The sequence below is a fragment of the Homarus americanus genome, unplaced genomic scaffold (assembly GCF_018991925.1).
Source record: "Homarus americanus isolate GMGI-L3 unplaced genomic scaffold, GMGI_Hamer_2.0 scaffold44060, whole genome shotgun sequence".
Classification (NCBI taxonomy): domain Eukaryota; kingdom Metazoa; phylum Arthropoda; class Malacostraca; order Decapoda; family Nephropidae; genus Homarus; species Homarus americanus.
In genome coordinates, this window is record NW_024756871.1 from 4,410,381 (window position 1) to 4,482,469 (window position 72,089).

The window sequence follows — 72,089 nt, forward strand, 5'->3', positions numbered from 1 at the left end:
CACCTACACGGGGTACACATACACACTACATATTTACATACATGCTACATACTTATACACTAAATACATATATATATTATACACACTTACACATCTTTACATTACACATCTACATTCTACACTACTACACACTACACCTACACACACTACACACCTACACACCTACATACTACACACCTACACACTTACATACTTACATACTACACACCTACACACCTACATACTACACACCTACACACTTACATACTTACATACTACACACCTACATACTACACACCTACACACCTACACCTACACACACTACACCTACACACACTACACACCTACACACACTACACACCTACACATACTACACACTTACAAATTATACTTGGCCTCTGTCCCGTAAGGTTTAAAATTGATTAAATCCTCAAAAACATTTACTTAATTATAAAGAAAATAAATTAAATATTTTACTTCTACCTAAGATATTAATTAAAAAACTCAGGTAAATGATTTCTTTCAATAAAATAGAAATAATAATTAAAAAAAGGTGAATATTAGTCTCAGGTAAACCAACTAATTACATGTACCTTTTAATATTTTCCCTCACCTGTAATTTACCACTAAGAGAGAGAGAGAGAGAGAGAGAGAGAGAGAGAGAGAGAGAGAGAGAGAGAGAGAGAGAGAGAGAGAGGGTTGCCTCTCCTCCCGATAGCGAAATGTTCCTTAGTAATTACCAACAGCGTTTCCAAGTGACAGCGACCCGATTGAAAGGTGTCGGGGGAGAGGGAAGGAGAGGGAGGTGAGAGGGAGGTGAGAGGGAGAGGGAACACTTCCTACTGTATTGTGAAGGTGGAAGTGGAAGCTGTGTTTATTATCCTCTTGTCACGGCAGAGAGAGAGAGAGAGAGAGAGAGAGAGAGAGAGAGAGAGAGAGAGAGAGAGAGAGAGAGATGGAGAGATACCTGAAGCGGTGTAATAATATATAGAGAGATATTATAATTAAGTTAGTTTGGCGATCGTTCGTCTGGCGGAGAATTCGTCATTAAGTGGTGTGGTGAAGGTGAGGTAGTGGCGTTCATTATGTCAATGTTGAGGGACAGGTAAGGCGGAAGTGTCTGGTAACATGTTGTGTAATGTTAACTACCAGGTGTGTTGGAGTGTGTTGTGGGGGTTAGAGTGTGTTGGTGTGTTGGAGTGTGTTGTGGGGGTTGGAGTGTGTTGTTGTGTTGGAGTGTGTTGTTGATTATGGTGGTGGGGGTTGGTGGTCTTGTTGGTGGGTGTTGTTGGTGTAAGTGGCGGTGGAGAAAACAAACATTAGATTACCCTAGAGAGAGAGAGAGAGAGAGAGAGAGAGAGAGAGAGAGAGAGAGAGAGAGAGAGAGAGAGAGAAGAGAGAGATTTCTCCCTTTGGTTCAATAAATATGTGTCAGTACCCCTAATGTCTTATATATGTATCCGGTAATGTATGTATATCCATGCATCTCTAGACACATATAACCCCCTACTCTCCGCCACCCCCTCCTCCTTCCACGTCCCTCCCGCCCCTCCTGTTCCCTCTGCCCTCACCCCACTCCCTCCTCCATTCTCTTACCCGCCCCCATTCCTCCTCTCCCCTCCTTCCCGCCACCTCCCCCCCTCCTCCACTCACCTGCCCACCACCCCTCCTCCCCCTCCTGCACCCTCCTCCTCTCTAGCCTGCCACCCTTCTCCTGTTCCTTCTGCCCATAACCCCTTCTCCTTCTCTCCCTCCTTCACCAGAGCAAGGTGCCTGGTTCGTGCTCTGCCCCGTCACTTAGCGGCACCACCGACCAATTACCGCGGGTCTATTACTCACATGAACCGAGTACCTCCTTCCTTCCTTCCTTTATTCACTCCATTACTCTTTCTATCAGGATCATAAGAAAGGTCAGCCACATCCTTAATAACCCCCCCCCCACCCTTTCCTCCCCCCCCCCCCTCTCCTTCCCTCCGTCCCTCCCTCCCTCCTAACCCAACCCAACCAAATCCACTGTTTTAGTACGAATACTTCCTATCCAAGTACTGTGGTCAGGTCAAGGGGGTCATTATACCCGCCTTACTTATACCTTCTTCACGTCACACTCCCTTGATACAATGAATTATGTAACGCGCCTTAGTCCCTGTCACGCTTAGCCTTTGACTTGTGTTACATAACTTCGACTTGAAAATAATGTTCCTAGTGTTACGTTACTGTGTGTGGGTGTGTGTGTGTGTGTGTGTGTGTTGACTCATACGATACCTTCTGAGAAATCACATAAATAAAAGAAAATATTGATACTCTAACACATATAAAAATCCAACTAGCTGCTCTGGGATGTTAATGGTTCCTAAAAATATTATCGTAATATTTATATGAAAAATTGATGATGTTTCTAGGATATGGATTATTAGGTTATATAACGTGGGAAGATATAGAGGTGTTGCTCCAGTCTTCAGAGGGGGTCACACTCGCCTCCAACCTTGAAACGGGTCACACTCGAGTAAGCCATACACCCCCTTTACTCTTAGCTGGGTCGATGGTAGTTCAGCTTGGGTGGGGGGAGGGAGAGGGGGAGTATATGTAGTAAATAAAGTGTTTTGGGATACAATCGTGGGACTTGAGCCTCATCACTCATGATTACTGCTAGAGGTCATAGTTTACCTGATATATGACGGTGTATTCCTCCGCCTCTGACCCATTTCTTTCCTCGGTCTATTAATTTAAAGAATCTTTTTGTTTTATAGGAAGATTTTTGGTGCAGTAGTTGTTGTTGTGGGTTCGTCTCTCTCTCTCTCTTTCAATCTGTCTTTCTGTGTCTGTCTGTCTGCCTGTCTCTCTCCCTGGCTCTGTCTATCTCTGTTTCTCGTCGATCTGTCTGCCTCTCTCTCTCTCTCTCTCTTTCTCATGTAACTAAAACAACAAAACACTCATCCTTCCCTGACACAAAATACTCACACTGAAAGGCAAAACTTAACAGGACAAAGGACCTTGAGCTTAACCATTACTGCTCCTCGCTTGGGGTTCGCTGTGGCCGAGTGGAAACATCGCTCCACTCTTCCCCTCTTGTCCTTAGGGTCACAGGTATAAGGTCGGGGCACTTCTAGTCGACCCAGCTGTGAATAGATCATGACTTTAGTGGTGAGGGGACAAGATCACAGTTGTGTAGTGAAGTGGTTACAGTGTTTTTTTGTATTTTGGTACAGTGGGCGTTTTGCTGTAGTCTGACTGTCCCTAAAGAGGCAATTAGGTTTATGGGTGATGATAATGTTTACTATGTATTCTTAAACTTAGAAAATACGACATGTTGTGGATTACCTACCTTATTTCACCTGGTAATTAATCATCCTAAGACTACCTGGAAAGAGGGTTATGTTACGTTAGGTTAAGGTTAGGTTAAGGTGATTAATCTTCAGGTAATCTCATATTACATCCCATCAACTAGTAACTGACTCTCGTGGGGGAAAAAACAAAACAACGGAAAGAAACATATTATTTTTTCTCTTCCCTCAGCGACCAAATATAAACTCCAGCACATTGAAATTTTTCCTTGTAGTCCAAACTGACCCCTTTACCTGAGGGGCCGGCGTGTGGTGCAAATTCTCTCCCTTATCGCTTACTTTTTGACTCCTAAACAACAAACACCACGTCACACCTCCCACGCTGACCCCTTAATGTGTTACAGAACCCTTGACGTGATCACCTCAATTCGTTATATGTGTACTTACGGTTTTATTATGATTTATTGATTGAGGTGTAGTGTATGGGAAGTGTGTTTGTGGTGTCGAGTGATGTGTGGGGTTAATAGTCTCGATAGCCAATAAGAATTTGTGTTTTTCTTTGTGTGAATGTGTGATTGGCTAGAAGTTTGTTGTTGTGTTGGTGTTGATGTTGTTTCCAGATTGCTTAAGGTTGAAATGTTGTGAATATTGAATACACATGTTAGTGCACATACATACACAAACACGTTCATACACACACACACACACACACACACACACACAACACACACAACACTTGGTAACACTGCCGACATACGACTGTTCCTTACTCTTATTATCATATTCATTTTCAACACAAACCCTTACTCTTGGAGCTGACGGAGGGAGGTGGAGGGAGGGACGGGAGGGAGGTGTGAGGTGGAGAGGATAGGTGAAGGAGGGATAGGTGGAAGGTTGGGAGTAAATGGGGGGAGTAGGTGGAAGAGAGGAGTAGGTGGAGGGAAGGGTAAGGTGAATGGAGGTTGGGCAGAGGGGAGGCATTAGTGGAGGGAGGGATATTGTGGAGGGGAAGAATAATTGCCTCACCTTCTTTATTTTGTCTCGCTCTTCTCTCTTCCATCTTTCTTTCCCTCCCTCTCTCTTCCCCCCTTTCTCCCCTTCTCTCTCCCCTCCTCTCTCACCACTGATATCCGAGTCTCTTTGCTTTGGTACGCGGGAGGAGAAAATAGCGCCATTAGTTAGCGAACTTTTAGCACCTTTCGCTATGTATCTCCACCACTAAGTTTAGGAAGAATCGCTATACTTAACTAGGATCAACCCGAGTGTTAGCGAGTTGTAACCAGACGCTGATTTTATGTGGTGCAAAGAAATATATGATTTTCTGTACTGTATATATATATATATAATATATATATATATATATATAAATACATATACAGTCATACACATAAATAATACAAACAGACTGACACATACTCATACACATAAGAGATACATACTGATACGTACTCACTCATACAACACAAATACTCCTAATTATACACATATAAACAATATAAACACACATACACACACACACACACACTGTATGTTCCTTTACCTTTCTCTAATGAAGGCTTTTGTTAAACCACCAATGTATGTAATAAGTCATTTATGTCCAATGTATATTTTCAGCCTTCGGGCTGCAGAACTTTTTCAATAAACCGTCAATTATTATTATTATTATTACACACACACACGAATGTCATCAAAACTTTGATCACTGTCAGCCATCCGGACTTCTCACTGTCAGCCATCCGGACTTCTCACTGTCAGCTATCCGGACATCTCACTGTCAGCCATCCGAACTCTTCACTGTCAGCCATCCGAACTTCTCACTGTCAGCCATCCGGACTTCTCAACGTTTCTGAAAAATTTAGACGTGAAGATCTTGGTAAAAAGTTACGACAAGTGCTGGTAATTTTATGAAACCTCAAAGTTTGTCAAGTTTTTATTTTTTTACCTACCATTTGGCAGAAAAGTTTATAGTGGTGGAAGACGAGTTGAGGAGGAGAGAGGGAGGAGGGAGGAGGAGGAGGGACAGGGGAGAGGAGGAGGGAGGAGGGAGGGAGGGGGAGGGAGGGAGGGACTTGGGGTTTGATTCTACACCTTCCCCTCTCTTTCTCTCTCACTTTCTCTCTCTCTCTCTCGAAGTCTGTCCATCAATCTATCTATCTGTAATCTATATGTATGTATGTATGTATGTATGTATGTATGTATGTATGTAATGTATGTAGTGTAATGCAATGTATGTATGTATATATATATGTATGTATGTATGTATGTATCACCATGGTAACTGTATCGCTCAGGAAGGCGTATCGCCGGTACACGTTACAAAGCCCTCGTAATCTTGAGCTCTGTAATGTGTCTCTTCATATCGCTCGCCAGAAGTTACATAGCATGCAATGTATCCCTGTGGCCTGCAGTTTGTATAATCATGCAATATGTTATGGTGTATATATACAACTTGATGTATAAATCACGTGTTTTTTTTCTTCTTTTCTTTCTGACCCGGAATTAAGGATGTTCTTGTATGTTTACGGGTGTTATTACAGCTCTTCAGGAGGGTGGATGAAAGGAGGGTGTGTGATTGGTCGGTCGTTAGTTGGGATTGGTTGTGGTTTAGTTATTGATGTTTGGCTGTGTTTTGGTTATTGGTGGTGGTAGTGGTGGTTAGTGGTCGTAGTTGGTGGTGGTTACACACCTGTACCTAACACACCTGCCGCTGGGCGTGTAGTACAAATGGCAGACGATGACAAATGGAACACCTGTATAATTTGCCTCTCTCTCTCTCTCCTCTCTCTCTCCCCCCCCCCCCTCTCTCTCTTCTATCGTCACGCTCTCCTTCCTACACTATCACACTGTCCTCCTTCCCTACCTTCCCTCCCCTCCTCTCCCTACCACCCCTCCTCTCCCCTACCACCCCTCAACCCCCCCCCCCTTCTCTCCCCTACCACCCTTATCTCCCTACAAGCTTCGCCCTCCTCTACCACCATGGCAGGGATGATTAACTACCATCTAGGGAAATCAGTGGTTACCCATAAGGCTAAGACTGTGGCACTGACTGGCACTATGGGTAGAGTGCCAGGAGCCAGCTTTGTGTTATGGCCAAATGGTGGTGATGGTGGAGTGGTGGTGGTGGTGGTAGGTGGTGGTGGTGGTAGAATGGTGGTGGTGGTGGGGGTAGAGTGGTGGTGGTGGTGGTGGTAGAGTGGTGGTGGTGGAGGTGGAAGTGGTGGTAGGGTGGTGGTGGTGGTAGAGTGGTGGTGGTGGTGGTAGGGTGGTGGTGGTGGTAGGGTGGTGGTGGTGGTAGGGTGGTGGTGGTGGTAGAGTGGTGGTGGTGGTGGTGGTGGAGGTGGTGGTAAAGTGGTGGTGGTGGTGGTGGTGGTAGAGTGGTGGTGGTGGTGGTGGTGGTAGAGTGGTGGTGGTGGTAGAGTGGTGGTGGCAGAGTGGTGGTGGTGGTGGTAGAGTGGTGTGGTGGTGGTGGTAGGTAGTGGTGGTGGTAAAGTGGTGGTATGGTGGTGGTGGTAGAGTGGTGGTGGCGGGTGGTGGTAGGGTGGTGGTGGTGGTAGAGTGGTGGTGGTGGTGGTGGTGGTAGAGTGGTGGTGGTGGTGGTGGTAGAGTGGTGGTGGTGGTGGGGGTGGTAGAGTGGTGGTGGTGGTAGGGTGGTGGTGGTGGTAGAGTGGTGGTGGTGGTGGTGGTATGGTGGTGGTGGTGGTAGAGTGGTGGTGGTGGTGGTAGAGTGGTGGTGGTGGTGGTGAGTGGTGGTGGTGGTGGTGGTAGAGTGGTGGTGGTGGTATGGTGGTGGTGGTGGTAGAGTGGTGGTGGTGGTGGTAGAGGGTGGTGGTGGTGGTGGTAGAGTGGTGGTGGTGGTGGTGGTAGAGTGGTGGTGGTGGTGGCAGAGTGGGTGGTGGTGGTGGTGAGAGTGTTGGTGGTGGTGGTGGTAGAGTGGTGGTGGTGGTAGAGTGGTGGTGGTGGTGGCAGAGCGGTGGTGGTGGTGGTGGTAGAGTGGTGGTGGTGGTGGTAGTGGTGGTGGTGGTGGTAGGTGATACTCCTACAGTGGTAAGGAGAACACACACACACACACACACACACACACACACACAATAATGGTCAACACACACACACACACACACACACATACTAATAAAGATCAATAAAAATACGACTTAAGAAACACTTCTCTTAAGATTAATCATATATTCTCTCAGGTAAAGATTAATTACAGGTGTATATCATCGTAGCCAATCAAGAAGTTCTGTTCTAAGATGCTGTGATCGAGAAAAAGTTCCTGGAAGTTTACAAAAGTTTAGAAAATAAAAAAGGTTAGTCTTTCTAATTTACTAAGCCGAGTAGATAATAATACTTTGTAGAATAAAGGAATTTTAAAGCCTTTCAGAGCGAGGGGGAGGAGAGGAAGGGAGGAGGGAGGCGGGAGGAGGGGGAGGGAGGGAGGGGAAAGAGGAGGGAAGGAAAGGGTGGGAGGAGGGGGAGGGAGGAGGAAGAGGGAGGAGGGGGAAGTGGGAGGAGGAGGCGCAGGAGCTGGGAAGGAGGGAGAAGGAGAGAAAGGAAGGAAGGGGAAGGAGGGTGAGGGGTGAGATAGGGGAAAGGGGGGTGTGTGTAATAGTGGCTGGTGGTGGGAGAGTGACTTAAGGGTACATGAGGATTGGGAGGTAGGTTGATGGGGAAATGAGGTGGGGAGGGGAAGATAGGGAAGAAAATGATGAGGGAAAGAGGAAGGAAAGGAGGTAAGACGAGGACGGGAGGAAGGGAAGGATGTAGGAGGAAAGGCAGACGGGAGGGAGGGAGGTGAGGGAGGGAGGTAGGGAAGGAGGGAAGAAAGCTTTGTGTTTATATTTTAAGGTAACGTTTACTCATATAGTTGGGTGATTAGTCGCTCGTCTCAGTCCAATCACCACCACCACCACCACCGCCACCACCGCCACCACCACCACAGTAAGGCTCTTCAACGTGTCTCTGGTGTTGTAAGTACTTCAGTCTTCAACTTAGTGTCAGGCTATGTACCCTCGATCCACACCGTCCCTCAGTTAAATACACAGATTTTGTCGTGTCCTTCTAGTGATCTATAAAGAAATATTGAAGTATAATAATTTCTCTTTACTATAGTTCTCGTGGCATTTAAATTACGTTACGTGTTTTAAGTAGCTGAGGTTCGTGATTTTAGTTACTTACATCAACATTGTCGTAATCTTATCGATAGACTTTTTATGGTATTTTCTTAAGTTTCTTTATTTCAATGTGTAGATCAAACCAGTGAGGTAACGAGATTGGTTCCTTGATAAGCAGCAGGTAAGAAGCTGACCCTCCCTAATCTTTGGGGCTCTGACTAATTAACCAATTCAGAACTCATATAATTCTACTTACAATCACCGTTCAGGATAGTCCACTAGCCCTGTTTACCCTCACTACCGTGTTTGTAAATGTGTAAAATAACTACTTACTCTCCCTAGTATCGTAATTAATCTTATCTTACGTAGAGTTTCAGATTATCGTAAGTATTGTAATCCAACATAAAAAAAAAACACAATGACTTAAACTGTATCTAAACAATTGAAAACTATTATTGGTGACGAGGTTAACATTTTTTAAGCAGAGTTTTAACCTTCAAATAGTTCCAACAAGTTTTATGAACACACATCAGACCAACTTGTTATACTGTACAAGCTGAGCCTAATTGTAACCTCTGATCAAGAAAGTTAGATTAGTCGAGATGTATGACACAAATTACAAAGGAAATAGTTCATGACATTTCGAACTTGAGACTTTTTAAAGGTAACCAATAATTTTATACGTGTTGCTCGCTTTTAGTGTTGAATAAATCGCAAAAAAGGCAATTAACCGCACAAAACTGCAATAAACCGCAAAAACTGCAATAAACCGCACAAAACTGCAATAAACCGCAAAAAATGCAATAAACCGCAAAAAAATTCATTAAACTACGAAAAACCGGAAATAAACCGAAAACCCCCCACAATATTTAAGTTACACATCCGATGATTCGTTTATTTCCTAAAAGAAACGCTCAAAACACCTCAATAGTTAGTGCAGTATATAACTCCAACAACTCCGGTGAAAGACCTTAGATGTTAATGCAGCAAATATCAACAATATTCTTTAGCGACTAATTTACTCTTCTAAACTACTCGCTTAAAAGACCTTAGTTGCTTAGTACTGTAATCCCTTCAAAGACGACACGATAGAGAATAGCCCTTGTCAAGACCGCCTATTAGTCACTAGTAGCAGCTAGTAAGATCACTTGGCCAATAGGACAACGAAGTCTTTTACTTTTGTTTTTCTATAGATTTCTTATTTCTATTACTTCTGTTAATTTATATAGAGTAAACGAACTGTGCTAACTTGTTTTAAGAAATTTTAATTCGGGAACTTTTAAAGCTTCAGGTGTGGGAAAAAAACACGTGTATAGTTTTGGTCATAAGTGAGAAGTCAAGTAGGTGTCGGTCAGGGTGTTTAGACTTGTTCCCTCTCTAAGCGTTTTAGATTGCCCCTTGCCTCTTCCCCAGCGCGTTTTAATGCCACTTGTCCCTCTCCTGTTAATTTTGCTGCCTCTTTTGCCCTCCCCTGGGTATTTTATTGCCTCTTGCCACTTACCTGTTCATTTTACTGCCTCTTGCCCCTTCCCTGTTCACTTTACTGCCTCTTGCTCCCTCCACTGTTCATTTTACTGCCAAAGAATTCCTACTCACCGCCAGACACTCCTGTACATCGCCAGACATTCCTGTACACCACCAGAGACTCCTGTACACCGCCAGACATTCCTGTACACTGTCAGACAGTCCTTTCCATCACCAGGCACTCGTGTACACTGCCAGACATTAATTACACCGTCAGACATTCCTGTATATTGTCAGACACTCCTGTACATCGCTAGACATTCCTGTGCACCACCAGACACTCCTGTACACCGTCAGACATTCCTGTATATTGTCAGACACTCCTGTACATCGCTAGACATTCCTGTACACCACCAGACACTCCTTACACCATCAGACATTCCTGTATATTGTCAGACACTCCTGTACACCACCAGACTCCCCTGTACACCGTCAGTGTAAATGTGTGTCTGGCGGTGTACAGTCAAGTCTAACGGTGTACAGGGAGTCTGGCGGTGTACAGGAGAGTCTGACGGTGTACAGTGTAATCTGATGTGGGCCCCCAGCAGCCCAGCCGGTGGTGGTGGCACCGCCAGGGGCACTGCCAGGGTCGGTTGTGCCCCTATGGGCCCTCCCAGGGACAGCAGCGCCTTCAGGGGCTCTCCCAAAGGCGGTGGCGTCCCCAACGGCCCCATCATGGGCAGTGGCGCCCCCAGGAGAACTGCCAGGGACAGCGGCGCCACCAGGAGCCCCCAAGGGACGGCAGTGCCCCCAGGGGCTCTCTCAGGGACAGTGACGCTCCCAGGGCGCCCTCCCAGGGGCCCTCCCAAAGAACAGCAGCTCCACTATGGGCCCCGCCAGGAGCGCTGGCGTCCCAGGGGCCTTCCCAGGGACATCGGCGATCCTAGGGGCACTCCTAGGGACGTCAGCATCCCCAGGGGCCCTGTCATGGGTGCTAGCGCCCCCAGGGAATCTCTCAGGGACAGCGGCGCTTCCAGGGCCCCTCTCAGGGGCGGTGGCACCACCAGGGGCCGTGACAGGGACAGCGGCGCTCCCAGGGGCCTTCCACAGACGATGGCGCCCCTATGGGACTTCCAGTGACGGTGACGCCCACAGGGGCCCTTCCAGGGACTGCGGTGTCCCTAGAGACCCTGCCAGGGGTGGCAGCGCCCCAGGGGCCCTGCCAAGGACCGTAGCGCCCCCAGGGGCTCTACCAGGGGCTCTCCCAGGGACAGCGGCGCACCCAGAAACCCTCCCAGGGACGGCGGCGCTCCCAGGAACCCTTCCAGGGACAACGGCACTCCCAGCAGTCCTTTCAGGGGCGGTGACGTCTGGTGGGGCCATGCCAGGGATAGCGGATCTCCCAGGGGCCCTTTCACAAACGGCGGTGCCACCAAAGGCCCTGCCAAAGGCGCTGGCGCCCCAGGGGTCCTACCAGGGGGGTGTAGCACCGCCAAGGACCCTGCCAAGGGCGGTGGCGCCCCAGGGACAGCGGAACTCCCCGGCGGCCCTTCCAAGTACAGAGGCGCCCCCTGGGGACCTGCCAGGGCGTGGCGAACCCAGTTGCTCTCCCAGGGGCCCTGCCAGAGACGGCGGCCACCCTGGGGCCCTGTCATGGGTGCTGGCACCCCCAGGGGCTCTCCCAAGTACAGCAGCGCTCCCAGGAGTGCTCCTAGGGACGGCAGTGCTCCTAGAGGCCCGCCCAAAGACGGCAGAAACCCCAGGGGCCTCCCAACGACAGCGGCAACTCCAGGGGAACTCCCAGGGGCGGTGGCGTCACCAGGGACCGTACTATAAGCGGTGTCGCCCCCAAGGGCCCTACCAGGGACAGCGGCGTCCCTGGGAGAGCCCCTGGGAGAATCGCTCTCCCCGGGAGAGCCCCTGAGAGCACCAGCGTTACTTGCAGGGCCTCTGGGGGCATCACCATCCCTGGGAGGGTCTCTGAGAGCGCCGCCGTCTCTGGGAAGGCCTCTGGGAACGCGGCTGCGCCTGAGAGAACCCCTGGGGGCACCGCTGTACCTGAGAGAGCCCGTGGGGACAACGACGTCCCTGGGAGTGCCCATGTGGATGCCAGCGCCTACGTCAGGGCTCTTGGGGGAGCTGTCGTCCCTGGAAAGGCGTCTGGGGACACAGCTGTTATTCGGAAGGCCTCGGGGCGTCACTGTCTCTGGGAGCTCCTGGAGTCGCTTCTGTCTTTGGGGAAGTCCCTAAGGGTGCAAGCGCCCTTGGCAGGGCCCTGGGAGAGCCACTGAGAGCGCCAGACTTGTAGGGCCCGTGGCTGCAGTAGTTTTTGCGCTATTTAGAACTCTGGGAGATGCAACGTTAAATAAATGCCACCGCCAGTCACATTTCAAGTATCATCGAATGAAGACAACGGAGAATAATATCAACAGGAAATCATAAGTTGGGGTGTTGTGCTGACTGACTGCTCTCTTCTCCTATTGGCTGTAAGTTGGTGGGTAAAGAGAATAGTCCTCCAATCATTGATAAGTAAGGGACTGATGTCCGATACGATACGATACGAAGTCTTTAGTTAAGAGGTGAAAGAAGATTATTAGGAGTTGAGGGAAAAGTGGTGAAACTGAAATACAGTAGGAGTAGAAAGAATCTGGGCTCAACCAGATCGCTTCATCTTTCTTATTGGTGTTTTGTCTTTGTTCTGCTCCCTTGGGTCGTCAGACCTTTGTATTAATATTGGTTTATTTATATAATGCTGCTTATTATTATTATTTGTTATTGTTGGAGTTAGTGAGCCCGCCCAGGTCCTTGTGTAACTGGGAGGGTAGTCACTTTTTTTTGAGGTGTTAGTTAAGTGTTAGTTGTGTTAGTCTAAAGGTACACTGTATGGAGAGGCCTGCCAGGTTCTTAGTGGAGCTGGTTGGTCACTCTCATCTTTATTCCTCTAGTAATGTTTTATGTAGAAATGTGTATGTTGAGGCAGGAGGTGGTTCAATTACTTCTTCCTGGCTGATATAGCTGGGAGGGTAATCACATTATTATTATTAATATTATTAATATTTTTTTATTTTTTTATTTATTTTTTATTTAATTTTTTTTTGAGTTAGTGAGCCCGCCCAGGTCCTTGTGTAGCTGGGAGGGTAGTCACATTTTTATTTATTTATTTTTTTTTTTTTACTAAGATGTTAGTTCAATGTTAAATGTTAAATGTTAAATGTTAAATATTAGTTATGTTAGTCTAAAGGTACGCTGTATGGAGAGGCCTGCCAGGTTCTTGTGGAGCTGGTAGGTCACTCTCATCTTTTATTCTCTCTATTAATGTTTTATATGTATATTGGGGCAGGAGATGGTTCAATTACTTTCTTCCTGGCTGATTTAAACCAACTGTGTTCTTGGAATTCTTCGTTGTCTATATTATTTATCCAGTTTTGATATGTTTCTGTGTTAAGTTCAGTCACTTTTTTCCAAATATTTACAGCTTTGTTGTGTATATCTACATTGATTGCTAAGTGGTTTGCTCTCTTGTGTAGTTGTTCATTATTGATGTGGTCTGTATATTTTATGTTGTATATAAATCTGAGGGCTATATTTTGTACTGTTTGTAACCTTTTAATGCACGTTTTACTAAGGGTGTTCAATGGGATGGGTGGGTAGTCCATAATTGATTTAACAAGGGCAATATAAATCTTTCTTTTGTTATTAATGCTAAGGTTCTTAAAGCGTTTTATTTTTGATAATCTTATTCTTGCCTGTCGTTCTTTATCTTTTAAGTATGTTATATATCCACTTTTTGTTAGTTTTAATCCAAGCATCCTACCTTCAGTGTCGTATGGGTATAGTTCCTGGTCGACTATTACTGGACTTGTTTTAATCTTGGCTATTGGTATTATCTTGAATTTGTTCTTATTTGTCCTGATTTTCCATTTTTTCTCAAAATCATTTATGTTTTTTATCGCTCTTACCGTGTAGAGTGCCATAAATTGAGTTGATTTTCCTGGGTATGATACTATTTGAGCAATATCATCAGCAAACATTACATATTCGCTAAAGGGGGTAGGTTGAGGTGTGTCTGAAGTATAAATTGTATACAGGGGCAGCCATGATCCCTGGGGCCTTTCCAGGGACGGGGGCGCCTCCAGGTACGTTCCTAGGGACCGTGGTGATCCCAGAGGCCCTGCCAGCGGCGGTGGCGCCTTCAGGGGCCCTTTTTCAGAGGCGGTGGCTCCTCCCAGGCCTCTTTATGGGGCGCGACTGCTCCCAGGGGCCCTGCCAAGGCCTGTGGCTCACAATAGGTCCTCCTAGGGGAGGCGGCGCCCCAAAAAAATGGATACTGGTGTCGTACATAGTGCATTCTTTCAGTAATCTCTTACTTAACTGTGATTGGTGGAATAAGAGGTAACGTCATCAAATTACAGCCAATAGGAAAACAGAGCAACCAGTCAGCACAACACCCCAACTTATGCTTTGCTGTTGGATATTTATTCTCCTTTTCATTGTTCAGGTTGCGATAATACTGAAAATGCTATGGGCAGTGTGTATTTTATTTAACATCATATCTCCCAGAGTTTAAAATAGTGAAACGAGAATAAATATCCAACAGCAAAGCATAAGTTGGGGTGTTGTGCTGACTGATTGCTCTGTTCTCCTATTGGCTGTAATTTTATGACGTCACATCTTACTCCACCAATCACGTTTAAGTAAGGGATTACTGGACGAATGCAAAATGTACGACAAAAATATGAAGCTCTTGGGGTAAAGCTGCATGTGGAAGGGCCCCTGGGGGCGCCGTCGCCCCTGGCAGAGATCCTGCCGCCCCTGGAAAGACACCCACTGCCACTAGGAGGGCGCCACTGCTCCCAGGGACCCTGCCAACGCCTGTGGCTCACAATAGGTCCTCCTAGGGGAGGCGGCGCCCCAAAAAAATGGATACTGGTGTCGTAAATATTGCATTCTTTCAGTAATCTCTTACTTAACTGTGATTGGTGGAATAAGAGGTAACGTCATCAAATTACAGCCAATAGGAAAACAGAGCAACCAGTCAGCACAACACCCCAACTTATGCTTTGCTGTTGGATATTTATTCTCCTTTTCATTGTTCAGGTTGCGATAATACTGAAAATGCAATGGGCAGTGTGTATTTTATTTAACAACATATCTCCCAGAGTTTAAAATAGTGAAACGAGAATAAATATCCAACAGCAAAGCATAAGTTGGGGTGTTGTGCTGACTGATTGCTCTGTTCTATTGGCTGTAATTTTATGACGTCACATCTTACTCCACCAATCACGTTTAAGTAAGGGATTACTGGACGAATGCAAAATGTACGACAAAAATATGAAGCTCTTGGGGTAAAGCTGCATGTGGAAGGCTCTCCCTGGGGGCGCCGGGGCTGCCTGGCAGAGATCCTGCCGCCCCGGAAAGACACCCACCGCCACCAGTGGCGGCGCCACTGCCCCGACCCCAAGCAACGCCCGTGGCTCACAATAGGTCCTCCTAGGGGAGGCGGCGCCCCAAAAAAATGGATACTGGTGTCGTAAATATTACATTCTTTCAGTAATCTCTTACTTAACTGTGATTGGTGGAATAAGAGGTAACGTCATCAAATTACAGCCAATAGGAAAACAGAGCAACCAGTCAGCACAACACCCCAACTTATGCTTTGCTGTTGGATATTTATTCTCCTTTTCATTGTTCAGGTTGCGATAATACTGAAAATGCTATGGGCAGAGTGTATTTTATTTAACATCATATCTCCCAGAGTTTAAAATAGTGAAACGAGAATAAATATCCAACAGCAAAGCATAAGTTGGGGTGTTGTGCTGACTGATTGCTCTGTTCTCCTATTGGCTGTAATTTTATGACATCACATCTTACTCCACCAATCACGTTTAAGTAAGGGATTACTGGACGAATGCAAAATGTACGACAAAAATATGAAGTTCTTGGGGTAAAGCTGCATGTGGAAGGGCCCCTGGGGGCGCCGTCGCCCCTGGCAGAGATCCTGCCGCCCCTGGAAAGACACCCACTGCCACTAGGAGGGCGCCACTGCTCCCAGGGACCCTGCCAACGCCTGTGGCTCACAATAGGTCCTCCTAGGGGAGGCGGCGCCCCAAAAAAATGGATACTGGTGTCGTAAATATTACATTCTTTCAGTAATCTCTTACTTAACTGTGATTGGTGGAATAAGAGGTAACGTCATCAAATTACAGCCAATAGGAAAACAGAGCAACCAGTCAGCACAACACCCCAACTTATGCTTTGCTGTTGGATATTTATTCTCCTTTTCATTGTTCAGGTTGCTTATACAATACTGAAAAATGCTATGGGCAGTGTATTTTATTTAACATCATTCCCAGAGTTTAAAAATAGTGAAACGAGAATAAATATCCAACAGCAAAGCATAAGTTGGGGTGTTGTGCTGACTGATTGCTCTGTTCTCCTATTGGCTGTAATTTTATGACGTCACATCTTACTCCACCAATCACGTTTAAGTAATGGATTACTGGACGAATGCAAAATGCACGACAAAAATATGAAGTTCTTGGGGTAAAGCTGCATGTGGAAGGGCCCCTGGGGGCGCCGTCGCCCCTGGCAGAGATCCTGCCGCCCCTGGAAAGACACCCACTGCCACTAGGAGGGCGCCACTGCTCCCAGGGACCCTGCCAACGCCTGTGGCTCACAATAGGTCCTCCTAGGGGAGGCGGCGCCCCAAAAATATGGATACTGGTGTCGTAAATATTGCATTCTTTCAGTAATCTCTTACTTAACTGTGAATGGTGGAATAAGAGGTAACGTCATCAAATTACAGCCAATAGGAAAACAGAGCAACCAGTCAGCACAACACCCCAACTTATGCTTTGCTGTTGGATATTTATTCTCCTTTTCATTGTTCAGGTTGCGATAATACTGAAAATGCTATGGGCAGTGTGTAGTTTTTTTAACATCATAACTCCCAGAGTTTAAAATAGTGAAAAGAGAATAAATATCCAACAGCAAAGCATAAGTTGGGGTGTTGTGCTGACTGATTGCTCTGTTCTCCTATGGGCTGTAATTTTATGACGTCACATCTTACTCCACCAATCACGTTTAAGTAAGGGATTACTGGACGAATGCAAAATGTACGACAAAAATATGAAGTTCTTGGGGTAAAGCTGCATGTGGAAGGGCCCCTGGGGGCGCCGTCGCCCCTGGCAGAGATCCTGCCGCCCCTGAAAAGACACCCACTGCCACTAGGAGGGCGCCACTGCTCCCAGGGACCCTGCCAACGCCTGTGGCTCACAATAGGTCCTCCTAGGGGAGGCGGCGCCCCAAAAAAAATGATATTACTGGTGTCGAAATACAGAGGCCTTCAGTAATCAGATTGGTGAAATAAGAGGTAACGTCATCAAATTACAGAAAAAAGGAAAACAGAGGAATCAGTCAGCACAACACCCCAACTTATGTTTTGCTGTTGGATATTTATTCTCCTTTTCATTGTTCAGGTTGCGATAATACTGAAAATGCTATGGGGCAGTGTGTATTTTTATTTAACATCATATCTCCCAGAGTTTAAATAGTGAAACGAGAATAAATATCCAACAGCAAAGCATAAGTTGGGGTGTTGTGCTGACTGATTGCTCTGTTCTCCTATTGGCTGTAATTTTATGACGTCACATCTTACCCCACCAATCACGTTTAAGTAAGGGATTACTGGACGAATGCAAAATGTACGACAAAAATATGAAGTTCTTGGGGTAAAGCTGCATGTGGAAGGGCCCCTGGGGGCGCCGTCGCCCCTGGCAGAGATCCTGCCGCCCCTGGAAAGACACCCACTGCCACTAGGAGGGCGCCACTGCTCCCAGGGACCCTGCCAACGCCTGTGGCTCACAATAGGTCCTCCTAGGGGAGGCGGCGCCCCAAAAAAATGGATACTGGTGTCGTAAATATTGGATTCTTTCAGTAATCTCTTACTTAACTGTGATTGGAGGAATAAGAGGTAACGTCATCAAATTACAGCCAATAGGAAAACAGAGCAACCAGTCAGCACAACACCCCAACTTATGCTTTGCTGTTGGATATTTATTCTCCTTTTCATTGTTCAGGTTGCGATAATACTGAAAATGCTATGGGCAGTGTGTATTTTATTTATCATCATATCTCCCAGAGTTTAAAATAGTGAAACGAGAATAAATATCCAACAGCAAAGCATAAGTTGGGGTGTTGTGCTGACTGATTGCTCTGTTCTCCTATTGGCTGTAATTTTATGACGTCACATCTTACTCCACCAATCACGTTTAAGTAAGGGATTACTGGACGAATGCAAAATGTACGACAAAAATATGAAGTTCTTGGGGTAAAGCTGCATGTGGAAGGGCCCCTGGGGGCGCCGTCGCCCCTGGCAGAGATCCTGCCGCCCCTGGAAAGACACCCACTGCCACTAGGAGGGCGCCACTGCTCCCAGGGACCCTGCCAACGCCTGTGGCTCACAATAGGTCCTCCTAGGGGAGGCGGCGCCCCAAAAAAATGGATACTGGTGTCGTAAATATTGCATTCTTTCAGTAATCTCTTACTTAACTGTGATTGGTGGAATAAGAGGTAACGTCATCAAATTACAGCCAATAGGAAAACAGAGCAACCAGTCAGCACAACACCCCAACTTATGCTTTGCTGTTGGATATTTATTCTCCTTTTCATTGTTCAGGTTGCGATAATACTGAAAATGCTATGGGCAGTGTGTATTTTATTTAACATCATATCTCCCAGAGTTTAAAATAGTGAAACGAGAATAAATATCCAACAGCAAAGCATAAGTTGGGGTGTTGTGCTGACTGATTGCTCTGTTCTCCTATTGGCTGTAATTTTATGACGTCACATCTTACTCCACCAATCACGTTTAAGTAAGGGATTACTGGACGAATGCAAAATGTACGACAAAAATATGAAGCTCTTGGGGTAAAGCTGCATGTGGAAGGGCCCCTGGGGGCGCCGTCGCCCCTGGCAGAGATCCTGCCGCCCCTGGAAAGACACCCACTGCCACTAGGAGGGCGCCACTGCTCCCAGGGACCCTGCCAACGCCTGTGGCTCACAATAGGTCCTCATTGTTCAGGTTGAGATAATACTGAAAATGCTATGGGCAGTGTGTATTTTATTTAACATCATATCTCCCAGAGTTTAAAATAGTGAAACGAGAATAAATATCCAACAGCAAAGCATAAGTTGGGGTGTTGTGCTGACTGATTGCTCTGTTCTCCTATTGGCTGTAATTTTATGACGTCACATCTTACTCCACCAATCACGTTTAAGTAAGGGATTACTGGACGAATGCAAAATGTACGACAAAAATATGAAGTTCTTGGGGTAAAGCTGCATGTGGAAGGGCCCCTGGGGGCGCCGTCGCCCCTGGCAGAGATCCTGCCGCCCCTGGAAAGACACCCACTGCCACTAGGAGGGCGCCACTGCTCCCAGGGACCCTGCCAACGCCTGTGGCTCACAATAGGTCCTCATTGTTCAGGTTGCGATAATACTGAAAATGCTATGGGCAGTGTGTATTTTATTTAACATCATATCTCCCAGAGTTTAAAATAGTGAAACGAGAATAAATATCCAACAGCAAAGCATAAGTTGGGGTGTTGTGCTGACTGATTGCTCTGTTCTCCTATTGGCTGTAATTTTATGACGTCACATCTTACTCCACCAATCACGTTTAAGTAAGGGATTACTGGACGAATGCAAAATGTACGACAAAAATATGAAGTTCTTGGGGTAAAGCTGCATGTGGAAGGGCCCCTGGGGGCGCCGTCGCCCCTGGCAGAGATCCTGCCGCCCCTGGAAAGACACCCACTGCCACTAGGAGGGCGCCACTGCTCCCAGGAACCCTGCCAACGCCTGTGGCTCACAATAGGTCCTCATTGTTCAGGTTGCGATAATACTGAAAATGCTATGGGCAGTGTGTATTTTATTTAACATCATATCTCCCAGAGTTTAAAATAGTGAAACGAGAATAAATATCCAACAGCAAAGCATAAGTTGGGGTGTTGTGCTGACTGATTGCTCTGTTCTCCTATTGGCTGTAATTTTATGACGTCACATCTTACTCCACCAATCACGTTTAAGTAAGGGATTACTGGACGAATGCAAAATGTACGACAAAAATATGAAGTTCTTGGGGTAAAGCTGCATGTGGAAGGGCCCCTGGGGGCGCCGTCGCCCCTGGCAGAGATCCTGCCGCCCCTGGAAAGACACCCACTGCCACTAGGAGGGCGCCACTGCTCCCAGGGACCCTGCCAACGCCTGTGGCTCACAATAGGTCCTCCTAGGGGAGGCGGCGCCCCAAAAAAATGGATACTGGTGTCGTAAATATTGCATTCTTTCAGTAATCTCTTACTTAACTGTGATTGGTGGAATAAGAGGTAACGTCATCAAATTACAGCCAATAGAAAAACAGAGCAACCAGTCAGCACAACACCCCAACTTATGCTTTGCTGTTGGATATTTATTCTCCTTTTCATTGTTCAGGTTGCGATAATACTGAAAATGCTATGGGCAGTGTGTATTTTATTTAACATCATATCTCCCAGAGTTTAAAATAGTGAAACGAGAATAAATATCCAACAGCAAAGCATAAGTTGGGGTGTTGTGCTGACTGATTGCTCTGTTCTCCTATTGGCTGTAATTTTATGACGTCACATCTTACTCCACCAATCACGTTTAAGTAAGGGATTACTGGACGAATGCAAAATGTACGACAAAAATATGAAGTTCTTGGGGTAAAGCTGCATGTGGAAGGGCCCCTGGGGGCGCCGTCGCCCCTGGCAGAGATCCTGCCGCCCCTGGAAAGACACCCACTGCCACTAGGAGGGCGCCACTGCTCCCAGGGACCCTGCCAACGCCTGTGGCTCACAATAGGTCCTCCTAGGGGAGGCGGCGCCCCAAAAAAATGGATACTGGTGTCGTAAATATTGCATTCTTTCAGTAATCTCTTACTTAACTGTGATTGGTGGAATAAGAGGTAACGTCATCAAATTACAGCCAAAGGGAAAACAGAGCAACCAGTCAGCACAACACCCCAACTTATGTTTTGCTGTTGGATATTTATTCTCCTTTTCATTGTTCAGGTTGCGATAATACTGAAAATGCTATGGGCAGTGTGTATTTTATTTAACATCATATCTCCCAGAGTTTAAAATAGTGAAACGAGAATATATATCCAACAGCAAAGCATAAGTTGGGGTGTTGTGCTGACTGATTGCTCTGTTCTCCTATTGGCTGTAATTTTATGATGTCACATCTTACTCCACCAATCACGTTTAAGTAAGGGATTACTGGACGAATGCAAAATGTACGACAAAAATATGAAGCTCTTGGGGTAAAGCTGCATGTGGAAGGGCCCCTGGGGGCGCCGTCGCCCCTGGTGATCCTGCCGCCCCCCTGGAAAGACACCCATCAGGGAGGGCGCTGACTGCTCCCAGGGACCCCTGCCAACTTCGTGGCTCACAATAGGTTCCTCCTAGGGAGTAAGGCGCCCAAAGTGGATACTGGTAAATAAATATTGTGATTTTTTCAGTAATTCTTATTAACTGTGATTGGTGGAATAGAGGTAATTGTCAAATTGTTAAACAGAGTAATTAGTCAGTATTAACATTCCCAACTTATGCTTTGCTGTTGATATTTATTCTCCTTTTCATTGTTCAGGTTGCGATAATACTGAAAATGCTATGGGCAGTGTGTATTTTATTTAACATCATATCTCCCAGAGTTTAAAATAGTGAAACGAGAATAACAAATATCCAACAGCAAAGCATGTTGGGGTGTTGTGCTGACTGATTGCTCTGTTCTCCTATTGGCTGTAATTTTAAGGACGTCAGCTGATCTTACTCCACCAATCAATGCTTAAGTAAGGGATTACTGGATCTAATGCAAAATGTACGACAAAAAATATGAAGCCTGGGGTAAAGCTGCATGTGGAAGGGCCCCTGGGGGCGCCGCCTGGCAGAGATCCTGCCGCCCTGGAAAGACACCCACCGCCACTCAGGAGGGCGCCACTGCCCCAGGGACCCCTGCCAACGCCTGTGGCTCACAATAATAGTCCTCATTGTTCAGGTTGGAGATAATACCGGAAAATGCTATGGGCAGTGTGTATTTTATTTAACATCATATCTCCCAGAGTTTAAAAAATAGTGAAACGAGAATAAATATCCAACAGCAAAGCATAAGTTGGGGTGTTGTGCTGACTGGATTGCTCTTGTTCTCCTATTGGCTGTAATTTTATGACGTCACATCTACTCACCCAATCATTGCTTTCGGCGCAAGGGATTACTGGACTAATGCAAAATGTACGACAAAAATATGAAGTTCTTGGGGTAAAGCTGCATGTGGAAGGGGCCCCAAAGCTGTCAGCCCTTGGCAGATCCTGCCGCCTGGAAAGACACACCCACTGCCACTGAAAAGTGCCACTGCTCCCCAGGGACCCTGCCAACGCCTGTGGCCTCACAATAGGTCCTCATTGTTCAGGTTGCGATTATACTGAAAAATGCTAAGGGCAGTGTGTATTTTATTTAACATCATATTCCCAGAGTTTAAAATAGTGAAACGAGAATAAATATCCAACAGCAAAGCATAAGTTGGGGTGTTGTGCTGACTGATTGCTCTGTTCTCCTATATTGGCTGTAATTTTATGACGTCACACATCTACTCCACCAATCACGCGTTTAAGTAAGGATTACTGGACGAATGCAAATGTAGCTAAAAATATGAAGTCTTGGGGGTAAAAGCTGCATGTGGAAGGGGCCCCCGGGGGCGCCGGGCCCCTGGCAGAGATCCTGCTGCCCCTGGAAAGACACCCACTGCCACTCAAGGGAGGGCCACTGCTCCCAGGACCCTGCCAACGCCTGTGGCTCAGCCATTAGTCCTCATTTTCAGGTTGAGATAATACTGAAAATGCTATGGGCAGTGTGTATTTTATTTAACATCATATCTCCCAGAGTTTAAAAATAGTGAAATCGAGAATAAATATCCAACAGCAAAGCATAAGTTGGGGTGTTGTGCTGACTGATTGCTCTGTTCCTATTGGCTGTACTTTTATGACGTCACATCTTACCCACCAATCACGCGTTTAAGTAAGGGCTTACTGGACGAATGCAAAATGTAACACAAAAATTATGAAGTTCTTGGGGTAAAGCTGCATGTGGGGCCCTGGGGGCGCTGCCGCCCCCTGGCAGAGATCCTGCCGCCCCTGAAAGACACCCACTGCTCACTAGGGAGGGCGCCACTGCCCCAGGACTCCCTGCCAACGCTTCGTAAGGTCGCCAATTGGTCCTCCTAGGAGGCTACCAAAAAATGGATACTGGTGTCGGAATATTACTTTTCAGTACTTAGTTAATTGTGATTGGTGGAATAAGAGGTAACGCTTATCAATTACAGCCATTAGAAAACAGAGCAACCAGTCAGCACAACACCCCAACTTGGCGTTTTGCTGTTGATATTTATTCTCCTTTTCATTGTTCAGGCTAAGTATAATACTGAAAAATGCTATGGGCAGTGTGTATTTTATTTAACATCATATTCCAGAGCTTCTAAAATAGTGAAACGAGAATAAATATCCAACAGCAAAGCACATGTTGGGGTGTTGTGCTGACTGATTGCTCTGTTCTCCTATTGGCTGTAATTTTATGACGTCACATCTTACCCACCACCACGTTTAAGTAAGGGATTACTGGACTAATGCAAAATGTGTACCACAAAAAATATGAAGTTCTTGGGGTAAAGCTGCATGTGGAAGGGCCCCTGGGGCGCCGCTGCCCCTGGCAGAGATCCTGCCGCCTGGAAAAGACACACCCACTGCCACTAGAGGGCGCCACTGTTCCCAGGAACCTGCCAACGCCAGGTTCACACAGGTCCTCATTGTTCAGGTTGAGATAATACTGAAAAAATGCTATGGGCAGTGTGTGTTTAACATCATATCTCCCAGAGTTTAAAAATAGTGAAACGAGAATAAATATCCAACAGCAAAGCATAAGTTGGGGTGTTGTGCTGACTGATTGCTCTGTTCTATTGGCTGTAATTTTATGACGTCACATCTTACTCCACCAATCACAAGCTTAAGTAAGGGATTACTGACGAATGCAAATGTAATGACAAAAATATGAAGTTCTTGGGGTAAAGCTGCATGTGGAAGGCCCCTGGGGGCGCCGCTGCCCCTGGCAGAGATCCTGCCGCCCCTGGAAAGACACCCACTGCCATAGGAGGGCCACTGCCCCAGGACCCTGCCAACGCCTGTGGCTCACAATAGGTCTTGATCATAATATGACTATCAGATTGTGAATAAGAGGTAACGTTATCAATTACAGTTATTGAAAATAGGCTGAAGTCAGCATTAACACTTCACCTTTTGCTGTTGATATTTATTCTCCTTTTCATTGTTCAGGTTGCTTATAATACTGAAAAATGCTAAGTGGGCAGTGTGTATTTTATTTAACATATCTCCTGAGCTTAAAAATAGTGAAACGAGAATAAATATCCAACAGCAAAGCATAAGTTGGGGTGTTGTGCTGACTGATTGCTCTGTTCTCCTATTGGCTGTAATTTTATGATCACATCTTACTCCACCAATCACGCTTAAGTAAGGCGGATTACTGACCTAATGCAAAATGTACCACAAAAATATGAAGTTCTTGGGTAAAGCTGCATGTGGAAGGGCCCCCTGGGGGCTGGGTTGCCCCTAAGCAGAGATCCTGCCGCCTCTGAAAAGACACCCACTGCCATTATTAGAGCGCCACACGTTCAGGGACCCTGCCAACGCCTGTGGCTCACAATAGGTCCTCCTAGGAGGCGCCCAAAAAATGGATAATACTGGTGTCGTAAATATAGATTCTTTTCAGTAATCTTGATTATCTGTGAATGGTGGAATAAGAGGTAACGTCATTCAGCAGTTAATAGAGTAGAATAGTTGGCACACTTTAACTTATGCTTTGCTGTTGATATTTATTCTCCTTTTCATTGTTCAGGTTGCATAATACTGAAAATGCTATGGGCAGTATGTATTTTATTTAACATCATCATATCTCCCAGAGTTTAAAAATAGTGAACGAGAATAAATATCCAACAGCAAAGCATAAGTTGGGGTGTTGTGCTGACTGATTGCTCTGTTCTCCTATTGGCTGTAATTTTATGATCGCCACATCTTACTCCACCAATCAATGCTTAAGTAAGTGGATTACTGGACTAATGAAAAATGTAATACAAAAAATATGAAGTCTTGGGGTAAAAGCTGCATGTGGGAGGCCCCTGGGGCCAGCTGCCCCGGCAGAGATCCCAAGCCGCCCCTGAAAGACACCCACTGCCACTCAGGAGGGCGCCACTGCCCTCCAGACCCCGCCAACGCCTGTGGCTCACAAATAGGTCCTCCTAGGGAGGCGCCCCAAAAATGGATAATTGGTAAGTCGAAATATTGCATTCTTTCAGTAATCTTCTGATAATTGTGATTGAATAAGAGGGACGTCAATTAATAGGGATAGTTAACATAGTGCTTTTGCTGTTGGATATTTATTCTCCTTTTCATTGTTCAGGTTGCGATAATACTGAAAATGCTATGGGCAGTGTGTATTTTATTTATCATCATATCTCCCAGAGTTTAAAATAGTGAAACGAGAATAAATATCCAACAGCAAAGCATAAGTTGGGGTGTTGTGCTGACTGATTGCTCTGTTCTCCTATTGGCTGGAATTTTATGATGTCACATCTTACCCCACCAATCACGTTTAAGTAAGGGATTACTGGACGAATGCAAAATGTACGACAAAAATATGAAGCTCTTGGGGTAAAGCTGCATGTGGAAGGGCCCCTGGGGGCGCCGTCGCCCCTGGCAGAGATCCTGCCGCCCCTGGAAAGACACCCACTGCCACTAGGAGGGCGCCACTGCTCCCAGGGACCCTGCCAACGCCTGTGGCTCACAATAGGTCCTCCTAGGGGAGGCGGCGCCCCAAAAAAATGGATACTGGTGTCGTAAATATTGCATTCTTTCAGTAATCTCTTACTTAACTGTGATTGGTGGAATAAGAGGTAACGTCATCAAATTACAGCCAATAGGAAAACAGAGCAACCAGTCAGCACAACACCCCAACTTATGCTTTGCTGTTGGATATTTATTCTCCTTTTCATTGTTCAGGTTGCGATAATACTGAAAATGCTATGGGCAGTGTGTATTTTATTTAACATCATATCTCCCAGAGTTTAAAATAGTGAAACGAGAATAAATATCCAACAGCAAAGCATAAGTTGGAGTGTTGTGCTGACTGATTGCTCTGTTCTCCTATTGGCTGTAATTTTATGACGTCACATCTTACTCCACCAATCACGTTTAAGTAAGGGATTACTGAACGAATGCAAAATGTACGACAAAAATATGAAGTTCTTGAGGTAAAGCTGCATGTGGAAGGCCCCTGGGGGCGCCGTCGCCCCTGGCAGAGACCCTGCCGCCCCTGGAAAGACACCCACTGCCACTAGGAGGGCGCCACTGCTCCCAGGGACCCTGCCAAGGCCTGTGGCTCACAATAGGTCCTCCTAGGGGAGGCGGCGCCCCCAAAAAATGGATAATGGTGTCGTACATAGTGCATTCTTTCAGTAATCTCTTACTTAACTGTGATTAGTGGAATAAGAGGTAACGTCATCAAATTGAATCCAATAGGAAAACAGAGCAACCAGTCAGCACAACACCCCAACTTATGCTTTGCTGTTGGATATTTATTCTCCATTTCATTGTTCAAGTTGCGATAATACTGAAAATGCTATGGGCAGTGTGTATTTTATTTAACATCATATCTCCCAGAGTTTAAAATAGTGAAACGAGAATAAATATCCAACAGCAAAGCATAAGTTGGGGTGTTGTGCTGACTGATTGCTCTGTTCTATTGGCTGTAATTTTATGACGTCACATCTTACTCCACCAATCACGTTTAAGTAAGGGATTACTGGACGAATGCAAAATGTACGACAAAAATATGAAGCTCTTGGGGTAAAGCTGCATGTGGAAGGGCCCCTGGGAGCGCCGTCGCCCCTGGCAGAGATCCTGCCGCCCCTGGAAAGACACCCACTGCCACTAGGAGGGCGCCACTGCTCCCAGGGACCCTGCCAACGCCTGTGGCTCACAATAGGTCCTCCTAGGGGAGGCAGCGCCCCAAAAAAATGGATACTGGTGTCGTAAATATTGCATTCTTTCCTGGGGGCGCCGTTAACCCTGAGAGAGCCCCTAGGAGCTCCGATGTCCCTGAAAGAGCGTCCGTGGGCGCCAGCACCCCAAGCAGGGCGCCTAGGGGCGCCACCGTCCCTGGAAGCGCCTATAAGGGCACTGCTGACAATGGAATGATCCCTTGAGAGCGCAGTTGTCCCTGGGAAAGCCCCTGGGGGTCCAGCACCCCTAACAGGGACTCGGGGGCTCTGCCGTCCCTGTGAGGGCCCCTGGATGCGCCGCTATCCGTGTGAGAACCCCTGGGCACATCAGCGCCCCTGGCAGGGCTCGTGGTGTGCCGCCGTCCCAGGAATGGCCCCTGGGGGCGCTGCTGTCCCTGAGAGAGCCCCTGGGAGCACCGATGTCCCTGGGAGAGCACCTGGGGGCGCTTGCACCACGGACGGGCCCGTGGAAGCGCCGCTGTCCGTGGAAGACCCTCTGGAGGAGCCAGTCTCCCTGGCATGGCCCCTGAAAGTACAGCAGTACCTGGGAGGGCCGTGGGGGAGCTACGGTCATTGGGGGAGCCCCTGGCTGCGCCTCCGTCCCTGGAAGAGCTCCTGGCGCCACCGCCTCCCCTTGGAGAGCCCCTGGGAGCGCCAGATTTGTAGGGCCCATGGGGGCAGTAATTTTTGCGCTATTTAGAACTCTGGGATGCAACGTTAAATAAATACACTGCCCATCACATTTCCAGTGTCACCGAATTCTGAAGAAGGTAACAGAGAATAATATCAACAGGAAAACATAAGTTGGGGTGTTGTGCTGACTGTCTCCTCTCTTCTCCTATTGGCTGTAAGTTGGTGGGTTAAAAGAATCGTCCACCAATCATAGATAAGTAAGGGACGTCTGTCCGTGAGAGACCCCCTGGGCACACCAGTGCCTCTGGCAGGAATCCTGGGGGTGCCGCCGTCTCTGGGAGGGCCCCTGGAGGTGTTGCTGTCCCTGAGAGAGCCCCTCTGAGCACTGATGTCCCTTGGAGAGCCCCTGGGAGCGCCAGATTTGTAGGGCCCAAGGGGGCAGTAATTTTTGCACTATTTATTACTCTGGGAGATGCAACGTTAAATAAATACACCGCCCATCACATTTCCATAAGTATCATCGCATTCTGAAGAAGGTAACGGCGAATAATATCAACAGGAAAACATAAGGTGGGGTGTTGTGCTGACTGACTGCTCTCTTCTCCTATTGGCTGTAAGTTGGTGTGTTAAGAGAATAGTCTTCCAATCATAAATAAGTAAGGGACTGCTGTCCGTGAGAGACCCCCTGGGTACACCAGCGCCCCTGTCATGGATCCTAGGGGTGCTGCCGTCCCTGGGAGGGCTCCTGGGGGCGCCGTTAACCCTGAGAGAGCCCCTAGGAGCTCCGATGTCCCTGGAAGAGCGTCTGTGGGCGCCAGCACCCCTAGCAGTGTGGCTAGGGGCGCCACCGTCCCTGGAAGCCCCTATAAGGGCACTGCTGACCATGGGAGGGCCCCTTGAGAGCGCAGTTGTCCCTGGGAAAGCCCTTGGGGGATCCAGCACCCCTAACAGGGCCTCGGGGGCTCTGCCGTCCCCGTGAGGGCCCCTGGATGCGCCGCTATCCGTGTGAGACCCCCTGGGCACATCAGCGCCCATGGCAGGGCTCCTGGTGTGCCGCCATCCCAGGAAGGGCACCTGGAGGCGCTGCTCTCCATGGGAGAACCCATGGGAGTGCCGCAGATCCTGGGAGGCCCTCTGGGAGTGCTACCATCCCTGGGAGGGCCCCTCAGCGCGCAGTTGTCCCTGGGAAAACCCTAGGGGGATCTTGCATTCCTGAGAGGGCCCTTGGGTCGCCGCCATCTCTGAGTGCTCCTAGGGCCGCCGACGTCCCTGGGAGGGCACCTGGGATCGCGGCTGTCACTGGGCGAGCCCCTGGGGACACCTGTGCCCTGAGGACTGCCCCTAGGAACGCCAGGCCTGTAGGGCCTGTGGGTGCAGTAGTTTTTGCCTATTTATTACTCTGTCCCTGAGAGAGCCCCTGGGAGGTCCCGTGTGCTCCGCTGTCCCTGGCATGGCCCCTGGGGGCGCCAACGCCCAAAGCAGTGTCCCTGGGAGCGCCACCGTCCCTACTCATGGCCCCTGGGGGCACCGCTGTCCCTGGAAAGGCTTATGGGAGCCCCGCTGTCCTTGAAAGAGCCCCTGGGCCACTAGCGCCCCTCGCAAGACCCCCTGGAGACTCCGCCGTCACTGGGAGGGCCCATGTATGCGCTGCTATTCCTGGCATGTCCCCAAGGGGCGCCAGCGCCCAAGGCAGGGCCACTGGGAGAGCCACCGCCCCTGGGAGGACGCCAGGGGCAACACCGCTCCTGGCAGGGCTCCTGTGGCCGCCAGCGCCCCTGGCACGGCCCTTGGAGACACCAGTGCCCTTGGCGGCGCCCCCAAGGGCCCTCCCCGGGGCTGTGGCGCCAACCTGGGTCCCTCTCAGGTGCGGCGGCTCCCCCAAATGCCCTCCGAAGTGCGGTGGCGATCCCAGGGGCCCGGCCAGGGGCAGCGGTGCTCCCAGGTGCCCTCCCAGGGGTGGCGACGCCACCAAAGGCCCTCCTATGAGTGGTAGCGGTGTGCAGGCCTATTGCCCATCATTTTGCTGCCTCTTAAAGAAAATTGGTAGAAAACAAAGAAAACTGTTTCAGGGTTTTAGAAAATTTTATTTCTGAAGTTCATACAATATTATAATACAGCCATTCATAGTATAAGTCAGAAAATCCTGTCAGTGCTCGTTAGTAATCCCTGTCAGTATAGGTCAGTTAACACTCAGTTTAAGGCAGTAAATTCGCCCAGTATAAGCTTCAGTATTCTTAACAATATTATGTCTATTGATTTATCGCATTTGATAACGGAACTCTTTAAATATTAACAATACAGAGTTTTATTTCAACCTTAATGTAACAATTACGGATCCTGGCTTAATACTCCTGAAGATTAATAACAAATACATTCATAGGTAGTAGGCAGCTATCAAACAGGGAGGTATTACCGCCTGGGAAGATATTGGCAGCATAATGTTTTGTCTAATGGTAGACCCTGCTGCCATATGGCATCACGAAAATTGTGACCAAGTCCCAGGTTACTCATCTGACTTACTGCCTCATTTACACACAATTGCAGGGTCTCAATTGTTTCTCTTACTATTGACAACACAACATACATATATTGCTTCTCAATCTTGATTTTTGTTTTCATTTTTGTATTTCTTTATGGTTCTTTATTTATTAATATTGTTATTATTATTATTATTATTGTTATTATTACATTTTCGCCCCCTGGGCCCCGATGTGGGTCGGTGGACTGTGCCCGGGTGGGCAGATCCCCGTAAAAAAAAAAAAAACACGATCACACACACACATGATCACATCCCTCAGTAACACACACTGTCCCACAGTGATTGGTGGTGTTGTGTATTTCTGACGGTTGTCCGTTATTGGTGGTAGTTTTAGTAGTCCGTGAGTCGTGGTCCGTGTGGCCTGTAGGTCCACTCACCCTCACCTGTGGGAAAAACGCCTCATTAGTCTCCCATCAGCAGCTTGCCTTCTTTTAACTTTTAAGATCTACAATGTATACCATTAACTAACTGACTGAATATCGTCTACAGGTGAAACAAAAACTTCATCACTGATATCATGTACGTTAAGGATGATACAGGTATGTTAAGGATTATACAGGTATGTTAAGGATGATACAGGTGTGTTAAGGATGATACAGGTGTGTTAAGGATGATACAGGTGTGTTAAGAATGATACAGGTGTGTTAAGGATGATACAGGTGTGTTAAGGATGATACAGGTGTGTTAAGAATGATACAGGTGTGTTAAGGATGATACAGGTATGTTAAGGATGATACAGGTGTGTTAAGGATGATACAGGTATGTTAAGGACGATACAGGTGTGTTAAGGATGATACAGGTGTGTTAAGGACGATACAGGTGTGTTAAGGGATGATACAGGTGTGTTAAGGATGATACAGGTGTGTTATGATGACAGGTGTGTTAAGGATGATACAGGTGTGTTAAGGATGATACAGGTGTTATGATGATACAGGTGTGTTAAGGATGATACAGGTGTTAAGGATGATACAGGTGTGTTAAGGATGATACAGGTGTAGCAGGATGATACAGGTGTATATGATGATACAGGTGTGTTAAGGATGATACAGGTGTGTTGGTTGATGATACAGGTGTGTTGTTGATGATACGTGGGTGTGTTAAGGATGATACGGGTGTGTTAAGGATGATACGGGTGTGTTACGATGATACGGTGTGTTAAGGATGATACGGGTGTGTTAAGGATGATGTGGTGTGTTAAGGATGATAATGTGGTGTGTTGGCGATGATACAGGTGTGTTGGGCGATGATACAGGTGTTAAGGATGATACAGGTGTTAAGGATGATGGGTGTGTTGGATATGATGATAATGGTGTGTTAAGGATGATACAGGTATGTTAAGGATGATACAGGTGTGTTAAGGATGATACAGGTGTATAAGGATGATACAGGTAAAAAGTTAAGGATGATACAGGTGTGTTACATGATGCAGGTGTGTTGCTGATGATACAGGTGTTAAGGATGATACAGGTGTAAGTTAAGGATGATACAGGTGTGTGTTAAGGATGATACAGTGTGTTGGCGATGATACAGGTGTGTTAAGGATGATACAGGTGTGTTAAGGATTATACAGGTGTGTTAAGGATGGATACAGGTGTGTTAAGGATGATACAGGTGTGTTAAGATGATACAGGTGTGTTAAGGATGATACAGGTGTGTTAAGGATGATACAGGTGTGTTAAGGATGATACAGGTGTGTTAAGGATGATACAGGTGTGTTAAGGATGATACAGGTGTGTTAAGGATGATACAGGTATGTTAAGGATGATACAGGTATGTTAAGGATGATACAGGTGTGTTAAGGATGATACAGGTGTGTTAAGGATGATACAGGTGTGTTAAGGATGATACAGGTATGTTAATGATGATACAGGTGTGTTAAGGATGATACAGGTGTGTTAATGATGATACAGGTGTGTTAATGATGATACAGGTGTGATATAGGTAATGAACACATAAACAAGAATGATTGCATCCTCTTGAAAGGCAATAATTTGAGCCAAAGAATCTAAAAGAGTTGTGGTGAGTTGTACAAACGGATGGAGGTTGTAGGTAGGGGTTGTAGGAACGGGTTGTAGGTAGGGGTTGTAGGTAGGGGTTGTAGGTACGGGTTGTAGGAAAGGGTTTGTAGGAACGGGTTGTAGGAACGGGTTGTAGGAACAGATTGTAGGAACAGATTGTGGGTTGTAGGTACGGGGTTGTAGGTACAGGGTTGTAGGTACGGGGTTAGTAGGTACAGGTTGTAGGTACGGAGTAGGCACGGGTTGTAGGTAAGGTCGTAGGAACAGATTGTAGAAAGGGTTGTAGGAACAGATTGTAGGAAGGGTTGTAGGAACAGATTGTAGGAACGGTTGTAGGTACGGGTTGTAGGAACGTAAGGATAATCAGCCACTGTAAAATATTCACAAGTTTGTAGTGCTCCTTCAGTAAGCTTAAAAATACGAAGAGGAAAAAAAAAAGTGTGTAAGTGTGTAGGACAAGAGAGAGAGATGTAAAAATAGTGAAGTTTAGATAAAAAGTGAGCAGTAAAAACATATGGGAGAGAGGGGGAGAGTGAATAGGGAAGGAGAGAGGGGGAAGGAGGGAGGGAAAGAGGGAAGGGAAGGAGGATGAGGGAGGGAAGAGAGGAAGGGGTAAATAAAAAAAAAGAGATGGATGAAACAAACAAGAGAAAAATGAGAAAAGAAGGAAGGGGAGAGAGAGAGAGACCTATGTCATACAGCATCGACACAGGACTTGTATCCAGTTAAAGAACCAGCATCGAGTCCCAGTTTTAGGAAGACAATCCAGGGCCAAAAAAAAAAGTGGAAGGGGGGGAAGGGAAGGGGGGAGGGGCTGAAGTTCTCCATCAGTAGAAAGATCAACGTGATACTCTCCCCCTCCCTCCCCTCTCTAAGAAAATAATACGAAGAGTGGGCAATCTGTAGTAGTTTCCCAGAGCAGAATAGAGCAACTGGTATATTGGACAGCTACAACTCGGCGATTATACACTGGGCCTGGTAACCGAATTGCTGGTGAAGATGAGGCAGGCTCTCGTGAACAAGGAATAGGATTCTCTGTAAAGCCTCACCCACAAGTAAAAGACTCAAAAGGGGGTGGGGGGTGGGGGGGTGGGGAAGGGAAGGGGGGGGGCAAAGGAGACCGTACCAACACCCAGTAGTTTAAGAAGACAAGAGGATGTAAACGTTAATCCAATAGGAGCGAGAGGGGGGGGGAGATGTTTTTAAGAGGCGAGATTTTTTTACCTTTTTAATAGCAAGGTATATCAATCTATTTTTTTTATGAAGATTATTTAGGTTCTAAAATTAATAAACCAGGGTTGGAGCTGACCATACCCCCCTGTACTTAATTAGATACTCCTGAGCGATGCTGATGCCGAATCTATGATCCAAGATTCGATTGCGGGATAATTAGTGGCATTAATTATGGTCGGAATATTTTAATTATGTTTTCCAATGCTAATTACTCACCAACTATGGGTTTCAGAGGTGCTATTTTATTTATTTTGTGTGTGTTATTCTATAAGTAATCTGTATAAGTATGTTGTTTCCCAGGTAGCGTTAAGGTGTTTCATCATCAGGTGAAATATACTGGAAGGGTTAATCTTCAGGTGTTTTGGACTTCGAGGGTCGAGAATTCATCACGGAGGAATACATCTCAGCTAAAGTCTAAATCTGGTTTATTTACTGTTCGGTGTAAACATTGGTATATGGTCAACCCCCCGAGATGTGTATGGTTAAGGTTTAGTAAGGAAGTTAATGTATGGTTAAGGTTTAGTAAGGAAGTTAATGTATGCTAATCTTCCTTCAGACTCTACTGAGAGGTGTCGTGCCTTTCAACATTAGTTCCTCTGATGCTGTAAACTAATCCTACCCAATCCAAACTAACCTAACTCTAACCAATTTAATCCTACCCTACCACAATCCAATCAAACCTAACTTAACCCTCATCAAACCAACCTAATCCTACCCAAACATAACCTAACCACCGTAATTATAGCACCATGGCCAAGTAGGCTAAAAGAGAACCTAAGTTAACCACTTTCTAAATTCTTAAAAAAAAAAATAATTAACTAAAGAACAGAACAATATCCTAAGGTATACATTGTTTATAAAGGTAATTTGTACAGATCACTTACATCAACCATAAGAGGTACCGGGCAGGTGTTGGAAATTGCAAGACGACACAGTTGATGTAATAATTTCCACTGTCTTAAGCTAAGTCTTGAAGCTTAGGATTTAGACACTGTTTGTTGACATCACCCACACATCATCAGGGTCTGTAGAGAGAGGGAAGGATAAGATACTAACAATTATACAAGCCCTTACTCCCTACTCCTCCTCCAACCCGGAACTCCCAATCACTCCTTCAAATCCTCCTTCAACCGGACCTAACAACATTTCTTGAGTCATTCTTTTTTATGGCGAACTCTGTCCTTCTCTCAGCATTAATAGTGAAACCTAACAGCCCTTCCCTGGCTCCACCTTACCACTAATAGGATCCACACACACACACCCACACACACACACACACACACACACACACACACACACACACACACACACACACACACACACACACACACACACACACACACACACACACACACACACACACACACACACACACACACACCATAATAAAACAACGTAATGTCTCTCTTGTTCTTCGTAAACATGACAGATATATAAATCAATAACGTCTCTTGTGGTCATTACAAAACACACTTTCTTCGCTCTCAAATCTCTCAGTTATTTCTTCATTAACGAGGTACAGTTATAAAGAAGTTTGCTTATCTAGGTTCGCTCATTCGTTCTTATCTCGCCACAGTCACATTATCCGTAAGATAAAGACAGTAGTTGATGTTTATGCAGAATGTAACATAAGTCCTGATAAAAACATTGACCTTCTTTTGTCTTCAATTCTTGCCAAGGCATTTCTGTACTTTCCTGATTACCCCTAAAACCTAACCTAATCTAATCGAACCAAACTATCATAATCTACATACATACAGACACTGAGGGACATAAACAGACAGACAGACAGACAGACAGACAGACAGACAGACAGACAGACAGACAGACCAAACGCAGGAAGACAAACAAAAAAGTAACTTGAAAACGATAAGGTTAACAACAGGTTTTTGGTTGTCATAACTGTAGTTTGTAAAGGTTACTTACACCAGCCATAAGCCACACTTCACTTGGGGTAAGATGTCGTAGGCAGGTGTGTGAAGCTGCAGGTGTGTGAAGGTGCAGGTGATTGAAGCTGCGGGTGATTGAAGCTGTAGGTGATTGAAGCTGAGGTGGATAGGCTGCGGGTGATTGAAGCTGAGGGTGATTGAAGCTGCGGTGATTGAAGCTGTAGGTGATTAAAGCTGCAGGTGTTTAGCTGCAGGTGATTAAACTGCAGGTGATTGAAGCTCAGGTGATTGAGCTTCGTGTTTGAAGCTGCGGGCGATTGAAGCTGCAGGTGTTTGAAGCTGCAGGTGATTGAAGCTGCAGGTGTGTGTAGGGGGAGAGGATTTGCCGGAGACCTTTTCAGTTCATCTGTAGAGAAAAAGACTGTTATTATTTCTCACCCAAATCTTAAACAAAGTACAAACAGGCGTTGGTTGTCATAACAGTAGAAACAAAATGTCAGCAAGTGTCAGCCAAGAACTAAATCAACAGTAGAAGCGAGGAGGAGAAATCAACGAGTGTCAGCCAGTGTTATCCCAAGAACAAGACCATCCGTAGCAACGTCTGTGGAGGAAATCAGTGAATGTCATTTAGCGTCAGCATCAGTAGCGGAGGAATCATCACCAATTGTCAGCATCAACAGCGGAGGAATACGACAGATCCACAATTACGCTGACATCCCCCGGCACCCACTCTACCCCCTCTGTTGAAGGAAGACCCAGCTGGAGATAACACCTGAAGCAGCGAGTCAACAAGGCGGCCTGTGGCATCCTCGTTACTGCGGGAGAAAAACCCCATTGGGATTCACCTCGTGGAGTAGTGAGGGAACCCTTACTAGGGAGGAGGGGAGAGAGAGGGGAGGGGAGAGAGAGTGGGAGGAGAGAGGGAGGGGAAGGAAAGATGGAGGGGGGGATGGGTTAGGGAGGGCGAGAGGGAGCAGGGGGAGTGGAGAGGAGAGTGGGGAGGGAGAGAGGGGGGGAGGAGCGAGGGAGGAGGAGGTAGAGGGGGAAGAGGGAAGGGAGAGGAGGATGGGGGTAGTGGGGAGGAGGGGAAGGAGGAGGAGTATCGGTCCTATATTAACCCCACACTTAATGTATTTGAAGACCCGTTAATCAATCCATCGCCTTATCACCTGTGTAATTAACTCACACGTTGGCCATAGGGACCGACCCAATCAAGCTGTGAACTTTAATCAACCTCCTACAGGCAATGGGACAGTCAACCGTCCCTAAAACAGCGACACAACCTAAATGTTGACTTAATGAGAGTTGTCTTTTTAAACAATAACCACACAACCAAGTACACCAAGTCTATCATACTATGCACTCAAGCACCCCCCCCCCCCACACACACTCAGTTCACCAACACACATACGTATACACATACCAGTTTGTGTGTGTAAAGGATCGGTTTATTTGGTCGGTTCTAGTGCTGCTTTAAGTCTGTAACTGTATAAACTGGACTGTACAGACTGGTTTGAGCGTGTAGACAACTGCATCAATGTTTACCAACGACTATAAACAAAATTGGTTTACGTGACCTTGATATCGATGCAAGAGTCAGGGTTAACATTAAAGACTTGTATTCTAAGGTAATTCTTCCTGTCCACTAAAGATACGAGCCATAAGGAATTCATTAGTTCTTGTTGGTCAGCCTCCAGAAAGAGACCCGCACCAGTGACTTACTAACACTAAAAATAAAATTACTCTAAGTGATCTTTGTATCGATACTCTTTTATTTTAAGGCAACTCTCCCCGTCCACTGTGAGTCATCAGAAGGAGGCCATCGGCTGGTGCTGTCATCGATGTGATTCGGGAATAAACGGATCTAAATATTGATCAAAACCCAGAAGCCTATGAACAGAGAAACCAACGGAACGGAAAAACAGACAGATCTAACAGACAGACCAATAGACAGACCAACAGACAGACCAACAACCATACTAACAAACAAATCAACAGCCATACCAACCCGGAAATAAAATCTCCTCACTCTAGGGTTTAACAGACGCCCAAATACCAACCCCAAAAATCGCCCACCACCAGTATCACCCACAAATGACGCCCACCATTCTCCAAAACGGTGGTACATCTAGTCCAAATTTTCCCTCATTAGTTTTCTCTTCTCCTTGATGGGTGGTTGCTTAGCAGTGAGGGGTGAGGGGTGTTGGGTGAGGGGTGTAGTGAGGTGGGGTGATGGGTGTGGTGAAGTGGGGGTGAGGGGTAGGGTGAATGGTTGAGTAAGCACACACACACACACACACACACACACACACACACACACACGAGAGAGAGAGACTGAATGGTGTACACAGATCACTAACAATCTGCGCCGCGCACACAAAAGATTCTGAAAGTTTAATTGAAATTCAAGTCTGAATTTCAAACTTCGCCAATTATTCGCACTCAATAGGGAAGACTGAATTGAAGGCTCTATTTGTCAAGGAACTGAGATGAATGTGTTGAGTGTGTAGTGTGTGTTGCGTTAAGTGTGTTATGATGAGTGACTTGCATGTATTGAGAGCGTCGAGAAAGTTATGTGTGTCGAGTGACTTGAGTGTGTTGAGTGAGCCGAGTGAGTCGAAGGAGTTGAGTGCATTGCCCGGTTAGGCTGGCAGCCACTTATGGAGTTATTGTGAATATAAACAATACAAGACTGGGTGGCAGGCAGGCAAGCAGAGTGGCAGGCAGGCAGGCAGGCATGGTGGCAAGCAGGCAGAGTAGCAGGCAGGCAGAGTGGCAGGCAGTTACTAAACACCATCTTCCTCCCTCCCTAAACAAAGATGAGGGAAGGGAGAAAGAGAGAAGGAAGAAGAAGGAGGGAGAAAATGTAGAAGAGGGAGTAAAGGAGTGTATGTGTGAGGGATGAAGGGCAGTGGTGGGCACGGTTCCATAACCGCTAATTAGCTTCCGCTATATTTAGTTCCGCTAACAAAATTTATACATGTTTGTTCCTGTGTGTTGTAAGCGTTTGACGCCGCGACGCGTGTCTCCAACAGCCAGTCAGGCACTCTTGGCTGACTGCGTGTTAGTACGTGCAAAGATATCTTTAGGGCCAAGAGAGCCACCCAGTCAGATGGCAACTTTCAGAGGCTGATGTTTATGAAGGGCAACCAGCATCACGTCAAGGCGATGGAGAAGACCCAGCCACTGCAGCCGGAGTGAATGGAATTTTTCGAATATTAAAGTTTAATTAGCATTGAAAAAGTCCGAAAAATACTCCAAGCCTTATTAGGCCACTAACTAGCCCCAATCGAAATGAGGATCGTATTTGCAAGCAACATGCTCAAAGTGCATATACTGATTTTTCAGCAAAATCAATTTTGGCCAAAAACACAAGTCTAACACCTTATGTAATTAAAATTGACTTTTCTCAGGAATTGGAATTTGAGGGGTTTAACCAATTAATTACTTCCAGAAAGACAAAACATCAAATCTCACCTGAAACCCCATAGTTGGGGCTAATTGGTAGCTCAAAAGGCAGGGAGTTATTAGTTTCCAAAGTGAGCGAAAACGCTAATCCACTAACGAGAAAGTATGCTTCGCTAATTAGCGGTTAGCGGATTAGCCGAACCGTGCCCACCACTGATGAAGGGTGAGAGAGGGAGTGGAGAGGGAATAAAGGAAAAGATAAGCAAGAGAGGATGGAGAGGGAGGGAAGAAATGAAGAAAAGAGAGAGGGCTATAAAGTGTGATAAGGAAGTGAGACAGATAGAAAGACCTTTCTTCATCACACACACACACAAACACACACACACACACACACACACACACACACACACACACACACACACACACACACACACACTATTGTATTTTCTTGGTTACGAGGAATTAACTGAGTTCCTTAGCGTCCAGGGAACAAGAGAACAGAGGAAGACGACTTGAGGATAAGAAGATGAAGGGAGAAAGGACGAGGAGAAGGAGGAAGAGGAGGGGAGGAAGGAATAGGAGGAGGAGAAAGGGAAGAGGAAAAAGAAGAGGAGGCGGAGGAAGGAAGGAAGGAAGAGGCGGCGGAGGAAAGAAGGAAGAGGAGGAAGGGGAAGAGAAGTAAGAGGAGGATCAGAAGGCTAAGAGGAGCAGGAGAAAGAGGAGGAGGTGTAGGTGGAGGAAGAAGATGGGAAGCCTTAAGAATAAAAGAGGCAAGGTAGATGAAGAGGGGAGTAGGAGCAAACTTAACAAGAACAGGGAAGTATAAGGAGATGGATAAAAGGGGAGAGATATAAAGATGAAAATACAAGATGAGAGAGAGAGAGAGAGAGAGAGAGAGAGAGAGAGAGAGAGAGAGAGAGAGAGAGAGAGAGAGAGAAGACTCACAGACAGAGGGGGAGAGAGAGACAGACAGACAGTCCACAATATAATCTGTCAGCCCATCCATCACTAAGTAACACTGTTGAGGAATAGACCCAACTAGTTAACGTAACCATAGTGGGGCCACCGTGAGCAAGAGGGCCACCGTGGACAAGAGGGCCACCGTGGGCAAGAGGGCCACCGTGGGCAAGAGGGCCACCGTGGGCAAGAGGGCCACCGTGAGCACACACACTAACCCTCTCCCCTCTCTCATTCACTCATTCTCCCTCTCTCATTCATTCCCCTCACACTCACCCTCTCATGAAGAAGATTAGGTCATTCAGTGAGGAGTGATATGACGCAGTGCTTGTTACACCTGAGGCAACTACCTTAAACTTATCTCATTAGCGCCAAGATACAGGTAATGAGCGAGCCTTCGTTCCTCACCCAAGGACACACCATTATCTTCTGATGAACCTTTTAACTGTGTGTAGACGATGTTGGCACTGGAGATGGGTCAATTGCCTCAGAGGGTGCCAAGGAGAGAGGGAGGGAAAGAGGGAGGGGTGCCAAGTAGGGAGGGGATGCAAGAAGGAGGGGGTGATGGGAGGAGGGGGTGATGGGAAGGAGGGGGTGAAGTGGGGGAGGGGGTGAAGTGAGAGAGGGGGTGAAGGGAGGTAGGGTTTGGAGGGTGCCAAGGAAGGAGCGATGGAGGGAGGGGAAGAGAAGGAGAAGAGGAGAAAGGGAGAGAAGGAGAGGGAGGGTGTAGAAGGTGCCAAGGAATGAAGGAGGGAGGGAGGGAGAGAGGGAAGGAGGGACCGTCCTGGCTAACATACACCTCTCCTTGAATACCAGCCCAAAAATACAAGAGCTGCCCTGTCTGTGTCTGTCTGTCTGTCTGTCTGTGTCTGTCTGCCTGTCTGTTTTCCATCAAGGGATAATATATTAACCAATTTAATAGACCCCAAAAATTTAAATATATAAACCTCTAAAATACAGATAGACAAACAAACAGACAGAGAGACAGACAGACAGACAGAGAAACAGACAGACAGACAGACAGACAGACACTCTCTTCCCCACCAGTGTACCTCTCAAGGTTATCCAGAAACGAGGTTTAGAAAGCTTCACTAACGCCCCCTAGAGTGATTCATCCCCCCTCCCCCTCCTCACCCCCCTCCTCACCCCCCCTACCCCCAAAGACGTGTGTTATATGCATGGTCGCGGTTCACAACACGGACCCCGAGAGCTGTAGTGAGAGCCCAGGTGTAAGAGGCGGCAGGAGCGATAACCCTCCAATTTGATGGCGGATAAACGACTCTATCAGCAAAAGTAGGAGGGAGATGTTTTCGTCTTGGATAGCTGTTGCAGGAGGAGGAGGAGGAGGGGGAGGGGGAGGGGGAGGAGGAGGATTTGAAGAAAGAGGAAGTGGAGGAGAAGGATTTGGAGAAGAGGGGGAGGATTTGGAATGGGAGGAGGGCGAGGAAGAAGGGGAGGATTGATTTAGTGATGTGTATAATAGTACAGGAAACGCTGTAACATTTTAAGTCTTGTGATACAAGGCCGTGTGTGTGTTAACCTCGAGTGGCCAATGCAAAGTTCTGGCTGTCTCCCACGTCCAGGGGCGAATGTCCCCTGTAATCTCCCAGAGCTTATTTGGGCGAGGCGCACATATTCTGGAAGGCGGAGGAGACTAAAGGTCAAGAGGAGGATGGGTGTAGGAGAGAGCAGTCCACCCATCCTCTTCTTTGATCACGTGTTGTGTTGGTAAAGGCATCCAATATGTCTGCCCCCGTGTGAGGCACAAAGTCTAGTGCATGAACTGGACCACGACTTTGATAGAATGTCTCATATCTAGTTCAATAGACAGATGCCTGATACAGACATCAATATTATGACCCTCTCACTGCTTAGGCATCTTTGGCTGTCTTTCACCGGCGTCACCAGTCTCATCAAACACCCTGAAGACAACAAGATCCGTGACTGATTTTCCACCATGTAGGCAGAATATACTTGTTAATGAGGGTTCGAACACCCTCGGCATTACTTCAATATTTGCCGCACACCTCCCCCTTGACGGGTCTGCTACTGCACCTTCTCCGGGGTGAGCTTGTCACCCCCCCCCCCTCCCCCGGAGGCCTGGCCAGTCGCCGCACGAACTTTTGTTATTATTTTTCCCCGACAGAGGAGGACAGGGGTCACCATGGACGGGGTACTGTGTTCCCGGGTAGATCACTGTGAAGGTGAACCTGTGACTCGATATTTGTCCTTGTTAGTGCAAAGACCTCAACAGCAACCAGTTCGCCCTTGGTGGCCCCACGAGGTGACAACAGACACACAGAGACATAGTTTGCTGGGCCATCGGAGCTCCCAAGCCCCCCCCCCTCCCCCCACCAGAAGAAGAGAGAGTCGGAGAACAAAAGGGAGGATCTAGAGGAAGGGAGGGAGAAGGATTAAGAGGAAGAGGAGGAGCATAGTTTAGAGATAAAGGAGGAATAAGAAGGGAAGGAGGATATACAAGTCTTCCAGATCAGGAGGCACTACTAGGCAATATGGCCGAAGACAGGTGGATGACGTACACATGATGGGTTTGGTGTGTGTGTGTGTGTCTGTCTGTCTGTCTGTTTTTCTTTCTCTCCCCCTCTCTCTCATTATCTATTTTTTATCCCGTCTCATCTTTCTCACTCATATTCTCACGTCTAGCTTAGGTCTGGTCTGGGATCAAGGGCGTCTCTCTCTCTCTCTCTCTCTCTCTCTCTCTCTCTCTCTCTCTCTCTCTCTCTCTTCCAGGGCAAGAGATAAGAAGGATAGCCATGCCCGCGGGAGCCACAACACCAGAATCTAATGACAGAGTGCCGAGATAAGAGGTCTACTGGGTGCCACTCTACTTAAGGATGATGAGTGCCAAGAGTGCCACCCTCGAGAGCCACCAACTCCCCCCCCCCCTTATTATCTCTTGGCCCCTCGTAGGATCTCTCGCTGCCACTTTTGAGACTATCCCACTCACGAGATATCTCTAACCCCCCAACAAAAATATTATCTCTCGGATTCGTTTATATTTGGTTACTGTTGGTTTAGGTGGGGTGAGTTCGCGCGCGACCACATTAAATATTCGTAAACCGATAATGATTAAGTCTTCTGTGTACTATATCCGCACTGCCCTACAACACCCACTGTTACATTACCTTCATGAAAATTAACTAAAATACATAAAGATGAATTTGGAGCGAAGGAGAGCATAAGACAGATACACAGACACGACACATACACACACACACACACACACACACAAAGCCTGAGTGTTGAGTGACAAGGTACGCTACTTAATAATTAGCCCTACAAGCTGGTTGGCAACACTACCCACACAAGCTGTTGCATCGAGCACCTGCCTGACGGAGGAGGATGTAGCAAAGAGATTCCTCCCCCTCCTTCCCTCCCCACCAGGTAACAGCTCTTCCCACACAGGTGTTTGACGTTGGCGGATGTGGTAGAACGATGTACCATTTAGATCTAACATGGAACACTCGTATAACGGAGGCGGATGTTACCAAAATAAAAAGAAATATAGACACCAAATAGTATATTTTCCTAGACAGGTGTTAAAGAGAGCACCTACCTGACGGGGGCGATGAAGGAGAGAGAGGGAGGGAGGGAGGGAGGGAGGGAGGGAGGGAGATTTATGTACTTGCGGAGGGTTATTGTCAGGTAATTTTCACGGTGTTTAACTATCAAGAACTGTGTCGTGTAGGTGGAAGGGGTCTATAAGGGGGGGAAGACACAGAGAAAGAGACAGGCAAACAGACAGACAGGCAGACAGACAGACATATTACAAACACCACAGCAGCTAACACACACGTACCATTTTCCCTCCATTATTAGTCCCACGTAAAGAACAATTTATGTAAGACTCGTTTTTCCAGCAGCTATCACGTGAGCCTCCCATTGTTTACATAACAAAGGCACGTGCTATGTTTAAGGTGTGTATTTGTGGCCTACACGTGACTATTGGCGATTCGATTAGTAGGTGTCAGAAGATCTCTCTCTCTCTCTCTCTCTCTCTCTCTCTCTCTCTCTCTCTCTCTCCGTCTCGCTACTTCTCTTTCCCTCTCTAATTTCTCTTCTTCTAATGTCCCTCTCTCTCTCTAATGTTTCTCTCTCTTTTTCTCTCTCGCTTTACAAGTCTCTCGTTTTCTCTCTCTCCCTCATGTCTTCTTGTTGCTCGCGGCTTTCACTGAGAAATGAAAAGTTATAAGAAACAGAGGACGAAAGAGACGCCATTTTCTGTGGTTGAAGTAAGTAACACCTAACCTGACCTGACCTAACCTAACCTAACCTAACCTAACCTAACCTGACCTGACCTGACCTGACCTGACCTGACCTGACCTGACCTAACCCAGAATGAGGGGGAAGAGTTAGGTAAGTGGAAGACGTGGGTAGGCGAGAAAGAAAAGAGGAGGTAGGGAAGGGGGAAGGAGAAGGAAAGGGAGGGGCAGGAGGGGAAGGAGACAGGGTAAGAAGGGAGAGGGAGGAGATAGGCAGACAGACATCATTATATATACCCTCAATACGCAACAGCAAGGTATAATAAAGACGTATCTGCAACAATATATTTCACGCTGAATAAAAATGGTAAAAATATCTCCAATAAAACGTACAAAACAACACAAAAGTGATATATATATTTAGAGCCGGAAAAAAGATGAAATATATTCACAACAAAATGAAAACAAACTGATATATTTTACCCAGAAAAAAAAGACTTAGATATATATCCATTGCATACCAGGTCTTATATTTCAAGCCAAAAATATATATAAAAGTATACGGATATAGTGATATATTTCAAGTGCCCTAGAAGTATAATATTTTGATTATGATGTGAAGCCAAGGAAAATATATAAAATACTGATATAGGATATTTAAGGGATATATATCAAGTCATTAAGTGATATATGCCAAGCAGGAGAAAGTAAGTTAATCAGCAAAATAGATCACTTCAAAATCGGATTCTAAAAAGATTTGAAAAAGAGGAAATTAATCGGGGTCTAGAATCTCGTTTTCTAAGACATGGTGGCAGACATTTGTAGTTCCAAAGTGAAGCAGTGAACAATAATTTGGTCTCGGTAGTGGGTGACATTTGCTGAATGGAGACAAGGGTGTGGAAACTCTCCTGCTGAGGGGGAAGGGGTGAGTGGAAGGTGAGGTTGCTGAGTGGGAGGGGTGTAGGAGGTGACGCTGCTGAGTAGGAAGGGTGAGTTGGAGACGAGCTGCTAAATGAGAGAGGGGGTGAGTGGGAAGAGAAGCTGCTGAATGGGAAGGGAATCTGCTAAGGTGGTAGGGATGAGTGGGGTGGCGGGAGAGTGGGGAAGTAGGGCGTCAATGTCAATAAAATAACTCTTACCATCTCAGAAAAAAAAAATAAAAAATTATAATAATCTCCATTTTTTTTTTACTTTCACTCAGGTACTAAACGAAATAATTCCCATCATTTACTTTCCTCCGGTCACAATTGTCAACATCATCAGCCTAACTCTAACTGGTGAACCTCCCTCGATGGTCTGGAATTAACTTAAGAGAAATATTATAGTACAATTTTAGTCTTGGGTTTGTTTAGATTTGATTCTCTCTCTCTCTCTCTCTCTCTCTCTCTCTCTCTCCATCCAGCTTTCTCTTCTCATTCTCCCTCTCTATATTTTCTCCCTCTGCATTCTCTCCCTCTCCTCACCCTCCCTTTCCTCACCCTGACAACATGCACACCGCCCCTGACAACACCATCTGCCTCACCTGCCACCTGAAAACAAACACCTGTAACATCATACTAATTACCTGTATTGCATTACACACCTTGCATAGCTCCTGCATGGAACAAAGCCGGGAGCAGGGAGAGGTGGAGGGAGGGGAGAGGTGAGGGAGGGGGGGGAGAGTGAGGGAGGGGGAAGGTGAGGGGAGGGGGAGAGGTGAGGGAGGGGGAAGGTGAGGGGAGGAGGAGGTGAGAGAGGAGAGGTGAGGGAGAGGGGAGGAGGGAGGGAGGGGGGGAGAGGTGGGAGGAGCGGGAGAGGTGAGGGAGCGGGAGAGGTGGAGGAGAGGTGAGGGAGGAGAGGTGAGAGAGGAGAGGTGAGGGGAGGGGGAGGAGGTGAGAGGGGGAGGGGGAGGGAGGGGGAGAGGTGAGGGAGGGGGAGAGGGACGGAGGGGGGAGAGGTGAGGGGGAGCGGGGGAGGTGGGGAGGAGGGGGAGGTGGTGGTGGTGGGGAGGTAGGGGAAGGAATGTTGAGGGAGGGAGAGTGGTTAGGCAAAGGAAGAGAGATGATGGGGGTACCAGGGAGAGAAAAGGATGAGGGAGACAACAGAGAAAGAGGCTGTGGGAGGCGTAAGGAAGAAGAGGGAGAAGAGAGAGAGAGAGAGAGCGAGAGGCAGGGAAAGTCATGGAATCCAGGACTCAAACCCTAGTATCGTGTATGAAAAGAATAACGTGATAAAGCAGAGGAGTGGGAGAGAGGGAGAGAGACAAAGGCGGAGGACCATAATTAACAGTTTGTGTGTGTGTATATGTGTGTGTGTGTATGTATGCGTGTGTGTGTGTGTATGTATGCGTGTGTGTGTGTGTATGTGTGTGTGTGTGTATGTATGCGTGTGTGTGTGTGTGTGTGTAAACAATAAAAGCATTTACAGTCAACTTCTCTTAGTTAATAAAGTGGCAGAACTATAGGGACAAATTGTTCAGCTACTTATTAAAAATTATATAAAGTTTCATATTTCTTAAGACGCGCCTCCAGGAAAACCCCCAAGGCTCAGTTTTTCTGTGTTAGGGAAGAGAAAGAGTAGGAGGAGGAGGAGGAGGAGGTGGATGGGAGAGAGAGGATGAGAGGAGGAGATGAAGAAGAGATGATGGGATGAGAAGGAGGAGGGAGGATAAGGAAGAACGAGGAAATGAGATGAGATGAGGGGAATAGAAGGAGGGAGGAGGATGAGGAGGAGGAGGAGGAAGAGAAAAAACAGAAGGAGTAGTAATAGATATAGAATAAGAAGATGAAAGAGAAATAATGTGTGGGGTGTACGTGTATGTATGTATATGTATGTATATGTGTGTGTGTATGTATATGTGTGTGTGTGTATGTATGTGTCCAATCTCACTCAGGTCCAACGTCTCTACTCCTTAGTCACTTAATACCTTCTCCATGATCTTCCCAGGAGGAAAACTTTCTTCTTACAGAGGACCACTACCAGCCTTCCTCTACCCCCAGGAGACACCCAACCACTTTAAGGCTACTGAGGAGGTGTGTGTGTGTGTGTGTGTGTGTGTGTGTGTGTGTGTCCGGGTTACATTACGAGATTAGGTCTTAGTCCCAGAAGGCATTATAATGGTATATTCTTTTCCTTTTTTCTTTTTTCCTCCCTTCTCGTGCCACCTACTGTGTACCCTGAGGACTATGGGAGACCACAAGGGGCCATAGAATACCACAAAGGACCATAGAATACCACAAAGGACCATAGAAGACCACAGGGGGCCATAGAAGACCACAAAGGGCCATAGAAGACCACAAAGGGCCATAGAAGACCACAGGGGGCCATGGAAGACCACACAAGGGCCAAGTAGAAGACCACAAAGGACTATGGGAGACCACAAGGGGCCATAGAATACCACAAAGGACCATAGAATACCACAAAGGACCATAGAAGACCACAGGGGGCCATAGAAGACCACAAAGGGCCATAGAAGACCACAAAGGGCCATAGAAGACCATAAGAAAGAAAGATCAGAATAAAACGAACACACACAATAGTTATAAAACAAAACAGTAAGCGTGACGAAGACAAAAGCAGAAATAAAACAAAATTTGAAAAATAAAAAATAAGAGAAACAAAAACAATATATAAATAAAAAATGAACAATAGACGATGAATAAATGAGACGCAGTGTAATTAGATAAATGGAAAGAGGAAGAGGAAAATTAAGAGAATGAGAAAGAAAAAAAAAGAAAAAAGAAATACATAAATAAATAAATAAATAAATAATATATATATATATATATATATATATATATATATATATATATATATATATTGTTTTAGTGACTTTGAGTTGGACGTTATTATGATATATAGCTGGGAGGGGAGGGGAAGGGGGAGGTGGAGGGAGAGAAGGGGAGGTAGAGGGAGGGGGAGTAAGGGGAAAGGGAGGGGAGTAGGGGGAAAGGGTGGGGGAGTAGGGGGGGGGAAGGGGATGGGAGGGGGAGGTAGGTGAGGAAGGAGGTAAGTGAGATAGTGAAAAAGAAACAGACACAAAGATAGACAGACAGAAATACAAAGACTACAGACAGACAGACAGAGAAAGAGACAGACAAACAGACATACACAAAGGGAAAGAGAAACAGACAGAAACAGGGACAGAAACAGAGTGAGAGAGACAGAGCCACAGCGGCCAGTGTGACACGTCAGATAGGATTACCGCCTCGATCAGTAATTAATTAAGCTTGGTGTTGGCAAGGCGTGTGACTGGCAGTGATCAGTTGAGGCAATGAACGGCGGCGCTAGAACGTTCCCCTGATGCACTCTACTTACGTTTACGGCGGCGGTGACGAACGTAATGAATGGTGGGTGTGATGGAGTGGTGTTACGTTCCGGGCTTTACGTTCAATTACTCTAATGAGTTGATTGGTGATTAGCATTTACCGTTGAGGGTGTTGATTGTCTGGGGTTCGTTGCCGGGAGGGGAGGGAGGGAGGGAGGAGGGGAGGGGAGGAGGGAAGGGAGGGGAGGGGAGGGGTGAGGGAGGGGAGGGAGGGAGGGAGGGAGGAGGGAGGAGGGAGGGAGGGGAGGGAGGAGGAGTGAAGGAGGGGAGGAAGAGGGAGGGAGGGGAGGGAGGGAGGGGAGGAGAGGGAAGGGGGAAGGAGGGAAGGAAAGAGGGAGGTGAGGTTAGCAATGGAGGTGGGGAAAATTAGGGCGAGGTTGGATAAAGTGAAGCGAGGTGGGCGAGGTGAGGTGAGGTTTGATGAGGTGAGGTTAAGTGAGGTGAAGCGAGGTTAGGTTAGGTTAAGTCACGTGTTCTCCCGCCGCAAACACCCACAGCCGCTCCTCACGCCACCAGAGGCATCAACAACAACAAGAAAATACATTAAAATAAATGAAAGAGCCATTGTATGTTGTTCTGAGCCCAGCTGTCTTCCTTGAACCTCGCCAGATATAGATTCCGGGAAACAACTCCTTTGAGGTGAGAGAGAGAGAGAGAGAGAGAGAGAGAGAGAGAGAGAGAGAGAGAGAGAGAGAGAGAGAGAGAGACAACCTGGTGGCGGCAGTACCACCTCTGGCAGTGTGGACTCTTTAAAGCTTTGCTACACACGCCCACCGTAACACGAACCCACCTTAACACTAACCCACCCCCACCCTAACCCACTCTAACCCACTCTAAAGTAGCGTAAATGTGTCCAATCATCAGGTGAAACAGATACGTTGTGACGTTACCTATTTGTCAGGTAATCCAAAGCACTCTACCTTCTGATCACTAACACACAAACACAACTTCTACAGATCCCATCAGAAGCAAAAATCTGATTATCGATACCACGTCTATAATTCAGGTAAGTTATATGTGTTATATACAGGTAAGGGAAGAGATCATTAGCATTCACCTTAACAGACCCAACCAGGTGTAAAGGTGTGTAAATAATCAGTTTTCTTTACACTGATATCACCCAGGTCTACGTTATATGAGAATCCATAACAAGACAGCCATAGAAGACACTGTTTCTAGTTTACAATGATCTTTTTCTTCAATATACTTCAATAAGAGGATATATTTCTCATAAGGGATATAGACATTTAGGAATATCTCATAAGGTATAATATATATTTCATTCATATAATTCTATGGGTTTATATTATATGCTACAAAGGTCTCATTATAGTCTCTTAGATAGTCTCTTAGTCACTCTAGAGGTTGTCTCTCTCATCAGTGTGTTTCTTTAATGTCTCACCATTGTCTTTCAAGTGTCTCTCATTAGTTGCTCTACCTACACCTAGCCACTCTCTCCAGCATCCCATCCTACCTTCCAGTTTCTTCACTTCCTCCTCCAACTTTTACCCCCCAACCTCCCCCCCACCGACACCCTCCACTTCCACCTCAACTTCCACCCCAACTCCTCCACTTAACCTCCACCTCCTCCACAAGTGAATGTTCAACCAGGAACCACATCATCTGAAAGAACATCCCATCCTCCCACCCACCCCCCTGTTGTCTCTGACCAGTCGAAAACCAAAGCAAATACCTCCCAAGCTGCCCCGGTCGTCACAGCGAGTGGACGGCGGAGCAGAGAAAAGGAGGAATTCCACCAATATGCGTTGTCGGTATTTGGAACCCAGGGTGAAAATATGCTGTTGTTTGGTGAGATTGGCTGCCTGTCAAGCGGAAGTCGGAGAGGCAGTGGTAGTGTGTGGTAGGTGTGGTAGGTGGAGGAGAGGCAATGGTAGTGTGTGGTAGGTGGAGGAGAGGCAGTGGTAGTGTGTGGTAGGTGTGGTAGGTGAAGGTGAGGCAATGGTAGTGTATGGTAGGTGGAGGAGTTGGAAGGAAGGAAGGAAGGAAGGGAGAAAAAAGTAGAAGGAAACAAGGATGGAGAGGTGGAAAGAAGAGGAAGAAATGAAAGATAGGAAGGAGTAGTGGAAGAAGGAAACAAGTATAGAAAGAATTAAGGAAAGAGAATATGAAAGTAGAGAGAGAAAAAAAAATATTGAAATGACGGAAATAGAATAAACTAAAATAAAAAAGGTAGAGAAAATGCAACAATAAAAGGAGAGACAGTAGAGGAGACGTGAGAGATGGAGGAGGGTGGGGGGAGGTAATTAGTCCTTTGAATGTTTACTTTTTTCACCTGATTCATTGATATAGGGTGGGGGGTGGGTGCGGGAGGGGAGGAGGGGGAGTCGGATATAGGGAAGAAGAGGGGGGAGTGGGAGCAAGGAATGGAGGGAAAAAGAGAGTGAAGAAGGAGTGAGTGGTGGGAGGGTAGAAGGGGGGAAGGAGGGAGTGGAAGGAATCAAGATAAAGGGCTTGTGGGAAGAAGGAGGTGAAAGAGACGAGAGGAGATGGGTGAGGTGGGATGAGTGGGAGGGAGTGGGAAGAGAAAGAGTGTAGGAGGGAGTGGGATGGGATGTTTTCGTTACACTAGAATTGCATTAATCAGTGTAAAGATGCAGGAGGGTACAGTTACAGTGTTCTTCCGTGTCCACATCAAGTATTCTGCCAAGTTCCGTGGAGCCAAAGGTCTTTTCATTAGCTTAGACCAACAGGGCGAGGCATCTAACCCTTGACCACCAGACGAGCTTTTTGTAATGGTTCAACATATTTTAGCAGGACGCAAACGTTTCCAAATATAGTTTTGATCTTACAATGGTATTTAACATAGTAACCTTGGTGGGTGTTAATGTTGAATAATACAACGTGACATTTCAATCGTCCTAAGCTAAGCTGTTCACCCGCACACTACGGTCATAGCGCAGGGACCCGGGTGAAGTTAGGACCTACGATATTAATCTTTCACTGAAAACCTATGTACAGTAATACACATATCACAAAAACACGCCAGCCGCTGTACCAGGTGGAACTGTGGCCGACTGCACCAAGGTTATATAAGATCTCTGATAGATTACCACGCACCAGTCCTTGTACTTCTTGGCGGGAAAGGCATTGACAAACTTGAAAATCAAAACAAAAGCCTGTGAATTATTCGTATGTGTGTCCCATGAGCACTAAAGTACTTACTATGAGGAAAGAACTAGGTATACCCAGTGTCAAAGAGAATAATTAAAGTGAACCTCATGATAGCCCTGAGGCTCTAGTGTGGTGATCCAGAAAGCATTGGTTCTAGGAAACTGCTAGAATATAAATGTCATGGAACTGGTTAATGGATCCAAACTACAGCTACATATATGTGGATGTTTGAACTAGACCATCTGTACAAAGTTGAGACACAGCAGCGCTTCCTGTCACCCTGGCGGACAGTTCCCTTCGACATCACGACACCCACATACCCGCCTCAGTGACTGACCATATAAAACCCTGTACACACACACACAGTATGTAAGCCTTGGTATGTCCTGCCTGTGCATGTCACCACATAAAGAGGCTTAATCACTGATCTACCGGCTGGTCAGAGTGGAGGAAATTACTCTCGGAAATTGACAGGCTGAAGGCTGGCACTAACAGGTGGTATATCGTGCGTGTGTTTGTGTGGATAGAGGCTGTGGGCTAGTCTAACATCCCTCCCCACCACCATCCACACTTCATCGATCATCTATCCTCCTTCACCAGGTCTAGAAATAACAACATGCACCTCCTTTCTAGCCTCTATTCTTCACCTATCTTCCTCCTCCACCAGTCGGCGGTGGAGGAGGGGCTCTGGGCTGAGGAAGACTCGCAAATATCTTCACAAACAAATTCTTCCTCTCGATAACGAAAGATCGACCGCTCCTCCTCCTCCCCCACTACTCCCTCCTCCCACCCCAACACACTATTTACACAGTGATCTCTTATTGGGTATTGGATTGACATACGAGAGGTAAACTCAAACTTAAACTCAAACTCTCAAGCGCTAGCTAGGTTAGTGCTCAAGCTCTAGGTAGATTCTGTCTTCATTTATATGTTTGGTTATACATAATTTGTCTTTTCTCCCTCCCCCTTCTCTCTCTCTCTCTCGCTCTCTCTTTCTCTCTCCCTCTCCTCACATCCCTCATATATTACCACATTCTCTCCTCCTCCCTCTTCTGGCACCCAACAGGGCCACGAGAGCCACAGGAGGAGATCACAAGCTGGCACGGCACTGGTCTGAATATAAGGTAGATTTCTATGCGTATTGAGGCTCTTGGTCACTGCATTCTTACCAGGCAGGATTCGGGCAACATTCCTGCCCTCATTCCTGAAGTAATTTCATGGAACAAGGCCGTTTGACGAGGAAGTCGGACCCTCGTGTTGTTAGGAAGGGGGGGTGGCGGGAAGGTGGGGGGGAGAAGGGGGGGGAACGGGTATAGGAGGGGAAAGGAGGGGGAAGAGTAAAGGCGGGGGAAAGATGGAGGGAGTGGGATGGGTAAAGTAGGGAAAAAGAGGGAGGGGGGAGAGAGGCAAGAACAGACGGAAAGAGAGAAGGAGGGAGGGGCAGACAGGGAAGGAGAGGGGAGAGATGGACAGACAGGGAAGAAGAGAGGGATAGAGAGGGGGAGGTAGATTAGTATTACGGGTGACAGTAGACCGTTCAACAAGGGGGTGACACAATATCATGGAAACAGAGACAATATGTTATTGACAGGTGTTTCAGAGGGTGTATGGGTGAGTCAGGTCCTGTGATCATATTGGTGGAGTGTGGTGGAGAGAAGTGGAGTGTGGTGGAGTATGGTGGAGAGTAGTGGAATATAGTGGAGGGTAGTGGAGTGTAGTGGAGCGTGGTGGAGTGTGGTGTAGAGAAGGAAAGTGTGGTGGAGTATGGTGTAGAGAAGGGGAATGTGGTGGAAGTTTTCCCAACTAATTTACCCAAATAGCATTTTCTTTCCGACCTCCTCCAAAACATGACACACGGAGGAGAGGAGGGGGGGAGAAGGAAGGGGAAGGGAAATGGGGAAGGGAAGGGGAGGGAAGGGGTGTAAAGGAGAGATGGGAGGAGATGATGAAAGGGAGGGATGAAGGGAAGATAAGGGATGAGGGGGAAGGGGATGACATGAAGGGAAGGGGGGGAGGATAGGAGAGTGAAGAGGAGAGAAGGAGATAGAAGGAGAGGACATTAGAAGGGAGGGAGAGGAGAGAAGATTAGAAGGGAGGGGGAGGGGAGAAGAGGGGGAGAAGGGGGTGACACACTGACACAAACCCTGGTGATCCTCAAGTGGATATTTCCCAGGAGGCTCAACACGCCACCACGATGATGGATTACCAGGAGGGAACCACACCGTGTGGGGGAGTAACACCGTGTGGGGGACAACGTGTGCAGGGCCAGCATTTATGGTGTGGCAGAATAACAATTTCGTAGATTACAAGACTATGTGGCGAGCAGGTTAGCACAGTGTGGAGTCTAAGAAAGCCACACCCTTACAACACCACATCCACCACCACCAACACCAACACCACCACCAACACCACCACCAACACCACCTACCACCACCTACCACCAGCCTACCACCACCTGGCACTACCACCTACCACACCACCACCAACACCACCACCAACACCACACACCACCACCACCACCACCACCCACCACCAACACCACCACACCACCACCACCAACACATCACCACCACCACCAACACCACCACCACCACCACCACCACCACCAACCCCACCACCACCACCACCAATAATAATAACTTTACTTCCCTCATTGATAACTGGAGACCCGGCCGGAAGAATAGAAGTTACATTTCTCCTGAAGGTCTGTTGATAACATTGAGATATTTTCCTTTCATGGAGGGAGAGGAGGGGCGGTGGGGAGGGGCGGTGTGGGGGGGCGGTGGGGAGGGGATGGGAGAGAAGGACCCAGGGAGAAGGGAGAGGGATTGGGGAGAGGGTACGAGGGGGAGGCTAGGAAGAGAGATGGTGTAGGAGGGGCTATCGTTCTCAAAAGCCCCCCCATCCCCCCTTCCCTCCCTCCCACGAATATTTATCTGCTAAAATTGGCCGCCATTTGGAAATTCGACGCCAAGGTCTTCTATACAGCAGTGATCTATGGCCCTAAAGTATATCATTATTACAGTTAACTCTTAGAAATCTTTCACTGTGGATTGTTGTGATGTATAGTCAGGTGTTTAATTTTGTTCCTTTATGTTTATTAAGGCGATACTCTGGGGGGGATTTGAGGGAGGGACAGACAGACAGATAGACAGAAACAGACAGACAGAAACAGACAGAAAATGTAGAAACAACCAGACAAAAACAGAGACAGATAGAAAAACAAAACAAAAAACCAGACAGAAAAAGACAGAAAAGATAAACAAACAAATAAAGACAAAGACAAATAGACAGATATAAGGAATAAGACTCACACTAGACCACCACCAACCCCGCTGTTAAGACTCACACTAGACCACCACCAACCCCGCTGTTAAGACTCACACTAGACCACCACCAACCCCGCTGTTAAGACTCACACTAGACCACCACCAACCCCGCTGTTAAAGACTCACTAGACCACCACCAACCCGCTCTTAAGACTCACACTAGACCACCAACCCCGCTGTTAAGACTCACACTAGACCACCACCAACCCCGCTGTTAAGACTCACAACACACTGACCTTTAATGACCTTTTAAGTTCTCGAAAATTCAACAAGCCCCCAAAAAACATTATCGGTACAAAATAAGACGATAATGTTAAGCTTAAGGTTAGGTTAGGTTAGGTTATGTTGTCTGTAAGTAGACAACCCCCTTTCCCTCCCCCAGACAGACAGACAGACAGACAGACAGACTGACAGACTGTCTATTTGTAAGCATTACAAACAAATAAATATTTGACAATTACAGATAAAACAAACTAATAGCTTCTTGGTCAGAATAAATCCAGTAATAAAACACCAAATAAAACACGAAATAAAACACGAATTAAACACCAAATAAAACACGAAATAAAACACGAATTAAACACCAAATAAAACACTAAACAAAACACCAAATAAAACGCGAACTAAAACACGAAATAAAACACGAACTAAAACACCAAATAAAACACCAAATAAAACACCAAATAAAACACCAAATAAAACACCAAATAAAACTCATAAAACATCCTTTGTAAAACGTTAATCTCTTGTGAATTTTATTTCCCGATTTTCCATGGAAGTAATTAGCGATTAATTGGTAATTATCTCTAGTCTTTATGGTAAATAGGCTGTCTGAAGGCACTTAAAAGGTCGGAGTAATTAAATAATGAGTGAAAACAAACGGCTGGGTCATTAATTCACTCTGTTAAATATGTATCGAAAAAATATGAAAGAATTTATTTAATATTTCGTGATGGTGGAATGACTCTTTTTCTTAACTATATATATATAAACTGTATGCTAGTATGAACAGGGTGTCTCAGAAAAATGAATAGAGATTAATTTACATATTTTGGTGGTAATCACATTAATGTTGTATAAAAACGTCAACATTCTCCTCATTCGTTGATGTGTGATGTCTCCTGTATGTGAAGATAATGTTGATGATGTTATATATACATTAATGTTATCTTAATTTGAATGTGTATGGCTGTGTGTATACACTTTTTGACACTATACATTAATAAAGAAAGAATTCAAATATTTTGACATGTGTACATATATACATATATATATATATATACATACAGGAGCAAATACCCTATATATACACACAAAATACACACACACACACACATGCCCACACATACACACACACACATACACACAGGTATAAATGTAAACATAAAGACATTCCCTTACACATACATGAATTTAAAAAAAAACCCACAAACACCTCAAACGCACGCAAAACACACCCAAAATACCACAAAACGCACGCAAAAAATGCACAAAAAACACCCCGAAACAACACAAAGCGCACGCAAAAATCACCAAACAACTCAAAACGCACGCAAAAATCACCCCCCAAACAACTCAAAACGCACGCAAAATCTAGCTGTCAGAAATTCATAAGGAAACTAATATCTCGACCCACTTCAAAGGCGATGTTAAATCTTACTAATGACAACCACGCCACAACAACTTTTGAGGATTTTACGGTTGGATTAAGGATTTTGGGGGGTCGGATAATGGATTTTGGGGTTGGATTAAGGATTTTTGGGGTTGGATTAAGGATTTTGGGGTCGGATAATGGATTTTGGGGTCGGATAAGGGATTTTGGGGTTGGATTAAGGATTTTTGGGGTTGGATTAAGGATTTTGGGGTCGGATAATGGATTTTGGGGTTGGATTAAGGATTTTTGGGGTTGGATCAAGGATTTGGGGTTGGATAATGGATTTTGGGGTTGGATTAAGGATTTTTGGGGTTGAATTAAGGATTTTGGGGGGCTTGATTAAGGATTTTGGGGTTGGATAATGGATTTTTGGGTTGGATAAAGGATTTTGAGGTCGGATTAATGATTTCGGGGGTTTGATTAAGGATTTTGGGGGTTCCTATTTTCTCTCTCTCTCTCTCTCTCTCTCTCTCTCTCTCTCTCTCTCTCTCTCTCTCTCTCTCCAGTCTGTACCTCTCTCTACCCTCTTTCTTCTACTCTCCCTCCTCCCATTCTCCCCACCCCCCCACTCTTTCTTCCTCTCCCCTCCTATCCTCTCCAATCAAAGTAATAATAATTCTCAGAACCTCTCTCCTCCACCGCCCACTGAGGACTTCACTCACGACAACAGCTCACGTGTAAACTAATTCATTCGATAAAGACGTATGTAGCTTAATGATTTCCTGTAACAATAGAAAGAGAATTGAAAATGTGAGGGCGTTTAATTTCTCTCGTTTCTATTGGTTATTTTCAGAATCTTTCATTTAATCGGTAACTAATGATGATTTGGGTGAATGGTGAATTGAAAGGGATTGGTGATTTGAAGTGTTGGTTGGGTGGGTGTTGGTGATTGAAATAAATGACTGGTGATTGCCACATTACTACCCAAGGCCATACAGCTACTTAATACACCTATACCTCACACATCAACTTATACTTAAGAGAGAATTACTAATAATCTATGCCAGTATATTAAACCACCACCTGGTAATTACTGTACCTGTATTTATAACTAACTGTACTTAAAATGTATTCACCACCTGTATATTACGGTCACTACCTGTATATTACGGTCACCACCTGTATATTACGGTCACTACCTGTATATTACGGTCACCACCTGTATATTACGGTCACCACCTGTATATTACGGTCACCACCTGTATATTACGGTCACTATCTGTATATTACTGTCACCACCTGTATATTGGTCACCACCTGTATATTACAGTCACCACCTGTATATTACGGTCACCACCTGCTTCAATGCGGTCACCACCTGTATATTTTGGTCTATCTGTATATTACTGTCACCACCTGCTTATATTACAGTGCCACCTGTATATTACGGTCACCACCTGTATATTACGGTCACTATCTGTATGTTACTGTCACCACCTGTATGTATTACGGTCACTACCTGCTTATATTACGGTCACCACCTGTATATTACGGTCACCACCTGTATATTACGGTCACCACCTGTATATTGGTCACCACCTGTATATATTACGGTCACTATCTGTATATTACTGTCACCACCTGTATATTACGGTCTACCTGTATGTGCAGTCACCACCTGTATATGTACGGTCACCACCTGTGTACAGTCACTACCTGCATGTTACTGTCACCACACATATATTACGGTCACCACCTGTATGTGCAGTCACTATCTGTATGTACTGTCACCTGTATATTACGGTCACCACCTGTATATTACAGTACCACCTGTATATTACGGTCACCACCTGTATATTACGGTCACTACCTGTATATTACAGTCCACACCTGTATATTACGGTCACTACCTGTATATTACGGTCACCTGTATATTACGGTCACCACCTGTATATTACGGTCACCACCTGTATAATGCAGTCACCACCTGTATATTTACGGTCACCACCTGTATATTACGGTCACCACCTGTATATTACGGTCACTATCTGTATATTACTGTCACCACCTGTATATTACGGTCACTACCTGTATATTACGGTCACCACCTGTATATTACGGTCACCACCTGTATATTACGGTCACCACCTGTATATTACGGTCACCACCTGTATATTACGGTTACCACCTGTATATTACGGTCACTACCTGTATATTACGGTCACTACCTGTATATTACGGTCACTACCTGTATATTACGGTTACTACCTGTATATTACGGTCACTACCTGTATATTACTGTTTACCACCTGTATATTACGGTCTGTATATTACGGTCACTACCTGTATATTACGGTCACTACCTGTATATTACGGTTACCACCTGTATATTACGGTCACTACCTGTATATTACGGTCACCACCTGTATATTACGGTCACCACCTGATTAACTAATGTATTGTACCTGTATTTAAGATATAACTTCTGTACCTGTCTTTATATTTCTAATTAAACTCACTAATTCTCGAGATTGATAAAAAAACAATTAAAGTATTTGTTTCGTATTTTTGTTATCATTAACATTTAACAATTACAAATAAATTAACTGATATGCAAATGAGAACGTTGTGACATTGACGCTTTAAAATTATAATGAGCTTTGAATAACACATTCTTAAATACAATGTGTTTTGATCTGTGTAGGGAGGGGAGGGAGGGAGGGAAAGGGGAGAAGGAGGGAAGAGGGAGGGAGGGAGGGAAGAGGGAGGGAGGGAAGAGGGAGTGAAGGGAGAGAGGGAGTGTTCGTGTTTGAAATATGATGGTCATATATATCTTGAGGAAGTCGAACACCCTTTCTTGTGGGACGTCAGGGAGGGGAGGGAGGGTATGTAGGAGGGAGGGGTAGGAAGGGAGGGTTCTCAGGGCCAGGGTATACAGTAGTGTAATTGACGGTCTGTGGACGGTAAAAAAGTATCATGACAAAAAGCCTACACGAAGGGACACTTGAGGGGAGGAGGGAGGGAGGGAGGGAGGGAGGGAGGGAGGGAGGAGGGGAGGGAAGGGGAGGAGAGGTGTACTTGTGATAGAAGGGTGAGGAAAGGAAGGGGGGAAAGATGATTGAAAGGGAGGGAGAGAGGGAAGGAGGGAGTCAATACTAAATTATACCAAAAGGATGAATTATCTTCACACTCGCTACTACAGTGTACGTATTTTTAGGGGGATATTTTACGTACATGTCTTCTAATCACCATCATCACTATGTATACATGACTTGTGTGGTTTACATGTACGTTTCTACACACAATCATAAACATAACTTGGTTTACATGTACGTTTCTACACACAATCATAAACATAACTTGGTTTACATGTACGTTTCTCTACACCATTAACGCACACATGTCTTGGTCTACATGTACGTTTCTCTACACCATTAACGCACACATATCTTGGTCTACATGTACGTTTCTCTACACCATTAACGCACACATATCTTGGTCTACATGTACGTTTCTATACACCATTAACGCACACATATCTTGGTCTACATGTACGTTTCTATACACCATTAACGCACACATATCTTGGTCTACATGTACGTTTCTACACACCGTCGTTAACGCACACATATTGTTCGTTTTGTGATTTAATTGTTGTGTATTGATTGACGTCACAGCCATAAGTTTGTGTACGTGACTTTGAGAGGTTCACATGTGTACACCTTTCTCATACATACCTTAACCCCACCTGTGTACACCTATAGAGCAACAATCACTACACCTGTACTTTATACCTTAATATGTACTTCTACTTAACGTACCTTACTTTATACCTGATACTCTACTTAAACTTCCATACTTCCTGGAGTGTAAGTGTGTAAGTAGACGGTATTGTTGATCCGAAGCTGATTCGTCTTTCAGGTAGACCTACTTCCGTGTTCTGAATAACTTATAATCTGCCAAAGGTCAGTTTTTTTCGTTTGTATCAAAGAATCCCAGCAATTGTGTGATCTCTGGCTGAGTATAACACTATGTTCTGTATATCTTATGACCTTCGGGTTGTTTATAGCAATAGTGACCTCTAGTGACCAGTGGATATTGACAGGTTAATTGGCGGGGGGGTACAGGTAAATGGCTACCTGTTGTCTGGCATTAACCTTTGTCGGAATTGTGGTTGGTCTGAGAGTCATGGTGGTAGTTGTGGTATAAAAGGTGATTGATGGTAAGTGTGAGGGTGTGGTTGTGGTATGGTGGTGTAGTGGTTGTGGGTGGTGTGAAGGGTTACGTTAGGTTAAAGTTCCATTAAGTTAAGGTTATATTAGGTTAAGGTTAGAGCACGGCTTCTTCTCTACTGACTGGTGATGGTAGACAGATAATCCTCCCTCCATATCTCCCCCACACACACATTATCTCCCCTCCCCTTCTCTTCCCTCCATCCTCCCTCCATCTCTCCCCCCACACGTTACCTCCCCCCTCCTTCCCCTCCACCTACCACCAACACTAAACACACACATTCGGCATTGTGGTCCCGTCTCAATTGTACTTCCGTGATCAGAATGAAACTCCCTTACTCGCTGCCTCTCCTCCCCACCCACCTGAGCACCTCCCCACCCACCTGAGCACCCCCACCCACCTCAGTACCCCGACCCACCTCAGTACCTCCCCACCCACCTAAGCACCTCGTCACTCACATCAGTACCCACAACCCACTTGAGAAAGCCCCTCGCCCGTTAACCTATAAACCCACGTCTCATGGGTTATGGGTTGGGGGCGAAAATACAAAATATGGGTGACCAAGCGGACTATCAACACGGAGCACTAAAGAGCAGTGGAGACAAGTGTGGCTCTTTAGAGTAGCTGAGGTATTTGGAGTGGTGTTGAAGGAGGAGGAGCAGACGAGGGAGGGAGGAGAGACAGACAGATAGACAGACAACAGAAAGACAAGACACGGACATTGATAAACAGACAGACAGACAGATAGAAACACCCTATCCCCTTCAGACAAACACCCAGACACCCCCCCCCCCCTCATTGTCTACACTACAAGAGAGAATAAGAGACAAAAGAGAATTTCTCAGAGAAGTAAAGAGAAGCCAACTTTCCCAGAACAGTTCTCAAAACACCCACGTGAAACTTCCCCACACCTTCAACACCTGGGAGACGGTAATGGAGTTCTTTACCTTACCTGAATCGCCCACGTTAACTCCGGTACCTCAGAGGTCAACAATCTCACCTGGTCTTGAGTAATTTATTATTATCAAGTGACTTTTAACTTCATGTGATTTTTTTAACCTTGATTGAGATTTTGACTTCAACACATTTTTTTTTCAAGTGTTAAGGTAAAAATTTAAATACTTTTGACTTTCTTGAGTGGAATATTAACTTCTGATCGAGTTTGACCAAGGGGTGACGTTCAAAGTATAGGGTTGGGTAGGGTAGGGTAGGGTAGGTGAAGTGAGGTTTGGTTAGGTTTGGTTACCCTAACAACCAAAATGACACCAATTTGACACACGAACTATTAAATATCACTAAAAATACCAAAGATTACTAACAAAAATATATATATACTATTACACATTGGAGAGTATTAACACTTCAAACACCGTATTAACTCGACACCGACTAACACACACACACACACACACAGCTTTAGTCCATATTGTGTTATATTTATACTGTAGGGATCACTATACAGGTGCTACTATATCAAGGTATTAATGTTTATTAATATAGTAGCACACGCACACACACACACACACACACACACACACACACACACACACGTTGTAAATGCCGGTCGCTATATAAAAGAGAGAGAAAATGACAGACAGACAGACAGACAGACAGAGAGACACAGACAGACAGACAGACAGACAGTAAAAGGGAGAAAGAGAAAGACACACAGATAGAGAGACAGACAGAGAGGAAAACACAACCAAAAACGAGAACTAGAGAATAAACAGAGAGAGAGGAGATAATAATAATGAATGAAGCTGAACAAACAAGGGGTGACCAAGAATTAACGAGGGGAATAAACAGAGGAAGAGAGATAATATGAAAGTTATTAAATAAATAAAGGGAGCGTCCAAGACCTTACCATTAGCTCATCCAACCCTTAAGAGAAAAAAAATATATATATCCCTCAGATGAAAACTATTACCACCAGTCAAGTCATTAAAGGGGGAGATAATGTAAAATATCCCTCAGATGAAAAATATTACGCCCAGTCAAGTCATAATAGGGGGAAATTATCTTAAAATATCCCAAAGGCGAAATATATCACTCAGTCAAATCATTAAAGGCGGAAAATTAGGTTAACTTTAAGTGCCAAAAACCTACTGTTAAATACCCAAGTTAATTCACGGTTGTTAAGATTCTTGTTGATATTTTAATCTGCGTCAATAAGCTCTATGAATGTTTATTTTTCTAAATGACTGAAGAATCTGAAATACAATAATCCTCTGTCCCGGCGCCTTAACTCAGCCATACCTATTATATATTATCCTTGTTCATTTGTCTATGTATCTATCAATATCACTCTATAGTATTATCCAAGTATGGCGACTTAAACCCTGAGTTACCTGGGATAATAGCCAATTAAGTGTTAACTACCTGTGAATACGTAACTTGTCAACCAAGGAGATTAGCCAAGTTCATTTGAGTATTTATTAGTGTTTATTGATGTTCTTTGTTTTCCTTGCGTTAGTCAGCCCAATGCTTGTCTCTTCTCACTCACTTGACCTAATTGTCACTTTTTTTCCCTCTCTACCTCCAGAAATAAGACGAATCACCAACTACCCCGTGAGCCAATGACTAAATCGATGGTGCTGTTTTCTTTCGTCTTACCTGCCCACACTAATTGATTACACACACCTTTACCTGCCCACACTAATTGATTACACACACCTTCCCCCTTCACTGGCACTTAATTGTTAATCCATACTGTACTTATAAAACAGTTTTGGGGGACAAAATACCTGTTGTAATGGGTTGGAATGGGGAATTTAATGGGGGAGAGGGGGAAGGGGAGGATGGGGAAGGAGGGGGGATGGGGAAGGAGGAGGGGAGGGAGGGAGGGAGGAGGGAGGGGAGAGGGGGGTTTCTGTATCCATGACAAACACTCATTCAACATCTGTAATGACCATCTATAGTTGACTCGGGATTGGCTATAGGTTAGGTTAGGTTTTGCTAGACATGTGTCACAGGTTAATAAGATCGTCAAATACGTGTCGTTCATCACCACTCCACTCTTCCTCCACCACTACCACCTTCACCACCACTCCACTCTTCCTCCACCACCACCACCTTCACCACCACTCCACTCTTCCTCCACCACTACCACCTTCACCACCACTCCACTCTTCCTCCACCACCACCACCTTCACCACCACTCCACTACTTCCTTCTCCACCACTTCCCTTTCCTCTACCATGTCCTCCTCTTCCTCAACTACCTATTCCTTAATCACCACCTCCTACTTCACCTCCTCCACCACCCCTACTTCACCTCCTCCAACACCCCTACTTCACCACCTCCAACACTACCACCACCTGACACAAACAACTACCACACTCTTCGTCTATACAGGTGTTAATTACTCTCAGGACCAGGTGATATTGACGACAAAGGTACATCAGAAACAAGACCAGATAAGGTAACTTGTAAGTAAGTAAGTAAGTAAGTAAGTAAGTAAGTAAGTAAGTAAGTAAGTAAGGAAGAAAGGAAGCAAGTAAGTAAGTTAAGTAAATAAATAAACAAATAAATAAAAAATAACCCATGAAATAGCCCACTAGCTGATGAACAAGTCAAGGCAAAACTATTAAGCATAAATTCAGGTGACGAGATGGCAGCTATTAACACACACAACGAAACTATGCCGCGACCTACAGCTCATTGGCAGACTGTCAAAGCGAATCACTAAACACTGTGACACTAACAGGAATGACTCAATCAATACTGACCTACTTGAGTAATTGTTGTTGTTTCATCAGTTCATCGACGGTGCTGAGGTCACACAAAGAAAATGTTATCAAGTATTTTTTTTTATGCGAAAAATCCCCCAAAAAATAAACCATTAGTAAGATATCAGAGTTATTATAGAAACTTATTGAACTGTGTGGTGGTGAAAATATTTATAAACCACCACCATCACCTCCTCCTCCTCCCTTCTACGTCTTGTTCCGCGTGATAAAACAAGCTCTAAACATTGACCAATCGGTATTATTGCGTTTACACACCGTTCATCCCTACCACTAATCTATTATCATATTAGAATAAGACGTCTAATTATAAGATAATTTTCATCTATTACATTACCGGCGGAAATGTATAATAACGGTGATAGCTTTTCCAAATAAATTTCTATTTTCTTCCATTATTTCCCGCCATTATCGTCTGCCTCTCACCCAACACTGCTTGTCTCTTCCGTCTCCTTCATACCTTCGTACCCGTACACGTCACGCGGCCAATCAAAAGCGTTTTTGCTAATTCAAAGTATATTTGGCCCAATCAAAATCGAGTTTTATTTTGGGTCTCTCATATTTTGAAATTCAAGTTCAGTTTCGACCATGGAAGTCTGTGATGGATGTCACTTAAAGTATATGGAGCTGATTGCGAGTTTTTGGAAAGAAAAACGTAGAAACTATAGCATTTTTTCGATCGCATGGTGTTCTTCCAACCTCAGTAAAGTGTACTAAGAGCAAAACGGAATGTAAATATCGCAAAGACCAACATATGTGGCGTTGGGTAAGAATCCCAGAATGCAACGACGAACAAGAACCAGGCCAATAAGGTAAGAAATAGGCGATTCCATCATATGGTGAGAGTCAGTTAGGTTAGGTTAGGTTTTGGTTTTTCTAGTTTTTTTCTGTATTTTTTAGTCGCTTAGCCACTTTTTTTTTCGGAAAACGTCAAACAAAAAAAATCGCTAAAAAAACCCGGCTAATTTCCGCCACAAATGAAGGTCATATGCGGTCTCAACACACACAAATACACTAGAAAAATATATTTTTTACTTGCTAAAAGTGAATGGTGTGACAATGCAAATTTACCGACCAATCTAAGTGTATTATTAAGTTAGGTTAAGTAGGTTGGAGGTTAACTGACAAAGTTAATTAATGTTAGGATCCCTTGGCTGGCAAGCGTGTTAACACTTCAGAGGTAACGACAACCACACCTAATATCCTCGTAAAAAAAAAATAATAATAATAATAAATTTTTGTAATTCCTCCAAAATTTACTAATAATTGAAAGATAAAACAACTTTTCCTATTGTTTTTCTTTCCCTAAGTGCCTCTCAATAAGCGCTGGTGTGAACTATTGCTTTGATGTATTACTCTAAGTGTAAAGAAGAATAAATTATCTATGGTAAAAAGAGCGAAGTTGCTGTTTACTAATGAGTATCAGTGAGTATAAGGCGGAATTCCTTATCATTAATGTCTATCCAAACTTTCAGACGACGACGCATCCAGACGCTCATGTAAACAAAGATGGCGACGGTGGCGGCGGAATATTTCTTTACGGAAAAAAAAAACTAGTGAGAAAAAAAAACCCTGAATATGAAAATTATTCCCTAACCGATATATTTTATTCTTGAGGAAAGAAATAATACCTCCGTAGATATATTTCCCTAGGTAGATGGTTTACTTTATATTCCACCCTAAAATACGACTCTTTCCAGGGGAATTTCACTACAGGGCAAGACAAGAGTGAAGTTAAGTTACGTGTTGACAGAAGCAGCTAGGCTTTCCACACTTAGCTAATTGACTAAAAAAAAAAAAAAACAATCTCCAAATTAAGTCTGATTTTAGTTGGTATTAGTGAGATAATAAATACGACGTTGTAATTACGCTTAATTACCTGAATTAGATGATTTGTTGTCCTTATTTGAGTGGTGGAGATGATTTGTTGCCCTTGGTGGAGTGTTGGAGATGATTTGTTGCCCTTGGTGGAGTGGTGATGATGATTTGTTGACCTTGGTTGAGTGTTGGAGATGATTTGTTGTCCTTGGTGGAGTGTTGGAGATGATTTGTTGTCCTTGGTGGAATGTTGGAGATGATTTGTTACCCTTGGTGGAGTGTTGGAGATCAGAGGTGTTGGCGTCTCCCTGTTTCTCCCTCTCTCAGCCGCCATAATCATCGGTTCTGTCTGTACGTTCGTCATCCATTAACTCAAATCCTTGGTTTCACTCGCCATGGTTCCAAGCGCTATCCGTACGTACATTCATCCGTCCGTATATCCTTCCGTCCGCATATCCTTCCGTCCGTCCGTCCCCTAACACGCACCATCACTAACTAACCCGAACCGGACTCTTCACCGTTTCAACCCCGTTATAATGGAGTGTTTACACCTGGTTGACCTCAAGCCGTAACAGCCCATTCGCCATAACACAACTCTTTAACTTTGCCTTCTTCTTTCTATTCTATCTACGTGTTTCCTTCTATCTCTTTCATTTCCTTCATTTAGTTCGTTTATTTTCTTTTAGTTATATAGCGTAATTGTGTTCTGGATAATTTAATTGATTTATATATATATGTTTTTTATTCTCGTAATAATTGTGGTTATTTTACGCTTCTGTTTAGGGAAGCTGTTCTTAATAATAACTGCAACAACAACAACAATAACAAAAAACAACAACAACAGCAACAACCACAACAACAACACTCATAACTACAAAAAACTAAAAAACAAAACAACTACACTATAACACCATCCTACAACACATTGATCTACAAACACCACATCAACACAACATACACAGTCCAATTACAACACAAACACACCTCTATAATCACCATCCCTATTAACCGATTTAAACCCTTTCATATAATCTCACTCGTATACCCCCCTCCCCCCCCCCCACACACACGCTGCTTAATGCCCTTCAGGAGTACAGTAAGATGTAATAAGATTGTGTTCATTTTTTTCAGGAAAGAGAGAGGCGCTGTGTACATTAGAGTCAATAGTTAGACTGTAGGTAATAGGGTTATGCTGTAAGCAAGAAGATGTGTGTGTGAGTGTGTGTGTGTGTGTGTGTGTGTGTGTGTGTGTGTGTGTGTGTGTGAGAGAGAGAGAGAGAGAGTATTGCTGTGTGAAATATGAAAGAGACGCACATACAGTACACACAGAAACACAAACACAAACCCAGTGTGAATGACTACTAGAGACACAAACACATACAAACATACTACCACACATACACAAACAAAACAAACAAACAACAAGAAACCCAATAATAACATAATAATACTAATAATGCCAAGTTCTTATTGATGATCTGTGCATAGTTTACGTGTCAAGGATTCGAACCCACATCATGGACGTCTTGAGTCAATTTGAGCTTTAAGACAACCATCGAGAAGGTCTATTAACATATTGGCTTCATCTTAGGCACATGTGACCTTTTAGACGGGTGATAACTGTATATTTATAGTAGTAAAATATTCAACAAAGTTCTAGTCTGATTTTTTGATGTAATGGTTAGTGGATTATTATCATCACACACACGCACACATACACACACACGCACACATAAACACACACGCACACATAAACACACACGCACTCTCGCCCTTCCCACCCCACACACACTCTTCCCTCCACACACACTCCCCCCCACACACACTCCCCCCCACACACCTCCACACCCCACACCCCTCCCTCCCCCAAACACAATATAAAGTTTCATTTTAACCCGTAATTAACGCTTTCAGTTACGATGTTAATTTCTTATTTTTCATCAATGTTTTTTTTTTTTTTTTTTCTTTTTTCATAAATTATAATTCCCTTTGAAACGTTAATGAACTTCCTTAATGAGGCAACGGCGGCGGCGGCTAACCTTCGGCCCACAGCCCATCTGAGACACGAAGGGGAGGGGAGGGAGGGGGAGGGAGATAGTGGAAAGGGAGAAGTGAGAGGAAGAGAGAGAGAGAGAGAGATATATAACAAGAGGGAGACAGTATGTGTACTAGTGTATTTAAATCAACCCGTATGTATTCATATATCTACGTAATAAATAAATACATATGTGTAAGAATCATGTCATACGTGTCCGTGTATTCATGTATGTATAAATATTCAATACATCTATAGTTGAACAATACACTCCACTCTCCCACTGAACAGAAATTGAACAATCTGAATATTTTTTTATTTATTTATTTTTTTTTATCACTTTTGTTACGGGAAAAATATTGATATAGACGTCTGTATATATTCGTGAAATATTGAGTTCCAGGAGTCTATATTTGACGCCTTTATACCAAACACTCTGAGTATACAAGAGAGAGAGAGAGAGAGAGAGAGAGAGAGAGAGAGAGAGAGAGAGAGAGATTCACAACAATATTCGAGCAGTAGAAGGATATACATCAGCTGATCCGGATTCACCGTCAATAAAGCCACGAACGACAACAACATCAGCTGAGCTAGTAGAATAGAGCAGGAGGAGGGAAGGGGGGGGGGAGAAATAGGAGCAGGAGAAATGGGAAGAAGGGGGGATGGAATATGAGAATAAGAATAAGAAAGAGGAGGAGGAGGACGAGGAGGAGATTGATGAAGGGAAAGAAGAGGGGAGGAAAAGGAGACGAATCAGAACAAGGAATAGGAGGAGAATGAGAATGAAAATGAGGAAACAGATGAGACATTCAGATAACTCCTTCAGATACGACAAATACTTCACCTATCATCCCTTCATAATGATAGACTTTGTTCTATAATTCACAGCGATAATCGATAAATAGACGTCCACCCAAAGACCTGATGTTTGGTTGATTGGATTATTCAACAAGGATTACCTGGGGATTAACCCTTTTGCCTGTTGATTAATGCACCTGATGATTAAACACACCTAATGTTACCTGTAGAGGGTTAAGGTTAGGTTAGGTTAGGTTAGGTTAGATTAGGTTAGGTTAGGTTAGGTTAGGTTTGGTTTGGTTAGGTTAGGTTTGGTTTGGTTAGGTTAGGTTTGGTTTGGTTAAGTTAGGTCTAAAGTCGATGACGGAGTTGTTTGTGAGAGTATTGGAAGCATAAACCAAACCAAACCTAACTTACCCTAACCTAATCAAACCAAACCAAACCTAACCTAACCTAACCAAACCAAACCAAACCAAACCAAACCAAACCAAACCAAACCAAACCTAACCTATATAATACGTCAGAGCAGAAGCATTAATACAAGTTGTCGACCGTGTGCGCTCATAAACCGGCTGATAACACTGGCCAGTCCGGCATAACCCTGTATTAACATGTAATTTATAACACCATTACCCCCTCTCCCCCCTCCCCTCCCAAGGCCGTTTATTTAAGAGTAATAACACAGGATAGCGACTCAACAGCTGCTGCCGTCCGTCATGGTGGGGGTTATCACTTTATTGCTGACGCTGGATATGTTTGTTTACTTTTCTGCCATCAGCTGTTCGCCGCTCAGCTGATTGTGACGAACCACCATGGCGCTGCATTACGGGTTTTGTTCGATCTCGTCATCGTTATTATTATCGTCATCCTCATCGTCATCGTCATCCTGATCTTGACCACACACACACACACACACACACACACACACACACACAGAGAGTGGTGGTGATAGTGGTGTAGAGAGGTAGTAGTAGTAGTAGTAGTAGTAGTAGTAGTAGTAGTAGTAGTAGTAGTAGTAATAGGGTACCACCCAAACGCCAGCAAATCCTTCCTCATCGTGAAGCCAGATCATTATGATCGGGCTGTGGAGGTTTTCGGCGAAAGTGAGGTCAAAATAACTAAGGACGGCCAAAGACATCTAGGCGCAGTAATTGGCACTACGGACTTCAAGACCCAGTACGTAGGGGGAAAGGTGAACGAGTGGGTTAGCGAAATCCATGCTCTATCGGAGATTGCTAACACAGAGCCACATGCGGCCTTTGCAGCATTCACACATGGAGTCAAGCATCGTTGGAACTACCTGATGCGTACCATCCCTGAGATCCGACCCCTCCTCCACCCTTTGGAAGAAGCAATCAGTGTCAAGTTCATTCCCAAACTAGTGAAACACCACGACTTAACCCCAGTAGAAAGAACACTTCTTGCACTTCCACCAAGACTGGGAGGGATGGGACTAACTAATCCAGAGGAGATTGCTGACTCTGAACATCAAAATTCACTTAAGCTCACGGCAGCCCTCACTGACCACATAATAGCCCAGAATGCAACAGGGGAAGTGGACACCAGCGAAGTTAATAAGATCCGTAGATCCATTACAACAGATCGGCAGCACTGCCAAAATGACATGTTGCAGCAACTATTGCTGCAGGTTCCAGAAAATTTGACAAAAAAAGTAGCTATAGCGCAGGAGGTGGGCGCCTCGAACTGGTTAACTACGTTACCGATAAGGGCAAATGGTTTCAGCCTTAACAAACAAGAATTTACAGATGCCATTGCTCTAAGGTACGGTTGGCCAGTAGATGGTTTGCCCTCCCAATGCGTGTGTGGCTATTCCTATGATGGCGATCACGCCATGGTTTGCAAGAAGGGGGGCTTCATATGCATGAGGCATGACGAGGTAAGGGATCTCACAGCAAATATGTTGAAGGAAACCTGCCGGGACGTCATGGTAGAACCGACCCTCCTTCCACTGGATGGCGAGATCCTCCAACACAGGACTTCAAACACATCTAACGAAGCCCGTGTGGACGTCAGTGCTCGAGGATTCTGGACGCGGGGACAGCGAGCCTTCTTCGACATCAGGATTTTTGATCCCATGGCCGTTTGTCACCGTAACCTAGCTCTCGATGCTGCACATAGGAGGAACGAGAACGACAAGAGAAGGGCATATGGGGAGAGAATTCAAAATGTCGATCAAGGCAGCTTCACTCCGCTAGTGTTCACAACCTCTGGTGGGATGGGCCCAAGCGCAAGATGTTTCTACGCCAGACTCGCGGAGCTGATCTCCGAACAGAAGCAGCAGCCCAGAAGTTATGTCACAGCCTGGATGAGATGTCGACTGTCCTTCTCTCTCCTTCGGTCGGCTTTGCTCTGCCTCAGGGGAACGAGAGCTTCTGCCCCTACTCCGTCAACTGCTGCAGATATCGACTATGAGGCTACAGTCACCGAATGCCGCATCGATCTGCGGCTCAACTAATTTAACACAGATAGGATAGTTGCTTATGTATTAGGATATTTAATATTAAGGTAAATAAATGGTGGCGAAGGTGTGGCTATTGGGGAGGCTGGAGGCCATGTTTAAAAAAAAAAAAAAAAAAAAAAAAAAAGTAGTAGTAGTAGTAGTAGTAGTAGTAGTAGTAGTAGTAGTGATTGTTAGTGAAAAAAAACCCCCACCCAGCTTCAGATTTAAATGAAATATATTCCCTTACGTAGACAATAAAAATCTATTCCACATAAGTTGAACTGAGTTACATTGTCAAACACACTTGTCAGCGAATACTTGTTTAATCTACAGTTTTATGTTTCATGTTAATTTGAAATGAAAATATTCACCCTGGAAAAATAATGAAGAGTTGTATAATGAGTATTTGATGTATAAGAGAATAACTATGTGCCTGTTATTGCTGCTATACAGACAGACAGACAGACAGAGAGACAGACAGACAGACACACACACCTGCAGATTGCCTCAGTTCTACATCCCTCAAGAAATCACATATAAAACTTTGTTCTCTCGTAAGTTTAGTTCAAGGAAGACACAATAAGCGGATCACTGGGGCTCTGAGGAGGAGGAGGGGGATGAGGAGGAAGGAAGAGGATGAGGAAGAGGGAGGGGAGGTGGTGGATGAAGGGAGGGGAGGTGGTGGATGGAGGTAGTGGATGGAGGTGGTGGCGGAGGGGGAGGTGGTGGTGGTAGTGGTGGAGGGGGAGGTGGAAGAGGAGGA

At 45.4% G+C, this 72,089-nt stretch overlaps 3 protein-coding genes and 1 long non-coding RNA gene across 4 annotated transcripts; 2 read left to right on the forward strand and 2 right to left on the reverse strand.

Annotated features, from left to right (window-relative positions):
• Nucleotides 1-11,016: 11,016 nt before the first annotated feature.
• LOC121856970 (collagen alpha-2(I) chain-like) lies at nucleotides 11,017-23,711 on the reverse strand. Its single transcript, XM_042352759.1, has 2 exons — nucleotides 23,649-23,711; nucleotides 11,017-12,081 (listed from the first exon to the last, which is right to left on the reverse strand). Exons 1-2 carry the CDS (start codon nucleotides 23,709-23,711, stop codon nucleotides 11,017-11,019), a joined length of 1,128 nt encoding a protein of 375 aa, XP_042208693.1.
• A 1,369-nt stretch (nucleotides 23,712-25,080) lies between these two features.
• LOC121856971 (tetra-peptide repeat homeobox protein 1-like) lies at nucleotides 25,081-28,586 on the forward strand. Its single transcript, XM_042352761.1, has 3 exons — nucleotides 25,081-25,243; nucleotides 27,187-27,636; nucleotides 28,306-28,586. The coding sequence occupies exons 1-3, from the start codon at nucleotides 25,081-25,083 to the stop codon at nucleotides 28,584-28,586; spliced, it is 894 nt and encodes a 297-aa protein (XP_042208695.1).
• A 10-nt stretch (nucleotides 28,587-28,596) lies between these two features.
• Nucleotides 28,597-29,700, forward strand: LOC121856972 (basic salivary proline-rich protein 1-like). Its single transcript, XM_042352762.1, has 2 exons — nucleotides 28,597-28,974; nucleotides 29,020-29,700. The coding sequence occupies exons 1-2, from the start codon at nucleotides 28,597-28,599 to the stop codon at nucleotides 29,698-29,700; spliced, it is 1,059 nt and encodes a 352-aa protein (XP_042208696.1).
• A 693-nt stretch (nucleotides 29,701-30,393) lies between these two features.
• LOC121856914 lies at nucleotides 30,394-35,432 on the reverse strand. The gene is made up of 3 exons (XR_006087077.1): nucleotides 35,324-35,432; nucleotides 34,282-34,422; nucleotides 30,394-30,529 (listed from the first exon to the last, which is right to left on the reverse strand). It is a non-coding gene; the product is annotated as an uncharacterized LOC121856914 (long non-coding RNA).
• Nucleotides 35,433-72,089: the final 36,657 nt, after the last annotated feature.

What these genes read in the sequence shown, in the direction of transcription:
- LOC121856971 (XM_042352761.1), top strand. Translation starts at nt 25,081, where the DNA reads ATGTGGGAGGCCCCTGGGGCCAGCTGCCCCGGCAGAGATCCCAAGCCG. An exon ending in GCCCCAAAAATGGATAATTG is followed by an intron (nt 25,244 to 27,186) that starts GTAAGTCGAAAT and finishes TTGAGAGCGCAG; the next exon opens with TTGTCCCTGGGAAAGCCCCT. An exon ending in CCCCTGGGAGCGCCAGATTT is followed by an intron (nt 27,637 to 28,305) that starts GTAGGGCCCATG and finishes TGGGTACACCAG; the next exon opens with CGCCCCTGTCATGGATCCTA.
- LOC121856970 (XM_042352759.1), bottom strand. Translation starts at nt 23,711, where the DNA reads ATGAGGACCTGTGTGAACCTGGCGTTGGCAGGTTCCTGGGAACAGTGG. An exon ending in AGTGGCGCCCTCTAGTGGCA is followed by an intron (nt 12,082 to 23,648) that starts GTGGGTGTGTCT and finishes TTGCACCCTTAG; the next exon opens with GGACTTCCCCAAAGACAGAA.
- LOC121856972 (XM_042352762.1), top strand. Translation starts at nt 28,597, where the DNA reads ATGCGCCGCTATCCGTGTGAGACCCCCTGGGCACATCAGCGCCCATGG. An exon ending in ACGCCAGGCCTGTAGGGCCT is followed by an intron (nt 28,975 to 29,019) that starts GTGGGTGCAGTA and finishes TGTCCCTGAGAG; the next exon opens with AGCCCCTGGGAGGTCCCGTG.